At 40.9% G+C, this 72089-nt stretch overlaps 4 protein-coding genes across 6 annotated transcripts in view; 1 reads left to right on the top strand and 3 right to left on the bottom strand.

Moving 5' to 3' along the window:
- The window catches only part of gmppb (GDP-mannose pyrophosphorylase B), a 23854-nt gene extending 18480 nt beyond the window's left edge, over positions 1–5374 (bottom strand). Inside the window, 4 exon segments of the mRNA XM_030134701.1 lie at positions 3924–3950; positions 3952–4002; positions 4004–4154; positions 5264–5374. Coding sequence (XP_029990561.1) covers positions 3924–3950; positions 3952–4002; positions 4004–4054 — 129 coding nt within the window. The 5' untranslated portion in view covers positions 4055–4154; positions 5264–5374.
- Positions 5375–13176: 7802 nt separating this feature from the next.
- pde12 (phosphodiesterase 12) lies at positions 13177–28014 on the bottom strand. The gene is given in 26 exon segments (XM_030134498.1): positions 13177–13433; positions 13435–13491; positions 14736–14806; positions 14809–14940; positions 19870–19897; positions 19899–19928; positions 19930–19992; positions 20063–20143; positions 22201–22269; positions 22271–22346; positions 22430–22469; positions 22472–22502; positions 22505–22536; positions 23586–23682; positions 23684–23758; positions 23760–23812; positions 23815–23877; positions 23880–23904; positions 23906–23971; positions 24826–24838; positions 24880–24891; positions 27447–27526; positions 27528–27616; positions 27619–27675; positions 27678–27810; positions 27812–28014. Coding segments are annotated over 26 exon segments (1641 nt in total). The 5' UTR covers positions 27917–28014; the 3' UTR covers positions 13177–13370.
- A 919-nt stretch (positions 28015–28933) lies between these two features.
- Positions 28934–57390, bottom strand: LOC115419595 (V-type proton ATPase subunit S1-like protein). 3 transcript variants are annotated; one of them, XM_030134487.1, is made up of 8 exons: positions 57268–57390; positions 45245–45267; positions 44933–44977; positions 43042–43122; positions 40263–40417; positions 39937–39987; positions 33749–33986; positions 28934–30011 (listed from the first exon to the last, which is right to left on the bottom strand). In XM_030134487.1, exons 1-8 carry the CDS (start codon positions 57335–57337, stop codon positions 29754–29756), a joined length of 921 nt encoding a protein of 306 aa, XP_029990347.1. In that variant the 5' UTR covers positions 57338–57390; the 3' UTR covers positions 28934–29753. The 3 variants fall into 3 exon arrangements, with proteins under 3 accessions (XP_029990347.1, XP_029990348.1, XP_029990349.1); XM_030134488.1 differs by lacking the exon at positions 44933–44977 and having other exon boundaries at positions 43042–43119; XM_030134489.1 differs by lacking the exons at positions 44933–44977; positions 45245–45267 and having other exon boundaries at positions 43042–43119; positions 57268–57358.
- Positions 57391–60116: 2726 nt separating this feature from the next.
- Positions 60117–62933, top strand: rps23 (ribosomal protein S23). The gene is made up of 4 exons (XM_030134494.1): positions 60117–60208; positions 61115–61274; positions 62488–62608; positions 62746–62933. The coding sequence occupies exons 1-4, from the start codon at positions 60205–60207 to the stop codon at positions 62890–62892; spliced, it is 432 nt and encodes a 143-aa protein (XP_029990354.1). The 5' UTR covers positions 60117–60204; the 3' UTR covers positions 62893–62933.
- The last annotated feature ends 9156 nt before the right edge of the window (positions 62934–72089 follow it).

Genomic DNA, 72089 nt, shown 5'->3' with positions numbered 1-72089 from the left:
CCTCCCCCCCTTTTATTTACTTAGGAACTACCAGATCTGAAGGACAACAAGTTAAAGTGAAAAATATTCTATCTACTGTGCCCACAGATGTCCTTTAGTTTAATGACTTCTTTTTTTTGTATTTTCCAGTAAGTCAACGATGCTTAAATACCAAATAAAACATTTAAGATATTTAAAAAGATATTTTTCAATCATGGCTTTTTTCTCCTGGGCTGGGATGTTTTTCTCTTTTCTTGGTAAATCTCGCGACCATTGTTTCTCTTACCTGGAGTTAGAGCAAAAAGAAGAAAACAAACCCACAATTCTATGGGTACTAAAAAAATAAGAGAATATGTAGGATATGAACAAAATAAGATAAACTGTGTTGGTATATGGTATATGGTATATAAGGTTGTATATGGTCCAGTAAATCACACAATGAAATCCGAATTAATGAGGGCATTCACAGACACATGAGGAGGGACAGGTTCAAATATGGACCTATTGGAAAGACTGTCATTAGGCTTGTTTCTTCTTGCAGCAGATCCAGATAAACGCTTAGACTGTTGTTAATGCCCTTGTAAATGTATTTGTTAGTTTTTGATTAATCCTTCTGCCACATCCACTGATGTGAGGGTGTGAATGTTCACCATAAGAGTGTATTGGTCAGAGGGAAGGACTGCGGTCTGGTCTAGGATGGAACTGAACTGGAAGGAAGTGACTACAAAGAATGGATAAATGAGACTGACAACAGGTCCTAATCCCTCTGGTGAGCCCAGGAGTCATCCAACCCACACGAACCACCTAAACCTGAATTTAAACCTGAACCTAAACCTGAACCCTGAACCTAAACCTAAACCTAAACCTGAACCTAAACCTGAACGTGAACCTGAACCTGAACCTGAACCTAAACCTGAAGCTAAACTTGAACCTGAACCTGAACCTAAACCTGGACCTGAACTGGTCCTGTGGATGTGGATCTCAGACTCTATCACAGTAAACTTCCTTCTGTCTCCTCATCTACGACCTCAATCTTCACGACCAACTGGACAAATACCTCCACCAGCAGTGAAATTCATTACACTACCTCTGCAAAAACCAAACACATGGAATATTTAACAGTGTGTAATAACTACTGGACTGACCTGGCACTGTCCGCATCGAACAAGGTATGAATGTATGAATGCATTAATGTGTGAATGTATAAAAGTGTCAATGTGTGAATGCATGAATGTGTGAATGTATGAATGTGTGAATGTATGTGAATGTGTGTGAATGTGTGAATGTGTGAATGTGTGAATGTGTGTGAATGTGTGAATGTGTGTGAATGTGTGAATGTATGAATGTGTGTGAATGTGTGAATGTGTGAATGTGTGAATGTGTGTGAATGTGTGAATGTGTGAATGTGTGTGAATGTGTGAATGTATGAATGTGTGAATGTGTGAATGTGTGAATGTGTGAATGTGTGAATGTGTGTGAATGTGTGAATGTGTGAATGTGTGTGAATGTGTGAATGTATGAATGTGTGTGAATATGTGAATGTGTGAATGTATGAATGTGTGAATGTGTGAATATGTGAGAATGTGTTTAATGCGTGAATGCATATGAATGTGTGAAAGTATGATGTGTATGAATGTGTGAATGTATGAATGTGTATGAACATGTGACTGTATGAATGTGTGTGAATATGTGAATGCGTGTGAATGTGTGTGAAAGTATGAATATGTGAATGCATGATGTATGAATGTGTGTGAATGTATGAATGTGTGAATGAGTGAATGTAGAATGTGTGTGAATGTATGAATATGTGAATGCATGAATGTATGAATGTGTGTGAATGTATGAATGCATGAGTGTGTGAGAATGTGTGAACATATGAATGTGTGAATATGCCAATGCATGAATGTGTGTGAATGTGTGAATATATGAATATGTGAATGCATGACATGACTGAATGGGAAAGAGGTGGGGGGTGGGGTGTTACTGTTTTTTTTTTACCATTTAATTTTCTTTAAATATTTTGCATGTTTCCCTTGCTTTACTCCCAGTAGTTCCATCTCTATAAAGTGCATCAGTATTCTTTTGTGTACGCTCTGTGTAAACAATCACAACAAGAAAAGCACTCGGAGAGCGCAGACCTCCAACACGACAGATCTGCCTGCCCGCGCCCCCCCCCCCACCACCACCACCAAAATGTAATCATTTCTTCCTTGTGCCAGTATCACCATTTCCTGAAAATTTCATGACAATCCCTCCATAACTTTTTGAGTTATCTTGCTAACAAACAAACAAACATGCATGCACGCACGCAAACACACAAAGCAAAGTGATCACAATACCTCCTGGCGGAGGTAATAAAGGAATCTGGAATCTTGAACATGATACACAGTTGAATTGAACTGAAGGGTATTCCAGAAAAGCAAGGTTCAACAAACTAGTCTAATGACGAGTCTAATCCTAAACTCCGAGTTGACTTACTCTGAGCTGAGAACTCTGATTATCTGGTCCAGAACAATGGCTTTGAATTAGCTCAATCAACTCTGAGTATGTTCACCCAGAGTTAGGCGCGTTCACGAACCACATAACAAGGCATCATCAATGGAGCCCCGATACCTGAATTCACCACGGTAATCACTGTCAACATAATTCAAGTGTATGCAGAATACGAAGCAGTATTCAGTAGAAAATGCAACACTGCTGCTGCTAAGGAGACAGAAGCATCATGGGAGAAAACTGAAGCCAAAGTCTGTGAGGACGTTGGAATATACTAGTCCACTGACTTTATTATTTGACTTAATTAAAACTATAGCATGTAGGTTAAAACATTATTAGATTGAATAAAAAAGGTGAATAGAATAAATCTGAGTGGTTTTTCGATCCAATCCCACTGGAGAAAACACACATGGAGGAAACTAAAGATGAAATATAAAAACATTATTCAGAGAGGTGCAGAGAATGGCATTATTATTATTATCTGCTGTATATCGTGACGTATACTGTCATTTTCAACATATTAGTGATGATACCTGGACCATTGATGCTGTGGAAGGACTTCCTATTAACATAGTCCCCTTGGTTTTATTCAGGAGCAGTAACAGGGATGTGTGTTCCAGCTACACAAACTATTACATTTGGAAACCCTGCAAAATGAAGTTTATCACTGATCTGAGTTTACAGCAGAATGTCTCTAACATTATTTAAATATAATTTAGGATTTAATACATAGCGTGAGATTGAAATGATAATAATAAACATTATTTCGAACATAAGTAAGAATAACATATAAAGGTAAAGAAAAGACAAACAGAAATTACATATTTAAACAGAAACTCCAAACATTGAAGGTAATAACCAAAAAAAGAAAAAAAAAAGTCACATACTGTACAGCTATTCACTGAGGCTCTTTAACAACACTTCATGTCTAATATGGATTAGGAAGAAGCTGAGCATATATTGTCCAACCCCAAATAGTTCAAAATAAATAAATACATTTTCATCAGGAAATGATAGTACATCGTAAACCACTGTGTATTAACTGCGTTTCTAAATCTATGGGATGGCATTTGTTCGGGCAATCAGTGTCTAACATGAGTTTGACATGGGAGGAGTCAGATGAAACTCAGGGTTATATAAAAAAAAAACCTGCCAGCGAGCAGGTTATGTTGACGAGGTAACAGACTCAGAGTTGACTTACTTCTATGTCCAGAATGGAAAACCCAAAGATTCCCTCAGGGTTAATAAACTCAGTTTCCACATAACTAGCTTCTGGAACACCCCTCAGGACCTCATGAGCTCTACAAAGACACGAGGACAGAACTACCTGAGTTCACTGTCCATACGGTAGACCAGGATGACTATAAAACAGCATGAGTTAGGTTCTATTGGATCTGAAAACCCCAGCCGTATGGACGTTATGTGGGCAGAGTCACAGAGAGTGTCGGTACCTTAACCAGCGCCTCCACCTGGTGCAGAAAGGATGGGTTTGTTGCAGAACTCCACCAGTGGTTTGGGGACACTCAGAGTGAAGCGGTCTCAGCCGGGTCCCATAACCCCCCACCAGAATCAACGCTTTCATCGTTGTGTTGTTTTGCAGCTGTCGTCAAGGTGACAGAGCCTCAGCAATAACGCCAGGCAGCCAATCACCAGCCTGAAGAGACACAGTGATCAGGAAGCTCCTCAAAGAAATTACAGCCATTTATAACAACATTAGCTGGTTTGTTGAGTCTACATGATAAAATGTCGAACTCTGATGCTTCTAACATCTGAAATGTTATTGTTATAGTGAGTCATTAATTCAATAAGATGGATACGAAACTGAACCATTTATAGCATCAACGTATTTGACTCAGATACTGACAAACGTCCTGTGGTTTGATTAAGGCAGAGATTTACTGATACCAAACACCTTGGCTTTTAACACCAGGGCCTAAACATAGACTTTGGTGTCCGCTCGGGTTTTTCTTTCTTTGTTATTTATATACATTGATTTCCCCTGTGCATATATTGTAAATACTTTATTTTTGCACTTTATCTGAGTCAATGCACCGAAATTTCATCCTAAGTGTACTTAGATAATAGGTGGTGTTTGATTTTGAATGACAGTAAAATACCTATTCTATTCTATTAGACGAAAAGAGAATGCACAACATGGTAAAAACGATTAGGTCTATTAACCTAAATTGCCCACATAAATTTAACGACACTGAGGTACTTTGGTAAATTGTGTGTGTGCTGCTTGGAGTGTGTATAAGTACAGAGGAACTGGATATAAACTTTTATGTCATGAAGTGTGTGGTCCCAGAGCAGGTATTTAAGTATTAAAGTATTTAAGTATCAGTATTGGAACCAGAACTGAGAATGTGGAAACTATACTCAGCCATATGAATATGGGATATTATAACAGGTAAGGTTACACATATTGTATTCCTTATGTGTTTTATGTGGCAGTAATTTGAAATATGTTTGGGTTGATTCACCAAACAGCTGATCACATTTAATCAAATACAAATCATTTACAAAATCCCTACATCTGGTTATTTTTACAGGCAAAAAACGAGGACAAAAGGGTACAAAACCCTGGGTACAGACAACAGAAAATCATATTCTGTCACCGTAAAACGCATGAAATGTCAGGCTTAAGTCTGAATTAATGAACCATCAACACAAACGTGAATCCTGCTGTTGTAACTGTTCATTCAGAGCAAAACTGTCCCGGATTTACACTTAACATGGTCTTCTGTGGTCCTGGTTTATATTAAAGGTGTAAAAAACAAAGGGAACTCACAGGAATAGATCCACGATTTTGTTTCCCACAGGAGTCCAGCAGGTTTCTGAAGTACCGAAACTCTGAATGACACGTAAGACCGATCAAATCCGGATTCTCTATTTGACTTCCGGTTCAGCGTCAGCTGTCAGGCACCCGTACAGTAAGCTAAGCACTTCCGGTCTGGAGTTTCACAGTAATATCCTTATTCCTACTTTAATGTCTGGGTGTTTAACGTGTAGGATCGAATTTTCTGGACTACATTTGGTGAGGACGTAAACCTAAGCCTGCGTGGAACCTTTAAAGATAGAAAAAAAAAATTAAATATATGCTTGTGTTAAAACAGAGAGTCAGGAATAAGAACGTAGAACTGGAGGGAAGCGTTGTGCTTTGTTGTAAAGGTTCTGGTCTAGCCGGATAAATCTAGTCAACTTGACTGATCTGTGTGATGGTGCCGGGGGAGTTCAGAACCAGCCTAAACTGAACTGAGAGAGTCGTTTATGTGGCACACTTTGTAGAAATTGGGATCAGTATTAGTCTTTGTTGTTTAAATGAACTGTGCCCAGTCGTTCTGGATCAGAGTCTCTGAAGTAATCTCTGGCTGTACCCCCCCTCCGGGAAACGTTATGGTACACTCCACATACTCAGACTCCGCCCCCTCACCACTTCTGACCAATTACAGAAATACAGCGTGGCTATATTAACATAGAGCCGTTTAAAGAAGAGTTAGACACACTTTGATGTCGCCGCTCCGGTGATCACGTGGTTCGTGTAAGCCTGAATAGTCCAAACGGACCGAGTGCTGTCATGTTCTTCTATGGACAGACAGCAGTGAGTGTGTTATTGTATGGTAAATATCAAATAAACCACACACAAGTACACTGTATTGTTGTGTCAGTTATGCTTCTGAGTAGTGGGGTTGACCACTGAAAGGACTGCATTTATTACTTTGAAAACTTAAAGGAGTCCATATTTGCTAAACCCACTTTATCAGTCTTTGGTACCTTAATTTGTGTATTGGGGACCCTAATAGTTCATAAAGTTTGAAATTGAACCCTCCAAGTGCTGCAAGCTATCTTTATATTCTATCCTGCAAAAATCAAGTGCTTTCTACAACTCTTTTAATTCCTTCTTATTTGTTACGTTTTATAACTCGTTACGTCATAACATTGCATATATAAGGTCAAGACTTCAGACGAACATTTCTCAGAGTACGCCATGTTTGTGAGCAATTTTGTTTATTTGTAGTCCATACTGAAAATATGTCCAAACTTTGAGCTGATTACCTAAAATGTTCCGTTGTTAGTTGTATTAATGAACACAAGTGGTTGAATGGGACAGAGTGCACAGTCAACTGCTTGGAGGGGGTGGGGTGTGATGTGACTTCTTTTCATTTAAACGGCCAGTGCCCTAAACAACCTTTCTCCTGTCTTTACCTAAAAATACACACAGTGTAATTTATGTAAACCACAAGGATATTTTTTTAAGTGCATAATCCCATTAAAGAAGAAAAAAAAGCAAAATATCACTGTTTTAAATTCTGAGGGGAAAGGTTCACGTTAGCTTGGATAGACTATTTATGTGAGTGGTGCCAACTTTCATTTATTCTGCAGTTGTATTGTACTCGAAAGGAGATAGACAATTACTATATTAAGTTTTACTATTATAGGACTGAGGTACAGCAGAAAACAGTGGTTAGCTGTGTGTGTGAACACTGTGCCCCTGCCAAGCTCTATTCTCCTGATAACACACAATACTGGCATTACCGATTGGATAGCAAGCGGCTAACTTAGCATGCTAGCTTAGCACGGACACTAAACTCAAAACTAAACATTAGCAGAAACAAAATTCAACAGAATTCTTATAGGATGACCAGTGGGTGTAGTGGTCCCTGGAGAAGTGGGTATACTCCCAATTTTGCCCTTTTTTTAGTAGTAGTCGAGAAAAATGCATTTTAGCAATAGTGACATGTAAAACTACTCTGCTTAATTTACCCCAAAAATCCATCAGTAGTATTGGCTCACTATTATAAAATTATCATGATGATATCAGGGCAGTTTGTCACACAAGCAGACTGCATGAATGTCAAATGTATTCACATGAAGCAAATATAGGATAACGTTAGCCTTTCACAATGTTAGCCTACTCGCATAGTTGATCTATTGGCGACAAAATCTCTTCTCTAAATGTGCAGTCATATGACCAGTAGTTTAAAACAGTGACTCATTTGGAAACCACCTTAAAACTTACCTTAGAATTATGTATTCCATGAAAGTAGGTTTCTTTTGATATGTGCCACTCATTTGAAAGATGTTTCTTCTGTCTTTCTTGTTTGCATTTCCAATGATCGTGCGTCTTTCAATGAGATGTGCAGTGACCTGTCAATCAGCTGGGGTGGCACTGGCACCTGAGGTGTCCCAATCAGGTTCCAGAGGTGGCCAGCGCTAAGCAGAGCCCAGGCATTAAGTTAGCAATATTTTCCTCTGCATGACCCACCCTACTCTGCCTCTGATTGGCTCATCAGTCCTCATGTCTAAAGTTAACCAATCTAATCAGTAAGGGTACCAAGTTCTAGCCAATTAGAGGCTGAGTAGGGTGGGGTCATGGCTTCACCATCCTACGGGAAAATATGGGCAATTTGGCTCAGATACTATTGAACATCAGGGGGATTTAGAAGTGCATATACCCAATGCTGACTGAAAAATAGTAGGTATACTCCGTATACCCTGGACTACACCACTGGATACACCAAGTTAAAGAAGTTTCACCTCTTTAACTCATGAATAATAACTTGAATGAACTTTATTGGCAGAGCTCGGCTGTACAGCAACTCTCCTCCTAATAGCACATTACCTACCTCATAACAAAAATTGTATTAACGTTACCTTCACTTAAAAACTCCATAATTTGTGCTTATAGTGGTTAAATCTCAACAGCTGGCCAAGTCAAGCTAGCTAACTATAGGGGTACAGCTGTAAATCAAACATAACAGTTGTTTTAAGATATAAATTTATACAAAGCTCACACATACCAAGAAAAAAAGAATTTACAACATAAATGTCCATAATACAAGAAATACACTTGATAATTTGAAAGATGACGATATCTTGTTAACTTAGGGCTGGAGTTACAAGATCAGCTGCAATAGAATGAATGTGTTCCGACGGTGCTACGCTCAATGTTGGAACTATCAGCCCCTCCATAACCTGGAAGTAGGTCCATCTGTCATCTGCCAGTATTTACAACAGAGTCTATGGAAATGTAACGACCTCTGGTATAACGAAGGCCTCTGCATTAACATATAAAACTGATTACGATCACGATGACATTCAAAATAGTAACATTGTGGTTGAAAATGGTGGAGCCACTTCATTCATAAAATAATTTATATTTAAAGTTACTATTGTAAAATGTGACCGTGGTAAATGATGTACATACCATGTTAACACAGAAAACAACAGACAAAACATAACAACCTCGACTTGATTGTTCCCAAAATAAAGTATTTCACCTTAATTTATTGTAATGTATTCTGGAGACAGTAAAAACATTGACCACTTTGTAATGTTGCATTTCTGTTTTACAAGTTGAAGTCTTAAAATATACATCAGTTGAGGGTGCACACTGCCACATTAATGTGGCAATGAAGATGCCCATACTTCATTTTATTCTATTCTCAGGCTGTTGAAATGTATGCATGATAAATAAATTGGATTTAATGGCCTATTCTTTTTTTTTTTTTTTTTTTAAATACTATGCACTGAGCAAATTAAAATTACATTTTAAGTAGTGATGTCCCGATCTGGAGTTTTTTTTTTTTTTTTTTGCTTCTGATCCGATTTTTTTTTTTTTCTGATTAGTTTTGGCAGATATCTACGGAAGCATATTGCATTCACAAAAAAAAATAATTTCGGCTCTGTTTTTCTGAATTAATGAGATAATTATCTCATAATTACGAGAAAAAATAAGTTAAAAAAAAAAAATTGGTGCTGTTTTTCTGAGTTTACGAGATACTGTTCCCTGAAAAAAAAAAAAGCTCTGTTTTTCTGAGTTTATGAGATACTGTTTTCCGAAAAAAAAAAAAAAAAAAAAAGCTCTGTTTTTCTGAGTTTATGAGATACTGTTTTCCGGAAGAAAAAAAAAAAGCTCTGTTTTTCTGTGTTTACGAGATACTGTTTTCCGGAAAAAAAAAAAAAAGCTCTGTTTTTCTGAGTTTACGAGATACGGTTCCTGAAAAAAAATAAAATGGGGCTCTGTTTCTCTGTGTCAGTGGGACAGTGGTCCCTGGTCCAGGCAGGAGCTCCTTCTATCTGTGCTGCTGAAAGCCTCTCGGGGGAGCGTGAAGTTGTTTCCGTTCTCGTAACCGGTTCCGATTACGGATCCATGGAACTAGTTTCGTTGACAGAAATCCCGCTTCGTGCACGGATCAAGCCCTTCAAGCACACCGGCGCTCGGAGCCTGTAGCCCTGCTTCCTGACAGGGCACGACCGCGGTGATGGGAGTTGGCATTAATGAAGTCAAATAAAATGACATTCACCAGCATTAAAGAAATAGAAACAGCAGAAGAGTGCAAATGTGCATTCATTTATTTGTCGGACCTGATGGAAAGCATTAGTCAGAACTAGATCCATGGAGGAGCAGCTTGGTGTACCCGGTTCGTCCCCCCCCCCTCAGATAACTTTCCATCAGGTCCAGGTGGACAGCTATCCGCTCCCCGGTGTGTAAGCCGGACTGGAGCGGGTGGACGGAGCAGCTCAACTCGACAGAACACCGGCGCTCGGAGCCTGTGCCCGGCACCACGACGCGGTGATGGGAGTTGGCATTAATGACTACTACTACTACTAGGACTCCTGCCATGGGGCGGGTGTCCCGTCCCGGTGCATGGGCCGACCAGGTGAACCAGTGTTGTCCATCGCTGGTGGTCCTGTGCCAGCTGCTCTGCGTCCTCCATAGTAACTCCATGTTGTTGGAAGTCGCCCCGCAAAGACGTCGAACCATTGGGGGGTGGGCTTGCCTTGTGGTCGTTTCCAGTCTGCGGCCTTGGGTCAAACTGAAAGGATGGAAGGATGGCTCTTGTTGGATGGTCAGGAGGGAGGCGGAGGACATGACCAAACCAGTGGGGTGCGACGTTGCGTGGCCAGGCTGGACGCTTTGGGCTGGCGTGTGCGGGCTCCAAGCACCTTATTGGAAACCCGCTGGGGCCACCTGATGTTTTCGATGGTTCTGAGAGCCCTGCTAGCAAGCCATCTAGTCTGGCAGCCAGAGTCTTGTTTAAGGTCCATGTTTACCGAGCCATAGAGCAGGATGGAGAGGACGCAGAGTTGTAGATCCGGAGCTTCGTCCTGCGGTAGATGGTCTGGTGCCGCCAGAGTGGTTTCAGAGAGGACTGCAGAGCTGATGCTGCCAGGGCTCTTCTGCGGGTAATCTCTGGTTTTAGGTCCCCGTTGTCTGTCACCATGGACCCCAAATTCACAAAGCTCTTCACAGGTTCTTACAATGTCATTACCAAGCTGCAAGGGAGGTGGATCCGGCCCATCACCGACATGCATGAGCTTGGTTTTTATCCAGTTCACTTGGAAGCCAAGCTTCTGTGCCTCTTCACTGTATCTGCCCAGAGCATCTGTCAGCTGGACTGTAGGATGTGCTGAGCAGATGGTGTCATCAGCGTACTCCAGGTCCTGGTATTAATGAAGTCAAATAAAATGACATTCACCACAAGTAGGAAAATATACACAGCAGAAGAGTGTAAATGTGTATTCATTTATTTGTCGGACCTGATGGAAACCATTAGTCAGAACTAGATCCGTGGAGGAGCGCTTGGTGTCCCCAGTTCACGCCCCCACCCCCATAGCTTCCACCTGGACCTGATGGAAAGCTGTCCAGGGGTGGAGGGGGGTGAACCGGGACACCAAGACGCATTTTTTCTTTAATGCTGGTGAATTTCATTTTATGTGACTTCATTAATGCCAACTCCCATCACCGCGGGCGTGCCCGGTCAGGAAGCAGGGGGCTACAGGCTCCGAGCGCCGGTGTGCTTGAAGGGCTTGATCCGTGCACAAGCCGGGATTTCTGTCACGAAACTAGTTCCATGATCCGTAATCGGAACCGGTTACGAGAACGGAAACAACTTCACACTCCCCCGAGAGGCTTCAGCAGCACAGATAGAAGGAGCTCTTGCCTGGACCAGGGACCACTGTCCCACTGACACAGAGAAACAGAGCCACATTTTATTTTTTTCAGTAAACAGTATCTCGTAAACTCAGAAAAACAGAGCTTTTTTTTTTTTTTTTTTTTTTCGAAAACAGTATCTCGTAAACTCAGAAAAACAGAGCTTTTTTTTTCCGGAAAACAGTATCTCGTAAACTCAGAAAAACAGTTTTGTTTTGTTTTTTCTGGAAACAGTATCTCGTAAACTCAGAAAAACAGAGCTTTTTTTTTTTTTTTTCCGGAAAACAGTATCTCATAAACTCAGAAAAACAGAGCTTTTTTTTCCCGGAAAACAGTAGCTCATAAACTCAGAACTTTTTTTTTTTTTTTTCAGGAAACAGTATCTCGTAAACTCAGAAAACAGCGCCGATTTTTTAAAAACTTATTTTTCCTCGTAATTAGGATAATTATCTCAATAATTCAGAAAAACAGAGCCGAAATTAATTTTTTTTGTGAATGCAATACGCTTCCGAGATATCCACTTTTTACTATGAAATTTGATTTAAATTTGGAGTCATTATTGTAACAGACGTTCTATGTTTGTGAGATGTACTTCCCTTTTGGTCCGTCGAGAGTTATGGTAGTTACCGTAAAGCAGTGGTTGCCGGAAAGCGGTGTTGTAAAAATGAAGTGTTGTGACACAAAAAACATGGTGTAATAAAAACCCGTACCTGTGACTGGACACGCTAAACTCCTGTGTGCTGTTTAATACTTAGCTTTCGCCAAGTGTAAGTTAGGCATAAAGCCCGCTCGGTTACATTATTTATAGGTTATTATGCTATTATTTACTTGAGATCACAATTGGGTTGAATGTGGAACTTGAACTAAAACAAGTAGGACATCTTTGACTTTTAATAACTTTAGTATAATTTTTGTGCCTTCCAAATTCATACTGTGGGCCAAATTAGAACCTTTGGTGGGCCGATTTCAGCTCGCGGGGCGTATGTTTGCAACCCCTGCTACAGCGCGTCTATGGACAGGTCCGTCCAGGGATTATATGGGGTGTGTAGTGATGCACTATCAGCGGGTTACCTACGGTTGGGTTTGGGACGGGTCAAAAGAATCTCATTTATTTGCGGGGTGGGGTCCAAATAATTCCGGGACCCGGGACTTGCGCACCACTGCTGTACATACCTCACAAATGGGTACAAGCAGACAATGGAATGAAAGTGAAACTAATTCCTTTAACCTCCCGCTGTTGTGGCATACTAATTTTCTGTTTCCTAACTTCGGAAACTTTAATTTGAGGGATCAGGACATTTGTTTAACAGGGGCATCCCCCACACCCGATCTCTTGACTAAATCCATCCAATCTTTAGATAAGACTGGGACATCCCTAATTTTAAGACACAAATTGAGGTAAGATTTAATTAATTAGGACTTTGACTTTGTGAAATGAAATATTAATAAAATCCCACGAGATATAACATCAGCCATTTAAAATTCAGTCTTTACATGTAGATTCCTCCTGTAATGACTATTTTGAAAATCCCTCTTTACATTTTACACATCTTAATTTGATGTCATGACAGACGTGAGAACTCAAAAGGACATGTTTTTACTTCACTTTCTATAACAAGAGATTATACATGTTTACTCGTCTCCTGTGCATTCTTTTAGCCTTCTGCTCATCTAGCAGGTTGTATAATAATCAAGTCATAATCCTGGGAAATGGTCTTAAAATCACTGGGGTATTCAGGCTTAAGGAATATATAATTTTGACACAAAATAGAGTTCAATGTCTTTACTTCTTTCAAAATTCATCCAACAGATGATCAGTGACATGATTTCACTGAAGGATGTAGATATTCAAATAAAACACCACTTAAAAAATGAATCACACTTTTTGTCTGTTTCGATCATCAACTCCACTCTGTCAAGGTTCTAGTATATATGAAGTCATTGTCGATGGGCTCAGAGGTCAGGGATTCCAACGCAGGTCACAGACCAGGGCGATGTGGTCGGAGGGGTGGGCCACGCTGGGGGAGGGCATGATAGGTGGTGACCTCCTGATGGGAGGGCAGAGGGATCACCTGCTCCACCTGCATACAAAACATCACTAATGTTACTGGGTTTATTTGGTGTTTGTTGTTATTCCTCTCCCTTATGTACCAGGCAGACAAAGAAATCCTCAAATTCATACAAAATAGGTCAGTTTAACCATTTTAAAGTCTTTCAGCCCTTCATTACTTAATCACTAAATGAGCAGAAATTCAATCATACAAACCATAAACCAATCTTTAATAGAACATCAAACAAATATAACATCTGGGGCGCAGACCAGAAATTTCATCAAAATCTGTCCATAACTTTTTGAGTTATGTTGCACACTAACGGACAGACAAACAAACAGACAGACAGACAGACAGACAGACAAACAAACCCTGGCAAAAACATAACCTCCTTGGCGTGGGGGGCCCAACGGGGGGGGGCACACTGATCAGCCTTGGCAGAGGTCTGCGCTCTCCGAGTGCTTCTAGTTGGTAAGAGTTGTCTCTGCATCACTGCGTCATCTATACGCGACACGCCATTTTAAAAAAAACAGCTTGGGAAGTTTACAGTAAATATACCAGTAGGCTAATCCATGATGACAGCCTGCAAAATGACACTGTGGTCAGTTGAGGGAGGTTCATACATTTCTGTCCTTGGTGGGCCAGTGAAAAGATCAGCGTGAGCTTGACAGGGCAACATGCAACGAGCGAGTTTATCAGCAACTCTCTGAGCAGACGTCATGGAAGTTATGTGCAGCGTCACTATGACGTCCAGGTACTCTAAAGTCGGGTAGTATCCTGTAATGGAAACGGTCCTCCAAGAATATTACCTGGTACCCGAGGCAAGTCAAGTTGAGCTGGTACCATGTAGTGGAAACGCAGCATTAGACCCTTAGACCCCCAGTCCCTTCAGTGAAAACCCTAAATGAACTGAGCTGCAGGTTATTTTTAAGTTCCATTTTGATCTGTTCATATGTTGGAAATAAATAAGTAATTATTAAATACACAATGATTCATATTCTTTACATGTTGGACACTTTGCCAAAACCAATGTTTGAAGCTTTTTTTTTTCCCTTTGACAATAAAGTTTGGGTTTTGGACTGAAACTAATTACTCTCTTCTGAGTATGGAATTTTGCAGTTATTTTCTAACATTTAATGACAAAATTAATTGCAGCAGATGTTTTCTGTGATGTTTGGACCTGAAATGGTTGAATTTTATCTCCAGACACTTTAGATTAAGTACAAATTAAAATAAAAACATGAGTACAGTATTAGAAGCAGCTGTTTTTGCACCTGCATGGTGTCAGGTTGGATGAAGATGTAGTCGAGGCAGCCGTGGAAGCCTCCCACATAGTTGGTGTAAAGGGCTGTTGGCAGGCGCTGGTCAGGGGAGGGAAAGCTGACACCAGCTCCATCCTGCAGGACTCCTCAGAACCAGAACGTGATCCAGTCTGGTGACACTCTGGGACCACGGATGTACTCAGCAGCTGGAAAACACCTGGAATAATTGCAGGACAAGGCCTTCATTCAGACAAATAAACACATAATACTGACCCAAACCTACAGACCCTAACCCACTAACCCTAACACTAACCCTAACCTGGAACAGACGCAGGACCAGGCCTTTATTCAGACTAATAAACAATAACCCAAACGCTAACTCACTAACCCTAACACTAACCTACTAACCCCAACCCATTTCTAGTAACCCAAACCCTGACAGTAACCCAGACCCACTAACCCTGACACTAACCCAAACTTACTACCCTAACACTAACCCAAATCTACTAACCCAACCCTAACTTACTAACACTAACACAAACCTAATAACCCAACTCTAACACTAGTCCAAACCCACCAACCCTAACCCAAAACTACTTATCCTAACCTCCTAACACTGACCTACTGACCCTAACCCAAACTCTACTAACCATAACCTACTAACCCTAACCCAGAGCTAGTATCCCTAACACTAAATCATACCAACTAACCCTAACTATAATAAACACATAACCCTAACCTACTAACCCTAACACTAACCCGAACCTACTACCACTATCCCTAAGCTACTATCTCTAACCTATCAACTCTAACCTACTAAGCCTAACCCAAATCTACTAACCCAAACCCTGACCTACTAACGTTAACACTAACCCAAACATAGTTAAAGCTGCAAGCAGCATTGGACAGGACCTTGCACCACACGTTCCACCTCCCGGCAATCCACCTTCCGTGACTGCTGACACCTCAGCTCCACTCCACACCGCTCCGTCCCGATACCAGTTCCCACCCTTTTGTGTCCGTCCTCCTTACATCCCTACAGAAACACCAGCAAACCCTCTGCTGAAAACCATCATCACCTTTAAATGAGACTTTTATTTTGGAAAAATGTATGTGTGTGTATGTATGAGAGAGACAGAATCAGTCTGAATGAATTGAAATTATACAAATAGTTGAGCATAAAAGTCATGATTTACCACATTTAAGGCTTTTATTTTGAAAACCCCTATTGTGTGTGTGTGTGTGTGTGTGTGTGTCTGTGTCTGTGAGAGAATAATTTTTAATGAACTAAAACTGTAGAAACAGTAGAGCGTTTGGCATAAAAATACAGAATTTATTTAATACTCATTTTGTAGTATTTTAATAAGGCTTTTATTTATTAAAAAAAAATGTACTCCGTGTACTCTGTAATGTGTGCAAAATGTCAAATATCCACAATACAATGCATCAAAACCTGTTTTAAAATGTGCAGGGAAAAAGAAAAAAAAAAACATTTATAGACTGGCTAGGACTTGAACCAGGGACCTCCTGACAATAGGTAGCAGCTCTCTTCACTACACCTCCTCAGACACTTGCAACTATGCACCAGTAAGATTTTCATAGGGATTTTTTTCAAAGTGAAACGTAAAAAAAAAAAAAGTACTCTTCAAAAAATTGTGAATATTCCATAATGTAGGTCCTATCTTAAAATTCTTTCACTTTTGGATTCTGCAGACTTGTGGAATTTAATGAGGTGTAACTTTTGTGAAACCATCGGAAATGATAAGCAGTAATTGCAGGACGTAGGAGTAACACATAAAGGCAGATTGCCAACTTCCTGTTGGAGTTAGCTCATTATTGTCAGTGTATGATTTGTCGGGCTCAATCAGACCAACATTTTGGCATTTGTTTCATGTGTCTGTGACATTCCTATTGGCCGCTAGGGCAGTTTTTGTGTGTTTTTTAGTACATAGGTGACACTACAGAGTCCATTTTGGCACTGAAGGGGTTAATTTTGATATTGTATCAAAGTGTTCACCAGCCATGACATACATGGCAAATTTGGTGAGTTTTGGAGCATGTTAAGGGGGTCTAATGCAGTCTAAAGTGGAAAAGTATCAAAATAATAAATTATAAATCAATAACCACACATCCTATCTCAAAAATGTTTTGCATGTGACAGTTCTGGTCAGTCCCGGGAATGGTAGATATGTCACATGTGGGGGAAAAAGCCCAAAGTGAAAAATGAGCTCCAGACATCGCAACTTTCCGGGCGTCGAAAGAAAAAAAAAACTAAGGAGATCTGAAAAAGTTGCGAGATCACTTGGTTGAGGAGGGTTCCTCTATCTTTTGGTGCTATTTAGAAGTCAATATGATAAACGGTGTCATCTGAGTTAGTTCTGGAAATTTTATTTTGAAAGGCATATTGCGAACTTCCTGTTGGAGATAGGTCATCATTGTCAGTGGATGATTTGTAGTGCATCATCCACCAAACATTTTGGCATTGGTTTCATGTCTTTATGACATTCCTCCTGGTCACTAGGGCTGTTGCCGGTTTTGTTCACATAGGTGGCGCTAGAGAGCACATTTTGGCACTTATGGGGTTAATTTTTACATTTTATCAAATTTTTCGCCAGGCCTGATGTGTGCCAAGTTTGGTGAGTTTTTGAGCATGTTTAGGGGGTCAAAATTCAGTTCAAAGTGGTGTCTGAATAATAATAATATCAAAACAAACGAAAAACAAGGCCTTGCTTTCAAGGCAAGGCCTCTCACTGTGTGAGAGGGCCTTACCTTTCGGCTCGGTCCCTAATAACCCAATCCTGACACTAACCCAAACCCACTAACCCTAACCTACTAAGCCTAACCCAAAGCTACTAACCCTTACCTTCTAACCATAAAGTGAGTGAACTTGGAGAGTTTTACCTAAAATTAGCCCAGTTTGTCTTTGCAATGACATCTGATGTAGATTAAGGATTAAGGAACATTTACCCGGAAATGTTGTTCTTTTGTATTCGGATTGAGAAGGACAGTACACACTTAGAAATATAACTCTCATGAAGCTGTGTTCCAACAACTGACAAACAGGACAAGAAACAGTGATATAGCCTAGTTTTTCCCCACTATTTTAGACATGATACCAGCGCAACTCCTTCGCACTTGTGGATGCATATTTCTCTTCGCACTGAATGATGTTAGTAGCAAATATGATGGAAACTGTCACACTGTACAGCCCTGATATAAAATGACAATATATATGACAATATAATATGACTCTGACTATAAACATGACTATAATTTGACTATATAACATTACTATTTAACATGACTACAATATGACCATATAAAATGACTGTAATATGACTACAGTGTTTCCTGTGGAATTGATCTCTTGATGTGGTGTGCTTGGGTCGGCCGGGTTCCATACTACTTATTCAGTAAGGGGGGGGGGGGGGGGGGGGGGGGGGTGGGGCGGTATACAGGGCAGGGTGGTCCATGCTGTGCGTGCCTCACAATGAGTAATGCAAAGTAAAAATGAAACTTAACACACATTACTAATTCCTCTACATCTTCCACTGTTGTGAAGCTCATTTACTTTCTCCCTACCTCCTGAAACTCCACAAAGTTTTAATTGAGGGGGCAGGACATTTTTTAATGGGGGCATACCCCCCCCCCCCCCCCGCCGAGAACCGGCCTTGAGGCCTATTATATATTATACATATGTAGAATAAGTCTAATGCGACAGTGATGATTTTTTTGTATCAAATGTAGGTGTGATGGCAAATGCGGTGGCAAAAACCTTACCAGCAGAAACGCTGGACTATATATTAGATTGTCATAGAACTATATGACTATAATGTGACTATATAATATGGCTATAATTCGACTATATAATATAACATATATGACAATAATATGATTATAATATGACTATGACTATAATATAAGTATGACTATACGAATATAACTAAATAATATGACTATAATATGACTATTAGGAGTGCAACAGTACAGGTAGCCCACGGTTCGGTCCGTACCTCGGTTTTTGGGCCAGGGTTTTGGTTCGGTTTCGGTACGTTTTGTGCAAAAAAAGAGAACAGCTTTTTTCCTCCCAAAATTATATTTTTATTTGCTTGTCAACAAAAACTGAATTTCAAAGCAGAACAAATTATATCACTCTACTCATAAAATAACACTTTCTGTACTGAACAATATAACAAGTTTCTTATTCCTTGACTACTTGTGTACAGTACTAAAAAACAGGCATGTGCAACACATAAGACTCAAAGGGGGCTTTTTTAAACATAAATTCCTGTTCTGCATAAGGATGTAAAAGAAAACAGCGGTATAAAAATGCCACGGTTGTCCTATCATACGCATTGCCTTGCACAGTGTGTACACGGTATTGTATGTGTGCCAGAGTCCTGCACTGGGTACCCACGGAACTTAAAAGTGAGTTACTGTGTAGACAATGTCTTTAGGTCATGGGTTGGGCCAGGTTGTGGGTTTTATGTACGTGGGTATGGGGCGGTGCGGGTTTGGAAAGTATGGCAGCCAAGTCACATTGGAAAAATGGTGACCCGTGCAGGACTCTGAAGTGTGTTGAGTCTAAAGAAGCTTCTCTGTCCACTGTCTCTCACTGAGGGGGCGGAGGTTCCCCGCGCTGCGTGCTCACACGCATGTCCAGAGAGAGAGAGAGAGAGAGAGAGAGAGACTTGTGGGGTCAGGCTTGCAAAACCAAAAACCCGCGGTCCATGAGGGCAGATTGTACCATGCAGGGCGGACCAAACAGACACTGTTTACCTGGAGTGCCGTTGCATCCCTAATGACTACATAATATGACAGTAATATGACTATATAATTTGACTATAATATTGCTGTAATATGACCATATAATATGACCATGACTATATAATGACTATAAAATGGACCATATGTCTATAATATGATTATAATATACTATATAGTATGACTGACTGGATTAATGATGATGGATGGGAAGTGATTCTATCCAATAATAGTTCTGGAACAGGCCTGAATTGTTTTGATGTGATTAGTTTCAGTTTGATGATTTATTACTGATCCCTCCTTGGATTATTTTGTAACTAACACCATCAAGCTGTTCTCAGTGGGATGTCCGATATATGCCTGTCCATAGGTGCAGATGTACCTGAGGAGGGAGTGGAGTTGAAGTCACCCGCAGAAGACCAGAGCAGCTCCAGGTGAAACCCTCGCTGATCACATGACTCAGGTGTTTTAGAGCCACGCCCATCTGGACCAGGCGAATGTTTCCCGCCTTTAGAGGAAAGGATCTAATCAGTGAAGAGCTGTGCACTCAGTTCAGGTGTGTAGCACCTGTTTTTACCTGTAGGATGCCAGTACAGATGTTGTTTGGCTACACACACCCTCCTGTCCGGTTTGGTCACATCCTCCAGAACACTGACCTGCACATCAACAACATTAGCTCATTGATCTCACACTGAACACAGATATGGTCACAGTCCGGAATATGTCAAAGTTCAACTGGATTGGTTTTGTTCTTGAAAATGTTCCATCTCTCATTCTGGAGACATCATCCCTGACCTGGAAAACCAAGAACTTACACACAAACATGGTGAGAAATGACTTATAAATATATACAGTGGTAGGAAAAAGCTGTCAGACACCCTTAAAATCTCAAATATTCTCATGAAATATTTGTGGAAAAATCTTTGTTTCTAAAGGTGTGTCTGCATCAGACAGACACAAACAATACATTATTATTTTTTATTTATTATTAATAGTTTGCATTGTGTCATGTCCTGGATGTGTTTTCATGATCGGCTCAAACATCCAGTTCTGACTTGGATGGAACTGAGCATGTGGCAGAAGGAGCATGTGGGTTTAATGAACCAGTACTGGTCCCAGGTCAATGACTTAAACGTGATCCTTAATGAAATAAATCATAAACCTTTTCCTACTACCATCATATAACATTACAACAACTGGTTTGGATAAGTGAGATATTCAACCGTTCAGACTGTATTCGCAGGAAACAAATGCAGGAGAGGTGTATGAAGGATTACTGCTGCAAATAATCATGGTTTGAGTGGGTTTGGGGGGGTTTTGGGTAAGGGTGTAATGGTGCACTCATTTGTACCACCCATTTCAGTTCGGGACCTTCAATACAATACGGAGGTGTACCAAACAATACATGGAGCCTATGTGAAGAACGCAAACACTCGCCTTAAGTTTCCACATGAACCTTGAAGCGGAACACACACAGTATGAGCAGGGTGGCCGCTAGTGGAACCCATGTGCAATTTAATATCCTAGACAGATGTCTAAGTGGTACAATCACCATACACATGATGAACGTGAACCAACTGGCAGCTCAGAGCAGCGTCTCAATTACAAAGCCAGAGTTGGAAGACCCTCCATCTTCTTTAAGGTCTCTGATTTGGGAGCATTTCGGACTCCCTGTCAGTTATGTCAAGGGACAGAGACAGTCGACAAAACAAGAGCAGTGGTGCCGGCATTGTTCATGAAGATCAGTTATATTTCTGGTAGAGCCCAACCAACATGGGATTTTGGGTCCAATGGCGATACCAATACTGGGGGCTAAAAAAAGCCGATATCTGATATATTGGAGCAGGGGGGATAGCGGTCTGTTGCTTGTCGGTGTGTGTGTATGTGTGTGTGGAGGGGGCGATTGTTGGAGCAGAAGTGAAAGTGAAAACTGACAAGCTTTACTATTTCTCTAACTCTCCGGGCAGCACAGACACAAAGGAGCAGTGAGCGACATTGCGAGATCAGTGGGCCGATTAATCGTCGGGCTCCTAATTTCAGGTAACACATCAAATTTATGAAATTGGTCTTCTTCACTGTACCAAAAACATATCGAAATGTATCAAACCAAAGATTCCTGCACCAAAAATGTACCAAACCAAAATTTTCTGTACCATTACACCCTAGTGTTAGGGGACAGGAAACAGCAGCATTCAGTGGGTTTACAGTGTCATATGTGTTGAAGGTCAGATTGAGTGGGTTGGTCCTGTCCCTGTGGTCTGGCCTTCATCCCCACCGGCTGATGACAGGCAGGAAACGCATCTCAAACTGAACTCAGAGCACAACCTGTGGCTGGTTGTAGTGCTGTAGCTCATTCATGCTGTTATCCAGACCTTCACGTTGGCCACAATGAGAGAAGGGAGACGACATTAACGTCCTTCCATCCATAAACCTGACCCACATCCTTTCGACTCTGGTCTATATCTTCAGTGGGTTTTTCTGTAGATACCTCCACTGGTCAGATCATCACCAGCTTCAGTGTGATCAGCTGATCCCAGAGTAGACCATCCAAGTGGAGGTGAGATGAACACATTAGAGTAACTCTGAGTCTGTCTGCACAGTAATACATTTGGAGGGTTCTTTTCACCCGGATTGACATTAGCCCAAATCCCTGCACACATTTGGCACCTTTACTGATCATCTACTCCTGCTTCACCTGTCCACTGGTCTGTACCTGCAGGGAGTTGGAGCGCTGTGTGACCTTCTCCTTCAGGACAGGGTTGACAGAAACCTTCTCCAACAGCATCTAGGTGGACGGGGTCAGAGTTCAACGCTTCACTTAACATGATGTCATGACTGCTCAGCAACCGGAACTTTGACCTAAAGACAAAATGCTCAGTCACTTTCAGAACAGACCAAGGCTATAGTAACAGGTTCGTTTGGTTGTTCAGCCCGGTCCAGACCTGCGATAGAATGTGGCCAGTCCTTCATGCTGCTTCTCTTGAGCTTGAAAACGCCGTCCAGACCAAAAGCATCGCGAGCGCTGGGGTCAGACTGTCCGTAAACACACCTACACGATGAGTTACAGACCATAGTCAGACATTTCTATCATAACTGCACTTGGGATCCAATACTTTTACTCAACTCAACTATTCAGATTTGCCTTATTCAGTAAATTGGCTCATTTTTACCCCCTCATTCTGACACTCCATCCTAAAATTGTTTGTGTGTTTTTTTCTTCTACACAACTGTGTACAACTCTCGTGGCACTAAATTACTGACATCAAAACCAGCCCCTGCCAACTGACACAGACTCAAGAGAACATGTGCAAACCTTTTAGAGCATTGAAGAGTTCTGGTCCTGTTGTCCACAGCAGTAGACCCTGTTCTGACCCGGATCAGTTTACACTAACGTCAGAACACCCATGCATTCATCCTTAACTCAAATAATCCAAACTGGGGCAAAATTATGAACCTTGTTGGTAAAATCATTGGGGAAGAAGTTCCTCTAAGTCCTAAAATGTGCTTATTGAATATTTATCCAAAAGGATCTTATCATTTTTCAAAAACATTCGATCCTTGCTGAATAATTGTTTTTTTGGGAGTTTAACGGTGGATCATGTATACATGACTCCCCAGTACTGGTTCACAATGGCTGAAGGGAGGACTTTGTATCTTGCTTTGGAAAAGATAAGTTATGCAACAAAGAACAGACTTGACAAGTTTTGGGAAACATGAACCATTTTCTACAGTTTCCTTGAGAATAATAATAATAATAATAATAATAATAATAATAATAATAATAATAACAATATACCTGTTGATGGTGGGACGGATGACACTACTTGAGTTATTATCTTATTTATTGATTCTGTGTGTTTTTTTTCCCTGTCATATTACTTGTTTCTTTTTGTGCATATTTTGTATTCTATATACATATATACTCTATATGTGCCTTGTTGTTTGTTTGTAACTTGTTCTCTTGGTTAACAGAACAAAATCTCAATAAATACATGTTTAAAATAAAAAATAATCCAAACTCGCCCTTTACAGACCCGCTGAAGGTGGTTTTTGCCTACATTGTATTTTACTTGAATACACCTTCAGCTTCAGGGCTACCTTTGTCCACTTCCTGCAGACAGATGATGTCTCCATTGTACCCAACCAGCTCCTTCTTGATGAGGTTTTGCCTGTAGTCCAGCTGCAGGGCGTAGGGGTGCGCAGTATGGGTACAGCACGGTTCCTGGACAGCTTCCGTCTGGGCATAAACGTTCAGCCAGGATGTTGTAGGACAACCACTCTGACTGACGGCCACTCCAGCTCCTTGGCCGTAACCACATGTCTGTGTCGAACGTGCACATGCCGGGTCCAGCTTCCACGGCTCCCACAGACTCCACCTCCTCACAGACCAGTTGCGAGTGCCATCTTTAGGCGTGCAGCCGCAGTTTGAGCCTGCAGCCGATGTCCTGGTTGGACGGTACGTGGACTCTGCCCGTGGCCCACCTCTGTCCAAGCTGGGATGTGGGTCAGTACCGCCAGCCTCAGTGCTGCAGAGGATCAGCCAATCAGAAAGAATAACTGTCTGCAATTACTCTGATTACTACTGGACATCCACGTACAATGAAGGTTCAGATTATGATAAGGGTCAGACACATCCGTGTTTGTCTTTTCTGAAATCTATTGTGTTCTGATCCTTACGGCCAAAATAATAAAAAAGTGCCCATTTGTCCAATGTTATGTAATGAAAAAAAATTTTGGTAACTGAAAAACAAAATGAAACAACAGTTTTCATCCATCCGTTATCCTTCACTTTATCTGGGGCCAGGGTCGCGGGCTAACAGTCTAAGCAGGATTGCCCAGACTTCCTTCTCCCCAGACACCTCCTCCAGCTCTTCCAGAGGACCCCGAGGCCTTCCCAGGCTAGCCAAGAGACATAGTCTCTCCAGCATGTCCTAGGTCTTCCCCGAGGTCTCCTCCCGGCGGGACCTGCCCGGAACACCTCCCAGGGAGGCGTCCAGGAGGCATCTGAAACAGATGCCCGAGCCACCTCAGCTGGCCCCTCTCGATGTGGAGGAGCAGCGGCTCTACTCCGAGCTCCTCCCTGGTGACTGAGCTCCTCACCCTTCCCTAAGGTGCCCCCAGCCACTCTACGGAGGACCGCTCATTTCGACTGCTTGATCCAGGATCTTGTCCTTTTGGTCATGACCCAAAGCTCATGACCATAGGTGCGGGTAGGAACGTAGATTGACCGGTAAATCAAGAGCTTCGCCTCTTGGCTCAGCTCCTTCTTCACTAAGACAGACCGGTACAACGACCGCATCACTGCAGACACTGCACCGATCCGTCCTGTCAATCTCACGCTCCATCCTTCCCTCACTCGTGAACAAGACTCCGAGATACTTGAACTCCTCACTTGGGGCAAGGGCTCCCCCACCAACCCGGAAAGGGCAGACCACCGTTTTCCGGTTGAGAACCATGGTTTGTGTCATTGTCATTCACTTTAGTTCATGGTGCATTGTTCAGTGTATTTAGACCTACATGTATTTGTTTGTTATTTGAAAACTGTTGTTATTGTTGTTGTTGTTTGAAAAACTGTTGTTGTTGATGGTTCTCAACAACAGTTTTCAAATAACAAAAAATACATGTAGGCTTAAAATACACTGAACAATGCACCATGAACTAAAGTGAATGACAATGACACAAACACTGAGAATGGCTTTGATTTTTTCCAGTGTCCATGGATGGACAACTAGAAACTGGCTATAACCATGTTTTTTCCTCCCAAAAACAAAACTTAAAACTATCTCATTAACTTGTTAAACTGCCTGAGATGTAGGTAAAGTCAAAAAAGAAATTTCATAAGTGTAAGAACTTTGTACAGAATCAGGATAAAGAACTCTGTTGATCGCTAACATTGTTATTCATTTAAAAAAAAAAAAAAAAACAATGGTAGCACTACTCTGGTCAAATTTTCGCCTGAAAAAGAACTAAAGCTCTAAGAGAAAATTTGTTGCAGTGTAATTACAAATCTGCCGAAAATTAAACACAAATGTACGTAAGTACATCAAATTTCTGCTCAACTACAGTATGATAGTAATACTGACTAACACTGGGTATTAGAAGTGAAATGATTAATGACTCAAATTGATCAAGTAAATATTCAGTTACAATTTTCTGAATCAAAGCCTTCATTTCCTAATTTCTCTGATGTTACACATTGGTTTCACTGTTGTGTTTCACGCAGACGCTTATTGTGATGCACATGACGTGAGGATCAACACACAGTTGTATGTTAAGTTCAGTTGGTACATGTTAGTAAATTGGATCCAAATGTGTTGAAGACTGCACTGACAGATTGTTTACAGACGTCATAGGACTGGTTGTTGTTTGCTTATCTCTCTCACTCTCACTCGCTCTCTCTCATTCTATCTATCTATCTATCTATCTATCTATCTATCTATTAGGCTGCACAATTTTGGCAAAAAAAAAAATCCCTATTTTTTCCTCTAAACAATTCGATTTTTGATTTCGATTTTTGGGTAGTAAAACTACAAAACACGAAGGAAGTCAGCCCCCCCATGTCGTTTTCGTGAGCAGCCCACAATGCAAGGCATTGCTCTGACCTCAAATCTGTGATGGTATCACGTGATGAACCCACAGAAGTTTATTTTTTCTCAATAAATCTTTATTGAATGAAGTAGGAGTATACAATGTATACAACAAGGAAATAACATAAGTTTGCCAGGGGGAGGAATACACTACAATGTCCAAATCAGAGCAAATACTTGTGTTTTTCACAAGCCTTTCTGTTTCCAGACTTATCTACACAGCTTTAAATAAAGTTCAACATCTTTCAAAAAATAAATAATATTTTGTTTTGTGTTACAGAACTTACATTTGTGAATGAAAAATTCAGCAAGTAAGAGGACTAAATTAATATTTAAAAAAAAATTAAAATAAAGTTTTTCATAAGGAAAAAAAAAAAGTTTTTTGGTTTTTTTTTGTTGTTTCTTTTTGGGGGTATCTGGCCCACAGAAGTGATACCAATGTAAGTCAGTGACAGGCATCAGTCGTGCGTGCGTGGACCACGTAATATGAGTGATCCCCATGCGGTTGTATTTAAACTGGGGGATCCGTGCGTGGAACAGACCTGACCCAGGACACGCTGGAGGGATTCTATCTGTGGAGCTGGTGGATGTGTGTGGGCAGAGGGCTGTCTGTGCTCCTCTGCTGAGACTGCTGACCCGAGACCCGGACCCGGTTCGGAAGAAGACAGTACGGCACGGATCCGGACAACGGAAGATGAGTGATCCGCATGCAGTTATATTTCAGTTGCGGGATCCGTGCGTGAAACCACGGGTTCCATCGGTATAAGTACTGCGGGCTCATTAACAGATTTTAAAGTTCGGTCATTACACAGACTTCTGTGACAGACCGCTGTCACTGATAGGAGGAGGAGCCTACCGGTAGCCCGCAAGCGCGCGGCCCGGAGGCACGAGAGAGATGAAATCGATTTTACGATTTCCCTTTTTCAAAAATCGTCCTCATTAAAAAATCCGATTTCAATTTAAAATCGATTAATCGTGCAGCCCTACTATCTATCTATCTATCTATCTATCTATCTATCTATCTATCTATCTATCTATCTATCCATACATACATACATACATACATACATACATACATACATATATACTTTTATACTGCTGTTATTGTTGTTATTTCTATATAGACATTTTTTATATATCCTTTTACTTTTATACTTTTTGTGGTTATCGTTTCATTTGGTTCTGGAATAAAGGACCAGTTGTTTGTCATTTTCACACGTCTGCATCATACTTGTATTTTTTTCTCCGCTTATTCAAATAATGCTTTAATAAAGTCCAGGAAAATAATCGATCAATTAATCGATTACAAAAATGACGGACAGCTGCAACTCCTCTCCGCATCATAGCCGGTCAATAATGGGAGTGTGTTTACCTGGGGTTCGGAGCGGTTTCTTTGGACCAGGTGAACTCACAGTCCTGCAAGTTTCCGAACTCCAGCTCCAGTTTGGGGCAGGACGGGGAACCCGGCCAGCAAGGACACCGGCAGCTCGGCGATGGTGAAGGTGGGCGCATTCCTCTGCACCGAGTACCGGACGTCTCCACCAGCAGCACTGCTCCGTCCCTCCACGCCTCCGCGTTCATCGCCGTGTCGGGCACCTCCTCCCGCCGTAGAGCAGCTTGACCGCCGCCGGCTCCGGGGCTTCGCTCGGCTCATCACCACGGCTCTTCTTAGACTTCTTGGCCTTCCCTCGGCCCTTGGTGATGCTGTTGGAAATCCGGGCCAGGACCTTCCCCATGAGCTTCGTCCTGGTCCCGCAGCATGTGCTTCTGGGTTCCGTCCAACCGGAAGGAGATGGTGAGCTTCTGCTCACCGGGGACGCACCGCACCACGGCCGGCTGCATCCCGCAGAGGACCCGGCGGGCAGCGGCCAGAGGCCCCGGGGATAGAGACAGCGAGCGGCGAGGAAACCACGTGACAGCAGCGGTCAAGCGGGGTAAACATCAAGTACCGTGAGCGGCGCAAGGGTAGCGGCGCGAGACGAGCCCACACACACACACAACACACACACACCGGTGAACCACGGGATCGTCGGTCCCAACTCGGACACCGGTTAGCCGCTAAGCTAACACTGACTCCAGATGAAAACACTGCAACTGACAGTATTTATTTACGATTAAATACTAAATGAAATACATAACAGGAAACTTAACCCCGTATTTCACCGACTGTCAGTGTTTAATTCACAAAATAACCGTTGCCGAGTTAGTTCTACCAGTTACACAGTTCTTCTGGTTCAGGAGAAACATCTTCTTTCTGGGTTAATTTTTATGCGCTGTTAAAACTATTGGAAATGCATCACTGCCCCCAGCGGACACATTTGGAATTACATCAAGGCGCTTGATGGATGGATGGATGGACATGGACAATGATGGACTTTAATGAATAACATTATTAATCTGTTGAAAATGTCTATACACAAATCAAAGTAAATGAAGGATGTTTTCACATTAAGTTTATGCTATATTTGTAGCATAAGAGAAGAATATGAGCAACAGTAAAAGCCAGAGCCCTGATTTCTATCTATGTTAACGTTTGTTATCCATCCTCTGGTACTGAATGGATGAGGTTTTTGTGGTTGAGGTCAAGGTTGTTGTGACCTTTTACAAAACTGTATGTTGTGATGTACAGAGAGTAACTCAACACATGTAACTCACATATAGTTCTTGGTTTCTTAAAAATAGTTATACAGGTAATTCAATTAAATTATAAAGACAAAGAATAGCATGGTGATTATTAAATTATTTTTAAAAATCAAATTTTGAGATATGAGTATCAACCATAGCATGTATAAAAAGATAGATGCTTTTAAGGCTATAATGATGAGTTGACTAAGTTGACAAAGAGTCTACAGTAAAATCAGTTGACAAATAATTTATTTGGTGGTAGGTTGTTAGTGATGTCATGAAATTTTGTTTAAGGACAAATGTTTATTTTATTGCTGATTGCCGCTCTTGGGTATTTAGTTGTTTAACAAACTTTGTTAGTCACTGTAACTGTTCTGCACAAAATGCACTTTTGTTTAAGGGGAGAAAAGCATGTTATTGCTGCTGCAATAATTGTTGAATATTGAATATCTGTTTAACTTTGTTTAGCGTTCTAACTGCTGTCACCAAATGTTCTTGTTAAAGGAAAGACAATGTATTTTATTGCTGCAATAAATAGAAATGAGATCCTTTTTTTGCCATTCATACTACTAGTTACAGTAGTCTGTGACTAGTCGAGTATTAAACTAGTGTTTAGTTGCAGCCTTGGCACCGTGTCCTCCCACTGTGGACAAATGAACCCAAAACCCCACAGCTGTGGTTATCTGTGGTTCCAGTATGGAAGGACACACTGAGACACCGACACACTAGCACTCATGGTCAATAGTTCCAAGACACACATTGGACAATTTCAAGACAGTAACTGGTTATTACACAGTTACTTGTTTTATCTCATATTATTACAAAATGACCAGAAAAGGTGCAGCAATTGGAACACAAATTATTTCCTGAAATCTCAAAAGACTAAGTCACCTTGAGAACATTTTATGGACATGTATTTTTAGTTAACTGAACTGGACTGAATAACGTGGATGGGGCGGAGCTTGTGACACCAGGCCGAGGCTGAATACTGTCTATGTCTTTACAATCAGTCTATGGAACCAAACTGTCTCCAGTTTGGTGTCAGTATGTCTGTCTACAGAGCATTTGTCAAAGTAATGTCTTCCCCACTGCAGTGTTCAGGCTGTTGGAGGTGTCGAGGAGAGTAGACATTGTCTTTGTGTTCTTGGTTGTGGTCGATGTCTTTGAGGTGGACGACCATGTGCAGAGCGTAGGCCAGGACCAGCAGCAGGATTAGTGACGTGACCAGACCCATGAGGATCGCTGGCGTCACCACAGTGGAACAGTCGGTAGGAGGGGAAAAGTGACCGGAGCTGACGTTGAAGGCCTGGATCTAAACACAAAGACACTGTTTAGAGGGAGGGGTCAGGAAACGGGTCAAGGTCATTTAAGGAACATCTTCAATTTACTGTAAAATGTCAAAGGAAAAGAGAGGGGCAGAGGACAGATATGTGTTATTAAAGATGCAACAAGACAAAAATTATGTAAGAGGTGAAACAAGTAAAGACACACAAAGATGTATAAGTCACAAAAGCTAAAACTGACATAAACTGATGTCCAGAGACAGAGACATGTAGATCTGTAGTAATTATTAAAATGTTCTCTAGTTTGGGCCTGGAGGAGACACCAGATTAGTCTTTTGGGTCTAGAGCCTAAACATTGGGAATTACCGCCATGCATTAATTTACCAAGAATAAGGCAATTCAAATGAATGTTGAATGCGTATAATATTAAAATGAAATAAAACATCATCACTAATATGGATCGCTTTACTGCCCTGTGAACACTGGGTCAGTATGACTATAAGGGTCCTTTGGTGTCTCCCACAATCAAATTGTCACCATGGCCACATTGAAAATTAATGAAATTCTGGGTTTTATAATGAATGAACAAAGATTTACACATATATCACTATGTTTTTAAACATAATGAAATGTGATTTTATGATTTTATGCAGTTTTCTTGAGTAAATGTACCTGATTTATCCATGTCTCTACACTGCCCTTCTAACTTTACTAAGTTTGACAAGTGTTTTAAATGAAAAAAAGTAATACTTTTTAGATGTTGTCATTATACTCAACAAGTTTTTTGATAAAACAAGTCATTTTGATAATTTATATTTTATTGCCATAATAATATTAAACATTGCACACTTGTCCTTTAAATTGCTGTCTACCCTGTTACTTTGAAGGAATTGCCCCTTTAATAATCTGGTTGATGACATCACTGATGATGTCGTCATCATTTTGAGGGTCTTCGTTGATGGAAACAGTCAACAAGAGCATTTAGTATTTACATTACATTTCAAGTTTTCATCATTTGTGTTTGTACTTAAATGTGGTCTCAGCATGTCAACCCTGTGACTACAAATAGGGTTTACTTTCCAATGTGCAATCACATTTTTTCACTACTGTTTTTTACAGTTGTTTTTTTTTTTTAGTAGTTCTGTTATTGTATTACTTTTTTATTGCTTTTTATTGCTTTTTTTCCTATGGTGTTTCTTGTGTGGATATTTGGTGTTGTGCTGCTTTTGGAACCTCAATTTCCTGAGGGCTCTGCCCAAGGCTCAACAAAGTTCTATCTAACCTAAATTAATATAAAACTTTTCATAAATTCTAAATATATTTGTTGAACATTCCAGTCGTCTTCAAAAATGGTCCAACATGTGGTCATTAAATGCTGAATTTAGCCAAAACTGTCCACCCTGTCACTTATTTTTTACATGTATTTGTCGATAATAAGGTGAACATATTTGTTTCATATTATTCTGTGGTCTGTGCTTGTACTTGCTTGCAAAAATATTTATTAAAATGTTTGACCAACATGCATTTCTAACAGCCTACAGTCGACTGAACACATTGAACTAAAGTTAAGTGGAAAATCTTGAGGTTTTTTTTTTTTTTTAAGTCTGAAAGGCACCTTATAGTAACACTGACCTAAGTGTCCATGTGTTAGCTACATTATATTACATTACTTTATACATTGACCATATTCCTCCAGTGTTGGCTTCTCTGCACTGGCTCCCTGTAAAAGCCAGGATAGACTTTAAAATACTCCTCCTCACTTACAAGGCCCTTCATGGCCAGGCACCTGCTTATCTGAAAGAGCTTTTAGTTCCATACACTCCATATAGAGCACTACATCTCAACATGTAGGCTTACTGGTGGTTCCTAGAATCTCTAATAGTAGGATGGGAACTAGAGCCTTCACCTTTCAAGCTCCTCTACTATGAACCACCTCCCTGCCTCAGTCCGGGAGGCAGACACCCTCTTTATGTTTGAGAGTAGGCTAAAAACTTTCCTTTTTGATGAATCATATAGTTATGGCGGATCAGGCTGATCTTATTTACACTGCTATAGGCTTAGACTGCTGGGAGACTCATCATGATACACTAAGCTCTGCTCCTCCTACTCTCTGACCTCCCCTCTGCTCCTCCTTTTTTATCTGACCTTTTCTCTCCTATACTTCTTCTCTATTTACATCCCAGCAAATACATGTTACTGACTTGACTTCTTCCCCGTAGTCTCTGTGCGTTATCGTCTCAGGTTTTCCCTGGATTCATCTCTGGACCTGCTGCTGTGGTCCTTCTTCTCTCCTGCCTTCATCGTCATCACTCACTTACCCATATTGTTGTGGTAGTGTTTATTATATAGTTACTTGATGGTAGAGGTTTGTTAAGAATTCTTCAAGTTGTAAATGTTTATGTATTCATGCTTTTATTTTGAAGTGGCCGTTTTATTCTGAAGACCGTTGTGCGCTTCCTTTTCCTTTCTTCACGTTCGCCACTGGACATATTTACAGTGGTAAAGCAGTTACTGACGATAAACTGCTTTGTACCCAGAACGCATCGCTGTATCCATACAGTTCTTCAGTAAATGTTGTAAACTCTACTGATGTCTTGTGTGCTTCCTGACCGAAGCCCTGTAGTGGTCAATTAGCAAAAAGTCAGCATCAGAGGTCATAATCCCCAACAAGGTTTCTATTATTTGTGCTAACGGTTGCAGTAGTAGTATATTCACTGTTAATACTTGTATTTGTAGTAGTAGTATTTAACAGTTATGGACATTTTTTGTAGCTAATGGTAATTATACTAACACCAGCTGTTACACCAACTGTGGTTTCTGTTGGGTTCTGTAAATTGGCTTGACAGTCTGGTTTTGACCAGCTCTATATGTAAAGTGTCATGAGATAACTTTTGTTATGATTTGGTGCTATATAAATCAAATTTGATTGATTAATTGACATTATATAATACTGATCTACTTTTACTGAAGGAAGGTTTGGAGCAACACAATTTAACTTGTGGTTCAATATTTTCACAAATAAAGATAGTTTTATTTTTCATTTGTACACATTCAGGAACATAGGAATTATTATGCAGAAGTCTGTCAGAGTACAAAGATTAAAATATACAATCAGAACAAAAGTTAAAGATAAAAGCAGTGTAAAAGCATTTAAAAGAAAACAGCACAGTGACTTGCAATATATATATACAGTCTACTCTCGTTAAACCGCCCGCCGTTATACCGCCATTTTCGCTCACCGCCGACCAAAACCATTGCACAAAAATCCCCAATGCATTATTCCATTAGCTACCGCCATTTCCGCCTATCGCCATCCGCCAGCCCAGTTCCATGCACAAACAACACTTATACCATTGATTTCCCCGACCGTTATACCGCCAGCGCCGCGGCACCTCCGAGGTGCGCCGCGGAAACTGGCGTGGAAACCGGGTCGAAATGGCTCTTTGAGTGTTAAAGGTTGCCGATCCCTGCCTTACAACATAACAGAATCAAGATTTATTTAGAAACGCAATTAGAACAGGTTAACGGAGGCAGCATAGACATCATATAGTAAAGACATGCACATTATGGACGCAACCCGTTGTAACGCCATTTTCGCTATACCGCCAATTTGGCCGTGAACGGAAGTTGGCGGTATAACGAGAGTAGACTGTATAAAAAAATAAATACCACAACATATACTACAATAATGTTGATTAGTAGAAAAGAATCCAAGTGCATTGGGAAGATGTCTGAACAGACAGAGGCCACGCCCCCTGGTTTGTACCTGGAAGTGTGTGAAGGTGACAGCCAAGAGGTGAGCATGGTCAGTGCAGGGCCGGAGCAGAGCGCTGAGGCGGTGCAGGCTGCTGACATGGAGGCAGTGGTAGGAGGATGAGGACGGAGCATAGATGTCACTGATGTTGAACATGACCTCCTCAGAGACATTATAGGACAGAGACAGAGAGTCCACGGAGAACCACCTCTGACCCGAGGACTGGGAGAAGGAGTTGGACAGATGGATCCTAGAACCAGAGTACACACACGCACACACACAACACAGTATTTACACACACACAGTCCATGGAGAACCACCACTGACCCCTGGACTGGGAGAAGGAGGTGGACAGATGAAGCCTAGAACTGGAGCGCACATGCCAAACACACAGGATTTACACACACACATGCACAAACACAGTATTTACACACAAACACAGGATTTACACACAAACCAGGATTTACACACAAACCAGGATTTACACACAAACAAAAAAACACAGTGGGTATTGGTACGAAGGCCCTGGAGATGCAATCCTCATCTACAAAACTGGTTACTGGGACATGGAATGTTACCTCTCTGGTGGGGAAGGAGCCTGAGGGTACGTTTACACGGCACACTCCGCAAGATTTCTCCTTTGCGTTATAAAATCATTCCGCGTTAAGACGAAGCCGCTATGATAACGATTTGCGTTAACATGAGTCCGCGAGGACGGCCGAATACGCTGCAGTGGCCATGCCAGACCAGTAGCTGGCAATGTAGAGCTGTAGTGAAACAGTGGCGGTAAAACACGCACCTGCACACAAACGATTTCCAGTTTAGACAGCCTTTAAAGGAGGAGAAGAAGAAGGAGAGGCGGACAACACTATTTACAAACAACAATGGCGAGTGGTCGTACAAAGACGCAGGACTTCTTTGTCTGGACAGACGAGTTGAGCACAGTTAGCAGCACGTATGTTGTTCTGACACCGGCCATTGTTGTTGTGGTTGTTCGTTCTTTTTCTGCAGCTTTATTGTGTCATAGAGGCTGGCAAACCAACTTGGAGGCGCATTACTGCCACCAACTGGCCTGGAGTGGGTTAACTGGCGGTTCTTGGCTGCGCGCGCATGCGGGTGACGTCATATTTTACCCCGGAAACGCTCCGACTCGCGTTAACACAGAGCTGAAATGCGGAGCGTATCGATAACGTCCACCCTGGACCCTGGTATCAAAAGTTTCCGGATTCAGGCACTCTAGGCACCGTTTCCATGTTAACAGAAGGCTAATCCGCGATGAAATCTTCCCGGAGTCGACTGAATCCGACGCCGTGTAAACAGCCCCTGAGTTGGTGCAGGAGGTTAAGAGATACCAGCCAGATATAGTTGGGCTCCAGGTTGCCCAGGGTGAGAGGCGCAGAGCAGGTGTGGGGTTACAAGTAGCCCCCCAGCTCAGCGCCTGCATGTTGGAGTTTACCCCGGTGAATAAGAGGGTTGCTTCCCTATGCCTTCGGGCTGGGGAACAGGCTCTGATTGTTGTCTGTGCTTATGCACTGAACAGCAGTTCAGAGTACCTGGTCTTCTTGAAGTCACTTGATGGTGCACTGAAAGGACCACAGGAGGACTCCATTGTTCTACTGGGGAACTTCAACACTCGTGAGCAATGACAGTGAGACTTGGAGGGGTGTGACTGGGAGGAATGGCCTGCCCAATATGAACCAGAGTGGTGTTCTGTTATTGGACTTCTGTGCATGACACAGTTTGTCTATATCGATCACCTTGTTCAAGCATAAGGGTGTCCATAAGTGCACGTGGCACCAGGACACCTTAGGCCATAGGACGAAGATTGACTTTGTAGTTGTTTCCTTTGTGCTAGGAACGCTCGGCACAACCCTCTGTCCAGGAGATCTTCAATTCCCACCCTCCAACAGAGCTTTGACCACATCCCAAGGGGAGGCTGGGGATATAATCCTGGATGGACTATGTTCAGCAACTTCATTGTCAATGCAGCTGTGCGAAGTTGTGGCCACAAGGATGAACACTGTTTACAGTGGTGATGGAGTTTTGTTGACCTCAACTGGGGACATTGTTGGGCGGTGGAAGGAATACTTCAAGGATCTCCTAAACCCTGCCTTCACACCTTCTGGGGTAGAGGCAGAGCCCTGGACCTCAGGGGCAGGTTTGCCCATCACCTGGGCTGAGGTCTCCAAAGTAGTTGAACAGCTCCTTGGTGGTCAAGCTCCGGGGGTGGCTGAGATCTCCCCCAAGTTCCTCAAATCTCTGGATGTTGTGGGGCTGTCTTGGCTGACACGCCTCTTCAACATCACATGGGGGACAGGAACAGTACCTCTGGATTGGCAGACTGGGGTGGTGGTTCCTCTTTCAAGAAGAGGCACTGGAGGGTGTGTTCCAACTATAGAGAGGATCACACTCCTCAGCCTCCCCAGGAAGGTCTATGCCAGGGTACTGGAAAGGAGAGTCAGATCGATAGTCAAACCCCAGATTCAAGAGGAGCAGTGTGGTTTTCGACCTGGTCGTGGAACACTGGACCAGCTCTTTACCCTTCACAGGCTCTGAGAGGGTTCGTGAGAGTTTGCTCCAGTCCACATGTGTTTTAGGGATTTGGAGAAGGCATTCAACTGTGTCCCTCAGAATATTTTGTGGGGGGCACCGCAGGAGTATGGGGTCCATGGCCTGCTGCTACGTGCCTTTAAGTCCTTGTACCACCAGAGCCAGAGCTCAGTAATAAGTTGGATTTGTTCCCAGTGTGGGTTGGACTCTACCAGGGCAGCACTTTGGCACATATTCTGTTCATAATTTTTATGGACAAAATTTCTAGGTGCAGCCAGGGGTCTGGTTTGGGGGCTTCAGGATCACAGCTCTGCTTTTTGCAGATAATGTGTTCTTGTTGGCTTCATCAAGCTGTGACCTCCAGCTTGCACTAGGACGGTTCGCAGCCGAGTGTGAAGCAGTTGGGATGAAGATCAGCACCTTCAAGTCTGAGACCATGGGTTGGAGAAGAGTTGCTGCCCCAAGTGGAGTTTAGGTATCCCAGGCTCTTGTTCACAAGGGACGATGGATGGAACCATAGATCAAAAGGTGGACTGGGGCAGCGTTGGCAGTATTGCAGACACTATACCAGTCTGATGTGGTAAAGAAGGAGCTGAATCAAAAGGCAAAGCTCTGGATTTACCGGTGGATCTTCGTTCCTACCCTCATCTATGTTCACCAGCTGTGGATCACAGATCCAAGCAGTGGAATGGGTTTCCTCCAGAGGGTGTCTGGGTTTTCCCTTAGAGATAGGGTGAGGAGTTCATCCACCCCTGAGGAGCTCAGAACAGAATCACTGCTCTTCCACATCAAGAGGAGTCAGCTGAAGTGGTTCATCTGGTCAGGATGATAATGGATGCTTCCCTAGTGAGGTGTTCTGGGCATGTCCAACCAGAAGGACACCCCATGGGAGACCCAGGACATGCTGGAGGGATTATATCTGTGGACCTGGGAAGGCCTTGAAATCCCCCCGGAGGCACTAGAGGAGGTGGAGGGGAGAGAGAAGTCTGGGCTTCTCTACTCAGGCTGATTCCCCCGTGACCTGGAACTGGATGGATGGATGGATGAAAACAACACAGTATTTACACACAAACACAGGATTTACACATAAACACAGTACTTACACACAAACACAGTGACAGATGAACCCGTCCACATGTCTGCTCAGAGCAGAATGTCATCTTTATTCTGAAGTTTGACTCAAACACTATGTTCAGACTGCAGACAAATGTGGCCCAAATCGGATTTTTTTGCCCATATGTGACCTGTATCCGATCTGTTGAAGACAGTTTGAACAGCACAAATAAGATTTTTTCAAATCCGACCCAGGCCACTGTCGTATGTGGTCCTAAATCCAAAACGTATCTGATATTTTGCAACGGGACTTTAGTCTGAATAACCTGGTCACATTTATCCGACCTTTACATCATTGAAATGCGACAAATGTCACAATTCTGCGTCCCAGGAGGAGGAGTACTGGGAAAAATGTATTTATGTCCGTAAACACAGTGTGTGCCTATGCGTTCACATATTGTCAGGACCTCTTTTGCTCATGCATTCAGGGTTGCATTCTGTCTATACTCAAAACTGATAGAAGTTGCATTTAATGTGTAATATGAATGGGAGCACAAAAAAATCAGATTTCACCAAAAAATCTGGATTGTGCATTAAGACCTGATGTCTGAACATAGCCAAAGTCTGTCCTTATTTGGTCCGAAACATTTCTATTCCCCTGGTTACCCTGCCCTCTGAAGGGGAGGCAAGGGGTATTGTTTTTGGTTCGGTTTGTTTCTTTGTTTGTTAACACTTTAGCAGCAAAACTATTGGTTGAATTCATACCAGATTGGGTTTATAGATTGCCAGTGACCAAGAACAGGTCTCATTACATTTTGAGGTCAAAGTTAAAAAAATTTTTATGAATTTTTAAAATCTTTTTTTTCCCCCTTTTACTTATAATGGGCAAAATTTCACATGTCTATAAAAACATCCATTTTGTTTCAATTTACTTCAAACTTGGCACATATATAGAGACAAATGATATGCTGACATCAGTACACGCATAGACATGATGACATCAGTTGGATCCATGCCAAAATAAGTTACAATACGTGCGAGGGGCGGGGTTTGTTGTGCCTGGCACCACTTGTTCTGTGTGTTCCTTTGTCCTCTTTATAACCAAAAATTCTACTTAAGCATCTGTATTTAACCATCTCTCACTCACATTATGTCATTTTTATCTGTCATCTTTTTACTTCACACCTGTAATAATTTGGTTTTTACACCAACATTAACTTCACTGAGTTCTGTGTTTGTACTTCTGATAAAGAGGTAAGATCAGATTTTGTGACCAATTCTTGCAGAAAACTATTCACTTTCAAAGGGTTCACATGTTTATTTTTTACCGTTGGAGACATTAAGACACAGGTGTCGAACATATGACCCCTGGACCAGAATCAGATCCCAAAGGGTCAGTTCCAGCCCATGGGATGAATGTGTGAAATGTGTAAATTATACTGATGATATTAGCAATAAAGGTTGTTAAAATCATTTTTAGTTCAGGTTCCACATTCAGACCAATATGATCTGAAGTGGATCAGGCCAGTAAAATAATAACAGAATAACTATAAATAATGACAAATACAAGTGTTTTCTCTTTGTTTTAGTGTAAAAAGTAAAATTCCATAAAAATGTTTACATTTACAAACTATCCTGTAACAAAAATTATAAATAATCTAAACAAACATGAACCTGAAATGTCTTAGAGCGACATTGTGCTTTTTAAAATAGCATTATGCATTTTAAAACATTTCCCTGTGGTCTATATAAACTGTTTTTGTTTGCTATGCTTGGGTCTGAATTCTTCATTAATTCAACTCCACAGGCCCATCTCAACTGTATTTCTGAGTAATGACCCAAGAATGGTCGTTTTGAGTGCTGGCCCTTTAAATGCAAAAGAGTCACTTCACACCTCACCCCCTCCTGGTTGTTGACCGTGCTGCTCTGTCCCGTTCAGCCACTTGTGTTCATTATGACAACCAACAACGGAACACCTTAGGTAATCAGCTTGAAGTTTTGACATATTTTCAGTATGGATTACAACCGCTGCTGCTGACAAACAATTATGGCGTACTCAGAGAAAGTAACTAGTAAGATGTAACTAGTTATAGATGTAACAAATTAAGAAGGAATTGAAACGGGTTGTAGAAATCCACTCAATTTTTTCCAAAATGAATATAAGATAGCTTTGCAGCACCTGGAGGGTTCAAATTCAAACTATTGAACTATTAGGGACCCCAAATACACAAATAAATGTACTAAAGACTAATAAAAATGGGTTTAGCAAAATATGACCCCTTTAAATATAAATCAGTGTAACTGTACCAATATTCTGTCTGTTATTAAATGTTTTGTGTATTTGTAGATCCACTGTGATCTGTAAATTATAATGTACATGTGGAAATGATAAACTGAGACAGAATATTGGCCAAATTACACTTATTTTTCGTGTTTCATGTTGTTCATTTTATGAAACTTTGTAGATGTAAACACTAACATAATAAAATTGTACTGTTTTCACTATTATTATGTTCCTGGTTCTGATCCAGTTCAGATCATATTGGGTTGAATGTGGAACCTGAACACGAGTTTAACGTCCCTGCTTTAATACAAACCTGATGAACAGGCCTCTCACATCCTCCACATCTCCAAACCTCATAACCAACCTGACAAACACAAACAGACACAACTTTATATGGTACCGGAGCTTCTGTTGGGACCGATCCACACAAACACAGCTTTATACCGTACCGGGGGTTCTGTTGGGACTGATCCACACAAACACAGCTTTATACGGTACCAGGGGTTCTGTTGGGACCGATCCACACAGATACAGCATTATACGGTATCTGGAGTTCCGTTGGGACTAATCCACACAGACACAGCTTTATATGGTAGCGGAGGTTCTGTTGGGACTGACCCACACAGATGCTATACATACGTGGCTTTGTCTTTGTCGCAGACAGACTGGCTAATGTCCACAGATTTCAGAGGAGAAAACGCTCGCTCTGTCAGGTCCAATGGCTTCCGCTGGTCGAAGCGAATAGACAGTTTCCGGGCCTGAAACAGAAGACACGGCTCCCCATTGGACAGAACCTGGTGACAAGACACAAAAGAATCAGCATGTTCACCTTTGGTCCACAGAGACAATCATCCACTTCCACAGCTGTACAAAGCATGGACAGAAAGACTTTAAAGGGAATATCCTGTCATGGTCAAGGGTCAAGGTCAAGTGTATTCCTATAGCACATTTACAACAACACAAAGTGCTGTACAAAGATATAGAAAAAATACAAGACATGATAAAACTAGTGCAAATATATAGATATATAAGATACAGTCTGCTAAAACTGATAAAACAGATACACAATAATAGGATAAATAGGGTCTAAAAACACAAACAGAAGATAAAACAAGTATAAGTCACACACTTGTATTAAAACCAGTGTAAATAGGTTTGTCTTTAAAACAGATTTAAAGTGTTCAATGGACTGTGAACATGTGATGTGTTGGGTCAGAATGTTCTAGAGCCCTAGACCTGAACAGAAAAGGTTCTGTAGCCTTTTGTCCTCAGGTGGGTTTATGGTACATCTAAAATCAGGCAATTTCCTGTGAGTTTATATGGACTTTAATTATTGTAAAAAAGTCATAGTCAGTGTTTCCACAGGTCCTTAGAAAGAATAAAATCCAACTAAATCAGGCCTTTGTACCTCCGTGTACAAAAACCCAACATTATAATTATAATAGATTGTCATAATGGACACAGGATCAGAAGTATCAGCCATTTAAATGAAGATTATGAATAATGAAGTAGAAATGGAAAATTAACCCGGTGAACAGAACCTAGTCAGAACCTGGTCTGGGCAGAACTCCATCACAGAGGTTAAAAACATCATAACTTCCCATATCACACCATGTGCATGTGCAACCCACATTGTAAATATGCAAAAGACATTTAACTTTAATTCTATATTTGTATAAATATTTATATAAATACCACATTTCTTATTTTTCTGTTTATACAGTATTTAATTTTTCACTCGTTTGTTGTTTGTTGCTGCTGTTAACTGTGAAATGTACCCACGGTGGATCAGTAAAGTCTTATGTTATGTTATGTTATGTTATGTTATGTTATGTTATGTTATGTTATGTTATGTTATGTTATGTTATCTTATCTTATCTTATCCCATCTCATCTCACCTCACCTCACCTCGTCTCATCAGTGAACTGTATCTGTCAACCCGCTGCCCTCCTTTAACTGTGTATTTGCCATCACCTGTTTTTCTACTTCACCAGTGCTATGGAATCTGTCATGGATGGGGAACATCTTCATCGAATCAGAGCCTTTCTAAAGGCAGCGTGGACTTGGAGGTTTGATGGACTATTTGGTTTATGTGGTCGAACTAAACACCTGATGTTTTGCATCGTTTGAAACTACTGACTTTGAGTACCGCTTCTTCCAGTTTATTTGTCAACAATGGCTGAGGCAACATCGAAGTGTCACTGCTGTGTGCCCCAATGTACATCAAATAAACAAAGGTAACCATATTTAAGCTTTCATGGTTTTCCTTCAGATTTAGTTGTGAAGAAGAAATGGGTTGTCGCAATTCACCGAGATGAGGGGCCGAACTTGAGAATCCAATCAGGAAGTATGTTTGTGTGTAGCCAGCATTTCTGGGAAGAGGATTACCAGGTAAACATCAGCAGTATTGTGAAGGGAATCAAGAGGTTAAAAGTAGGGAAACACCAGAGTCCTGCACCGGGTCAGGTAAACCACAAAACATAAGGGGACGGGTAAAAAAAATAAGAATTTTCAGGGGTTCTGGCAGCGGTAAAATTAAACAAATGAGGGTGGGTAGCGGGCAAAGAAGTGTAAAAAATAAAAGAAGATTCATGGATGAAAATAATTTGCAGGACATTTAATGCTGATGATCCTCTAATTTCACCATGGTTGATCCACAGCTGGTTGGTTTTATTGTGAAGTGGGCTTCACCTCTGTTTATTTCTGGCCAAAGATGTCATTGAGCACCACATATTAAAGATTTATTGATGGTGTGCATTTTAGTCAAAAATAAAGCCCTTAAAAGTGAGTTACTGTGTAGACAATGTGTTTAATCACAGGTCGGGTCAGGTTGTGGGTCTAATGTGCATGGGGACGGGTGGGTGCGGTTTGGACATGAAAAAAAACATGTGGGTAGCAGGTCAGGTTGTGGTACTCAGCTTTGCGGGTACAGACAGGTGCAGGTTTGGAAAGTGGACCCATGCAGGACTTTGGTTGCCTTTGATTATTTGCTGTACATTGGGGCACACAGCAATGACACTTTGATGTTGCCTCAGTAATTGGTGACAAGTAAAGTGAAGCTGTACCCAAACTCAATAGTTTCAAATTGTTTGTGGGTATTTAGTGTAAAAGGGAATATTTCCCATATTTATCATCGCCACCTGCTGGTCACTTTGGTTTATCATTAAACTTGTCTTCTGTGTTTTCATACTGTGATATTCTGTATTATCTCAGGTTCAAAACACACCACCTTTATATTAAATACCCTTGAAAAGTTTAACTTTTATCAGTTTGAGTCTGGTCTTGTCACTAATGGTGATTGTAGATCCAGAACCCAAACCAGTTCAGAACCACTGGTCTAATGGAATGTGTATAGGTGTCTGGGTTTCAGTGTTCAGCTAAACCGGTTAGAATATAGAAGAACCAGAAACTGCACCACCTTGAGGGGAGGGAAGGGAAGTGCAGCTCCAGGTGTTTGAAGTAACTTCCTCTGAAGAATGTGAGGACGAGCAGGAAACTGAAACAAGACAAAAATGAGACATCAAATACGGAACCCCAATATACAAATGATGATAATTATGGTGATCTTACACATAACTAGTGCTCAACCTCTACTTTACTACCACCATGACTTACTATCTTGATTACTTTACACCACAACTATTTGTGTAGATAATTCATTCTTTTAATTCATTTAAGTGTTGGTCAGGTTAAGTCTCATGTCATTGGCTAATTTTTAACTCTCATCACATCCTGCTTTATACATTTAGTAGCTAAACTAGTTTTTCCACAGAAGAAAGCGCTCTCACCACTTTGGATAATGATGATAATAATATACAGTATATAATTGTATAATTATTAATATTTATTTTTGCTGCAGCTTTTTTTTTTATCAGTGTTGGATTATGCAGATGTTTTATACATGAATGTTTCTGCTCAGTGTCTTCAGATGGTGGACTCTTTTCCCATGATGCTCCTCTCAGGTTCATACTAATTGTAAAGTGTTGACACCACTGTGAGGTATACTCTGGGGCAGTGCTTCCTGCGGAACATAGTGTGCGGTGAGAAATCATCAGGTGTGCCATGGAAGATATCCAGTTTCACCTGATGGTACTCTAAGCGAGCAGTGTGATATGATATGTACGACTGCATGCGCCAATGATCCACTCTACAACAACAGTTTGCAAAGTGAAAATAAAGTGAACCGGCCAGGATGCGGTGCGTTTTGTTGATAAAGCCCCCTTCACTAGTGATGCGCGGATCAGTGAGTTACCAGTGGGACTCGCATGTGGGGTTGGGGCGCGGGGGGGGGGGGTATGCCTCTATTACATGGATCTCAATCGTAAGCGGGGGTCCATCCGAGGGGTTGCTGATGCACCCCTCTCAGCTTTTCCAAATGCCCAGCGTCTTTCTTCCAATTCCTGCAAGAATATCGCTTTTGTTCAACTGAATAGACTCAGGTTCACACTGAGGGAAGTAAATTGAGACTAGATTTGCATTTATTTCAATAAACATACTTTTTGTGAAATTTTTTGTTTGGGGTGTGGCTTGTGGTTTTATGTAAAATATGTGACGTGGCTCAAAAAGGGTGGGAAACACTGTTCTGGGGTAGGATCTCCTGGGCCGACTGGTCCTGAGCCGACTGGTCTTACTCCTAGTTCAACTGGTACTGGTCTCTAAATGGTCTGTTCCTGGTTCAACTGGTCCTGGTCTCAGTCTGACTTGTCCTGTTCTGGTCCAACAGGTCCTTGTCCGACTGGTCCAGGTCGTTCACCAGAAGGATCAGCCATTGGTTCATGTTTATATATAAGTCAGTATTTCTTGCTGACTCTACATTTGTACATTAATTGTGAAGAGAAATTCTGATATTTATTTTCTCCATACAAATGATCATATATGGTTTTCTGTTCCATTTGTTCATACAGAACTGGGTCAAAGGGCTTTTGTTTATTCTGACCTTATGATGAATCAGCTGCACAAAGACTGAAACTGGCTGAGATCATTTCTTTGAGTGTTTTAAGTCCAAACTGAGAATTCTTGAGTCTGACTTCATGACATGCACTTATTTTTTTTCATCTGCTTGTAAATGTTATTTTTACTGACTGTTTATTGATAAAAGTGTGTGTTCTGTGTGTTTTAACTGTGTAATCTTGTAACTGTGTTGTATTTGCTGCTGCCTATCATGGTCAGGACTCCCTCATAAAAGAGGTTCTTATTCTCATTGGGATTTTCCTGGTTAAATAAAGGTTAATAAATAAATAAATAAAATGATCTGTTCAATCATTTACAGTGGAATCGGGCGCGGATGTAGTTTTTCCAGTTTTACCTGGCAGAAGCTGTTGGTCATCTTCATCCGCTGTCGTTCTGCTGCTCAGCTAAAGTCAGACATGAACATTTCAGAGTCACTTTCATTAATGTCACTAACATTTCCTCTATAATTACTTGAACAGATGTCTCTATGTCTGATCTGGTTTTACCTTGTCTGTGTTGATTTCAATACAAAATAAAGATCCAAATGTTTTGCTTGTTTAAATTCATTTCATTTTCTCTTTTCTTCACTTTAAAAAAAACCATGAACCTCACAAACATGTTGATCAGAGTGTGTGTTGTGCCTCCACACGTGGACGTATAAATACACTCACCTGTGATGTGAGATCCAGCACCACTGTGAACAGGAAATGACAAAACCATCAGTAAACACATAATGATATTAGGTTTATTCTCATTACTCAGTTTTAGTCTCAATCCCAGTCTTATAAATGGATTTAAATGTCTCTTTAACTTTGCTTTGACATCTTGTTTTTAGTGATGACAGTTTGTCTTTTATGTTCAGTTTAAGGTATTTGAACACATGATGTCCACTGTGTCTGTATCTGTAGTTCATTTATTTTTATTTGGTTATTACACTGACACATTATGACATATACATAGGATAAATACACTACTTATTATGTATGTTATATAATAATAATAATAATAATAATAATAATAATAATAATAATAATAATAATAATAATAATAATAAGAAGAAGAAGAAGAAGAAGAAGAAGAAGAAGAAGAAGAAGAAGAAGAAGAAGAAGAATTAAAGCTGCAAGGAGCATTGGGCGGGACCTCGCACCAGGCGTTCCGCCTCCCCCGCGATCCGCCTCCCGTGACCGTCGACACCTCAGCTCCACTCAAACCTCTCCGTCCCCATACCAGTTCCCACCGTTTAGTGTCCGTCCTCCTTACATCTCTACAGAACACCAGCGACCCTCTGCTGAAACCACCACCACCTTTAATGAGACTTTTCTTTTGGAACCCTACTGTGTGTATGTGCATTTGTTTTGTATGTGAGAGAAAGAATCAGTTTGAAAAATGAATAGAAATTGTATGAATAATTGAGCCTAAAAGTGATTATTTATTGCATTTAAGGCTACTATTTTGGAGAAACCCTATTGTGTGAGCATGTGTGTCTGTGAGAAAGAGTACTTTTGAATGAAGAAACATTGTACAAACAGTTGAGCGTTTGGTCATAAAAATGAAAAGAAGTTATATAATAGACATTATGTATTATTTTTAATAGGGGTTTTATTTTGAAAAAATGTACTCCATGTACTTTTTAAAGTGTGCAAAATGTCCAATATCCACAATATAATGCAATAAAACCTGTTTTAAAATGAACGAAAAAAAAAAATAAATAAATAATAATAATTGGATTGCCTGGGACTTTAACCAGGGTTCTCCTGGTCAATAGAGAGCAGCACTAACCACTGCACTATAGACAGGAATACACAAGAAGGCACCAGCAAGAGTTTTATAGGGATTTGGTCATTGTGAAAAGTGAAACTAAACGTACTGTTCAAAAAAATCACCATTATTCCATAACCGTAGGTCGTATCTGAAAAATTCTTTCACTTTTGGATTCTGCAGACTTAACTGATGTAAAGTCTGAAATGAATAAGCAGTAATTGCAGAAATGTAGAGTAACTTTCAAAGGCAGATTGCCAACTTCCTGTTGGAGTTAGCTCATGAGTGTCAGTGTATGATTAGTCGGGCTCAATCAGACCAACATTTTGGCATTTGTTTCATGTTTCTGTGACATTCCTACTGGCTGCTAGAGCAGATTTTGTGTGTTTTTTAGTACAAAGGTGGCGCTACAGAGTCCATTTTGGCACCCAAGGGGTTAATTTTGATATTAAATCAAAGTGTTCACCAGCCATGAAATACATGGCAAATTTGGTGAGTTTTGGAGCATGTTAAGGGGGTCAAATGGCAGTCTAAAGTGGAAAAAGTATGAAAATAAACAAATTGCTATAAATCAATAACCGTACATCCTATCTCCAAAATTTTTGCATGTGAGCATTGTGCTGAGTCCTGTGAATGCGTAGATATGTCACATGTGGGGAAAAATTCCAAAGTGAAAAATGAGTTCCAAACATCACAACTTTGCAGGCTTCTAAAAAAAAACTAAGGCAGTTATGGGAAAAAGTGTGACGAAACTTTTTCGAGGAGGGTTCACTCTATCTTTTGGTGCTATTTAGAAGTCAATACGACAAACGGTGTAATCGGAGTTAGTTTTAGAAATTTTATTTTGAAAAGCATATTGCGAACTTCCTGTTGGAGATAGCTCATAGGTGTCAGCACGTGATTTGTTGGGCTTGATTAAACAAACGTTTTGGCATTGGTTTCGTGTGTCTATGACATTCCTACTGGAAGTTTGCGATTTGAGCATTTTATTTTGAAAGGCAAATTCTGAACTTCCTGTTGGAGTTAGGTCACAAGTACCCGCACGTGATTTGTCGGGCTCGATGAGACAAAAATTTTGGCGTTGGTTTCATGTTTCTATGACATTCCTACTGGGCGCTAGGGCAGATTTTGTGTATCCAGGGGGCGCTAGAGAGCCCATTTTGGCACCTATGGGGTTAATTTTTACATTTTAGAAAATTTTTCACCAGGCCTGACATGTGTGCCAAATTTGGTGAGTTTTTGAGCACGTTTAGGGGGTCAAAATCCAGTTCAAAGTTACGTCAGAAAAAAAAAAAAAACGAACGAATAACAATAGGGCCTTGCTTGCAGGCAAGGCCTCTCACTATGTGAGAGGGCCTTACCTTTCGGCTCGGTCCCTAATAATAATAATAATACATTTTATTTATAGGCGCCTTTCTTGGTACTCAAGGACACCGTACAGTAAAACAGTAAAACAGGAGAGTATAAAACAAGCAATAAAGCAGAGTAAAAATAAAAGGCAGGTTAAAAAACTGGACAATGCAATTGCGTTCACAAAGAGAAAGAGGTCCTAAACAGATGCATTTCGAGTCTGGATTTGAAGAGAGGGAGTGAAGTGGTGTTTTCTGAGATCCGGTGGCAAGGAGTTCCAGAGCTGGGGAGCAGAGCGGCAAATAGCAAGGGTGTCAAACTCATTTTAGTTCAGGGGCCACATTCAGTCCAATATAATCTCATGTGGGTTAGATCAATAAAACAATAACAGTGAAAAAAGTAAAATTACATGATGAAAATGTTTGCATCTACAAACTATCCTTTAAAAAATGGGGTGCATACTGGCCCACGGTGGGTGGCTGTCTGGGGCAGCCTGGTTTCCCCGGTGTGCTGAGTGGGGCCCCTGCCCAGGGGGGCGGGTGGCTCCTGGGCTCATGGGGCTAGGGGGCCCGTGCCTTTTTTGTCCCCGAGTGGCCGGCGCCTGGCACCTGGCGGGGGTTTGGTGGGTGACATCCCTGGTCCCCTGGGGCCTGTGCTCGGCTGCTGTGGGGCCTCCAGCAGGGGGCCTCCCTCGACCATCTTCAGGACAAGTGCACCATCACCTCTAAGGGGGGGTGGACTGGATCCTCTTCTCTGTGTTGTCTGCTGGTTGGCCAGGCCTTAGGATCCTCTTTGTTGGCCCCTGGTCCTTGGAGGGGTTGCATTTGCAGTTGCATGGATGTGTTCATCACTGAGTGCACCTCAGTGTCTTTGCCTTGTTCTCTTTACTACGTAGTGGTGCGGTCACTCTGTGGCGGGGGGATTGGTGTGGGTAGCTGATTGTGGTGTGGATCTGTTGCTGGTGTTGTTTTTGTGCTGTCATTGTTTGTGGTATTCTACTCATGTTTTCCTCTCCTGTATTTCTCATTTGGCAGCTCTAATTTATCTTCTTTTACTGAAATTTCCTTTTTTTTTTTTCTTCTTTTCCCTCTGCCCAGTTTTCTTGGTTCTTGTTTTGGTCATTGTTGCCATTGTGGTTATCACCATGATTATTATTGTTAGTAGTTGTAGTACTGTTGGTGTTCCCCTCTGGGGGTCTTCCCCACTTTCTTCTCCCCTTTTCTCCCCCCTCCACTCTCTCCTTCTCTCCTCCCCCTTTTAGAACACATCTCACTGGAAAACCTAAACTGAACCACCACCATGTAACACCCAGCAGTAGAGCCCCTCTCTGTTTGGTCCCTTCTCCTCTCTCTCTCTCTCTCTCTCTCTCTCTCTCACACACACACACACACACACGCGCACACCAGTGTATAATGATGAATATGTAATCAGTATCTGTTTTTGTCTTGTCTTACTTGTTGTCATATCTTTCACATGTTTGGTTATGTTTTCAATAGCAACCACTTAGCTGCCTTGTCCCACGGTCTTGTTTTATGTCTGTTTAGTCCCACTGTCTTGTCTTGTCCTGTCCCTTACACTGTGGGCTATATGACCCTCCCTCTATGTATATGTATACAAGCAAGGAATGGATGAACACGTGAATATGAAAGTTGGAAACTGTCACTTAAAAACAAGCTGTAATTACAAATAAAGTGTCCTCCAAAGAGGGGTGGTGGTGGCGGGTTAAAAAGAAAAGAAATTGTTCACCTTGAGGGAAGAGATTCATTGGGGGTCAGCATTTCTGTTAATCTGGATCCAGCCCACACCCCCTCCACCATTAGCGGCTGTGAATGGACTCGTCCGCAGGCTGCCTGTAAGCCCATTGTAATTGTAAAAAAAGGACCAATGGCCCTGTAGCTTACCGGGCAAATGAAAAGCTTTGGGAAATGTATCCAGATGCCATTTATCATCACCCAGTTATGTGTATGTATTATATTACAGAAATAGCCCATGTTTTGGTCATATTCCGATCAGATCAGTTAAAAATTCAAATTCCAACTTGATATCATTGATTTACTTACTGATTTATTGTATCAATCCACTTCCTATCTGTTATAATGGGAAAATTTTTCAAAGTCACACCAAATCCAGAATCAGATCCAGATCGAAATAATTTCACTAACTTTTGTTGACATCATAAACAAGCTGTATACCAAGTTTGAAGTTAATCGGAACTGTAGTTTCGGAGAAGAAGATGATTGAAATTTTTTCTCCATAATAGCCCATGTTAAATTTTCCGTAAGTTCCCGGATCCAGAAGAAGATCCTGACCCACATGTGGCCATTATGTTTTGGTCATCTCCCCATCAGGGCTGGACAGTAGAAATTTCAACTTGATATCATTTATATTTACAGAGTTATTGCATCAATCCACTTCCTATCTCTTATAATGGGGAAATTTTTCAAAGTCGCTCCAAATCCAGAATCAGATCCGGATCCACTAACTTTTGTTGGCATCATCATAAAGAAGCTGTATACCAAATTTGAAGTCAATCGGAATTGTAGTTTCGGAGAAGACAATTGAAATTTTTGTAACGGACGACAGACGACGACGACAGACAACAACGACAGATGACAATGACAGATGACGACGACAGACGACGACAGACGACGACAGACGACGACAGACGACGACGGAGGCCGCATGACGACAATAGCTTACGGCCTGTTGGCCGGTAAGCTAAAAACTAATAACTCAAAAGAGAAAACACCCCCCTACACACACTCATTTACATCAGAGACTCTGCTGTGGAGATTGTGGAATCATCCAAATTCCTGGGGGTTCATGTCTCGGACAATCTAACCTGGTCCCTGCGCATAAACTCTCTGGTTAAAAAGGCCAACCAGTGCCTGCACTTCCTCCACCGGTTAAAGAGAGCCCATCTGAGCCCAGCTGTCCTCACCTCATTCTACAGAGGAACCACAGAGTCTGTTCTCTCCAGCAGCATCTCCCTATGGTATGAGAGCAGCAGCCTCATGGACAGGAAGGCACTGGGGAGGGTGGTGAGGGCAGCACAAAAAATCATTGGGTCCACACTGCCAACCATGGCTGAGCTGGCAGAACAGTGCTGTCTGTCCTAGGTGAGGGGTATTGATAGAGACACCTCCCACCCCTTCAACAAAGCATTTTCCCTCCTGCCCTCGGGGAAACGCCTCCGGAGCCTGAGGTGCAAAACTGCCAGATTTTTAAATAGTTTTTATCCAATAGCCATAAGACTGCTTAACAAAAGTTGAGGGGGTGAAGTGAAAAACAGAATGTGCAATAATAGGTGCAATAGGGACCCCTCCATCGTGCAATATCTCTTTTTTGTCTTTACTATGTATTAGGCCTGTAATGGTACACGTACTGAACCGAACCGTTTCGGTACACACCTGTTCGGTTCGGTACACAGCTGTACCGAAACGGCACAGTATGTTGAGAAAAAGAAAAAGGAATGAAAGACGTCGTTCGATGCGGAACTTTAAATCCGCGCAAGTTTCACACGGACATATTGAAGGAGCACACACTGACACGAAATACGAAATAGCAGCTGATATAAGGTAAAAAAAACACAAACAACAAATATGATGTGAACCTGGAAGGAAGAGACTGAAGACCCCCCCACCATCATTACAGTCCAGTTTGGATCAGTTCAGGTCCCGGTGAAAGACAAAGAGGAAGGAGATGGTGATAAGACGAACGTTGTTTGGCCCCTAGGAACTACGGTAGTTCTAAAACACTGACACTAGCTCTGTCTGTGTCTCTCTCACGCACGCTGTATAACAGAGGAATAGAACTTGGAGTTGAACGTTGAAAGTATATAAAAATAAAGTTTCACTTTCGTTTCACGCCAGCATTAGTTACGTTAGTTATGGACCAGACCGCACCCCAACAAACAAAAAAAACAACAAACAAACGATCACCCAGACAAATCGCACCTTGCGCGTGCGCGCACACGCACACCAACATATAAAGTGTCCTAAACAGTTTGTTCTCTGTCCTAAAATAAATAATTAATTTGGTTAAGTTTGTTGTCAATGTTTCTCTTCAGTTTGTTTAAACAGAATACCAGTTTACCCTCCTGTTAATGTTGCACTTCATGCAGAATTTTTTTGTTGATATTTTTATGAAGAATGTGAACTGACAGAACTGATTAGATTTTTTTTTGTTTGTTCAAAACTACCTTTCAGGGAAAAGTGCAATACTAATGTTTAAAATACATTTTGTAATATTAATAATTTATTTTCTATTTGATTTATAGCAGCAGAATTATATTATTCCTGTTTTTCTATATTCTATTGTCTCCAAAATTGGGGGGAAAATGTTCAAAAATTCATAAATGCATTAAAGACATTTTGAGGGGTTTTCTGTCTTCCCGTACCGAACTGAAAAAAAAAAACGAACCGTGGCTTTCAAAACCGAAAACGTACCGAACTGAAAATTTTGTGTACCGTTACAGGCCTACTATGTATGTATGTATGTATGTATGTATGTATGTATGTATTTATTTATTTATTAGTGCAGTTCTTTATATTTTATCATATATATGGGTTGATTTTAGTTGGTGTTTTTAGGATCTTTTTTCTGTGTTTTTATTTCATGCTGTGCATTTTGCTATTTCGTTCTGTAACACCATCTGGGATGTTTTTATTGAATGACCAGGCCTGAACTGGCTAATCGGGAGGACCGGGACAATTCCCGGTGGGCCGGTACAATATTTAGGCCGCGAGGGCCGGATTTCACTTTAAATATATATTTAATATTTTATTTATTTATTTTGGGGGGGGGGGGGGGGGGGTGTTCAGTCATAGCACTGAGTTGATCACATAATCTGCAACCGCTGTTCCTGGGCCACCACCCCCTCTACTAGTAAACTGTTTTTTTCTTCCTCTTTTTTGCAGATGCACCGTGACCTGACGTAATATGTCCTTGCATACGGTTAGTAGCTCTGTACTGTAGCTGTGTATCACATACGATCTCTGCTCTGTAGGCTATGTTGATGGTCAGTTGTGTTTGCTGTTTGAAACATGGATAATAGAAAGAGCAAGGGTGGCGCAGAGGAAGACAAGAATTAAAAGAGGAAAGCTCTTGAAGCTAACGCAGCCAAATGTGCCAAAATCTGCAACTTTTTCACAATAACGACCTCCCGGTTGGAAACAACTAATGAGGACGATGAAACGGGTAAACCACCTTTCAAGCTAGTTAATTACTGAGTCAATGAATTGTGTGGCATTGTGGCGTGTAACATAACATTATGCAATTTAAATAATAGTATGATGCGACGCCACATAACTGGAAAACTTTGTCTTGTAGCTCCTCAGAGTCAGAAAGAAGATCCAGCACCAGACACCAGCCATGAGCCCACAAGTCCAGAGTGGGCAGGTAGGACTGCTCATAGAGTGAATATTATTAGAATAAATAGGCTACAATGAAAAGTATGGTGCAGGCCTGTTCAATATGAAAGGTGCTCTGAGATGCTAGATGAATCAGCACTACATGAATGAAACTGACATGAAGGCTTTGCAAAATAGAACATTTGTGCTGAGAATTATGACATTTTTTAAATGTGATTTAGTGTCAGAAGCAGAGCCCGGAGCCAGTAGTGATGAGGGAATTACTCCTGTCAGGATGGAAGGAAAAGGTAAGATGTTGTAACAGATTGGGTGAACAAGCAAGCATTACTTCCAGTAAAACCACTTTCTACACCCAAACGATAGTCCTGACCTATTTTATTTTTTATCATTAAAAGTGAGACAGTAAATACACAAAGCCCACAACTGAAAGGCAATAGCATAAAGTAATATTAAATAAGCCTGCATATTTTGCCAATGTAAATATCTTAATTGGTTAAGCAAGTCAAAATGTCTGTAGATATTATTTTTTATTGTGATCCAGGTGCAGGCGAGTCTAGGGAAACTGGAGGAAGTGTGAAAGGGAGAGCAGAGTCTACTGATGACAGAGGGGCAGCTCAGCAGCACAACCCTGAACCACTAGTCAGAAATGAGACAGAAGAAGATAACATGTAAGGTTGTAATTACATGATCTTAATAATAATTGGTCGTGATCTAAAGTGAGCCGGACTGAGGTATGAAACTCCAGGGCTGAAAATGAGTCTCAGTCCGGCCCTGAGAATGACAATTAATAAATCTGAATCTGAATCAATATGCTGTTTTTGCCTGTCCCAGACCGACCTTGTTAGTGTGTGATCACAGCCCGACCTGGTCCTCCCATCGTGTCCCGGTGTTTCCATTGATCTGGATCCATAATATTCTGGCCACTGGAAGAAATACAAGCCACTGCTATCAAGACAAGGAAGCTCCTTACCATACATGGAGGGTTTCACCCTAAATCCAGCATCCTGAGGCTGTACACAAAGCGAAAGGGGGGGGACTAAGGACTAGTAAGTGTCAGAGCTACTGTCCACGAGGAAACGGCAAACCTCCAGGAATATATCAAGAAGATGGCCCCCAATGACCAACTGCTGAGTGAACGCCTCAGGCAACAAAAGCCTAGTAAGGAGGACCATAGACCATGATAAGGTCTATCATGGAAGGACAAGCCCCTGTATGACATGTACCACCAATAAATTGAGAAAGTAGCTGATATCGAGAAAACATCCCAGTGGCTGGAAGAGGCTGAACTGAAAGACAGCACAGAGGCACTATTCATGGCTGCACAAGAACAGGCCCTGAACACCAGGGCAATAGAGTCTACCACACCAGACTACACCCCAGGTGAAGGCTGTGTAGAGAAGCCCCTAAGACAGTCCAGCACATCACAGCAGGGTGCAACATGCTGGCAGGCAAAGCATACATGGAACGGCATAACCAGGTAACGGGCATAGTATACAGCACCACTGTACTGAGTATGGACTCGAGGTCCCAGGGTCAAGATGGGAGACACCCCTAAAGTTGATCAAGAACAAACAGGCCAAGATCCTGTTGGACTTCCAGATCCTGACAAGATGGTGATGGCCAATCAGCCAGACATAGTGGTGATGGATAAACATCAGAAGACAGTGGTTGTGATAAATGTAGCAATCCCAAGTGGTAACAACATCAGAAAGAAAGAACACGAGAAGCTTGAGAAACACCAAGGGCTGAAAGAGGAGATAGAGAAAATGTGGGGTGTGAAGGCAACAGTGTTACCAGTAGTGATTGGGGCACTAGGGGCAGTGACCCCCAAGCTGAGAGGATGGCTCCAGCAGATACCAGGAACAACATCAGAAATCTCTGTCCAAAAGACCGCAGCTAGGAACAGCTAAGATCCTGCACAGAACCCTCAGGCTCCCAGGCCTCTGGTAGAGGACCCAAGTCTGAAGGCGGCACTGCCCAGGTGGCCAAGAAAAAAACAAAACAAAACAAACAAAATATATCCATCCATCCATCCATCCATTGTCTTCCGCTTTATCCAGGGCCAGGTCACGGGGGCAACAGTCTAAGCAGGGATGCCCAGACTTCCCTCTCCCCAGACACCTCCTCCAGCTCTTCCGGGGGGACCCCAAGGCGTTCCCAGGCTAGCCGAGAGACATAGTCTCTCTAGCGTGTTCTAGGTCTTCCCCGAGGTCTCCTCCCAGCGGGACATGCCCGGAACGCCTCCCCAGGGAGGCGTCCAGGAGGCATCTGAAACAGATGCCCGAGCCACCTCAGCTGGCCCCTCTCGATGTGGAGGAGCAGCGGCTCTACTCCGAGCTCCTCCCTGGTGACCTAGCTCCTCACCCTATCCCTAAGGGTGCGCCCAGCCACCCAGCCACCCAGCCACCCTACAGAGGAAACTCATTTTGACCACTTGTATGATCTTGATCTTGTGCTTTTGGTCATGACCCAAAGTTCATGACCATAAGTGAGGGTAGGAACGTAGATTGACCGGTAAATCGAGAGCTTCGCCTTTCGGCTCAGCTCCTTCTTCACCACAACCAACCAATACAGCGGTCAAACAATATATATATATATATATATATATATATATATATATATATATATATATATATATATATATGTATGTATATATATATACATATATATATATATATATATGTGTGTGTGTGTGTGTGTGTATATATATATATATATATATACACACACACACATATACATATATATGTGTGTGTATATATATATATGTATATATATATATATATATATATATATATATATATATGTATATGTATATATATATATATATCTTTAGGGCTTTCATTCATAATTGAGCTCCATTTCAAAACAAATTTCTCTCACATGGTTAAAGGTAATATGCTGCTCACGTTAATGCCCCTCGGCCAAATATAGTGTAAGATTGTGTTGAAAGATAGTGCCCTATAATTTAGATTACAGTGTCTTTGTGTGAAACTTATTACATATAGTACATATTTATATTTGACAGTACTCAGATATTATAACTGCACAAGGCTGTTTCAAGCAAACATATCACCCCAACAAGCGTATGAAAAATATTTTTGTGAGCACATCCAGCATGCAAAACATTTTAATACCCATTGCCAATGTACTGTAGATCTGGAAACAGGTCCATGTGATTCAAGTTTTGCCCTTGCTAGAAGTGTCTTAAGGTGCTGCAAAATCCAAGCAACTAGCAATTTAGCACTGCTAAAGTTAATTATCCTTTCATTATACAATATAAAATGTAAACTAATTTATTTTCTTCTATTATACTAAAACCAATATAACTTAAATTACTGAAGAAAAAAGTTTATTTCTTATTTTCAGGGTGTTGTGACATCAACACTAATATTTTGTGTTCACTGCTTGTGATGTGTAAAAGCTCACAGAATGTCACATGGTACTTTTTTTAAAAAAAAAATTATATAGGCATGTCTCCATTTGATGCCATTTGACTTTGAAAAAGTAGGTCAAGGTGAGCTATTTTCAATAGGCTTCTGCTCCATGCCAAGACGCATCCACAGTATAAATTTGGTGCAGATATCTCAGTGCATTCTTCAGATGATGCGATTACGTCGTTGAATGGACAGACAGACAGACAGACAGACAAAATTATTACAATGCCCCTTCGGCCATTTCTGGCCAAGGGGGAAAAACCCTTTATTATTCCAGTCTTTCTTCCATGTTCATTTGTTCATGTTGGATATGTGTATCTGTCATTCCACTTTACAACACAATACTCTACATAAAAAAAAAAAATAAAAAAAAAAATCAAACCAACGCTCTAATGAACACATAAATTCACAAATAATTTCAACAACCTTCTAAAATTAAGATGATTCATTTATCTGTATTTTTTACACTTTATGTATTTATATGCACCTTCTATGTTCATCTTTATCTGATGAAAGCTGTATATTACCATCAGTCAGGACTGTCTGACATAAAGGTAAAGCACAGATAATATTGTGAATATACTGTAGTATCCACATTAAATGACAAAATCACAACAAAGCCAACGCTGACACAGATACTGAGACACATCAGTAATCTCAACACATTAGGAGTCACAGATTAACCCACAGAGGTCAGGCAACAGCAGTGAACCCAGCTCTCTCTCTGTGTGTGTGTGTGTGTGTGTGTGTGTGTGTGTGTGTGTGTGTTTCTCTCACCTGTGTACAGATGGAGCCTTGAGGCAGGTGGACATCTGCAAACAGGACAGGAGGAAGAGGAGGCAGCCATTGGAAACCATCGCTGTGATGTGTGACACCAACACACACTCTGTCCCCCTGCCCTCTCACTCTAATCTACTTTAATCAGCCCACTGTCTCTAAAACCCCTGACTGACTGAGGAACCAGCCAATCAGGACACAGTCAGGGTGGTCCTGCCCACTGACGAAAGATGTTTCAGACTAAAATAATTGAAAGATCTCCTCTAGTCACATTAGGAATCATGATTAAAAAATACTCTGCTTTGCATAATGCACTGTCACCAGCATTCATTTTGTTACCTCCGCCAGGAGGTATTGTGATCACTTTACTTTGTGGGCATGTGTGTGTGTTTATTTGTTTGTTAGCAAGATAACTCCAAAAGTTATGGATGGATTTTCATGAAATTTTCAGGAAATGTTGATACTGGCACAAGGAAGAAATGATTACATTTTGGTGGTGATGGGGGGGGGGGGGGGGGGGGGGGGCTTTTTCTTGTTCTTTCTGTTCATGGTCTTCTACTAGTAAAGGAAAAGTAGAGCTGGAAACATGGCCAAAAGGTTATTGGGTTAAATTTACCTATCAGTCAGTTTTGATAATTATCACATGACAACACCTGCTGGTCTTGTTATGGTTATCAGTATGTCTGGAATGATGTCTTGTTGGTCTTGTCTAGTCAGATCAGCTTGGTTGAATGTGATGGGTACACAATTTAGGAATGACATGTTGTACTTAATGTCACCTATTTTGAAGGAGAAAGCGGTCCCATCCCTGTGAAGGCTTGGTTCAACACCTGTCTTTTAGCATCACTGGGTACAACCTGCAGCATTGTTCGAAACAGACCACTGCCTCTCAGTGACGTGCAGTGGGGTTCATGACTGGGGAGGTACTGACTCTTTCAGAGCCAGATCTACAAATATATGGTGGCCTGAGAAACTGGAATAGAGAGAGTGAGCAAACGGAATGGCCTGGGTATATGGGCTCTGCATCAAGTCAGCATAGGTAGACTGGCAGGAACTCAACAGGAAACCTTCAAAAAGAGCCATTTCAAACTAAAAATAAAAAAAGTTTATGGTCTTACCTTTATTTGTACATGAAATCCATCCATTCTCAGCTCAGAAATGTAATCCTCCATTTTTGATGAGGTGAATTAAAGTGTATAAAAAAGAACGAAGAAGATTATAAGCACATGAATCTGTGGACTCACAGGCGCCATCTATCATGAGGCAGGGGTACTGTTTGCCTCCCCTAGTGACTTTTTCACTGCGGTTTTATGATTAATCTGCGAGCCTAAACACATTACAGAAATACATTCCATACGTTCTGCAGATTATGGAAGGATAGAGCATATAATCAGTGTTTGAAAGCATTTTAACTGCGATATACAGAGGGACAGCGCCACAATATTTTCATCGGGTACCAGCAGAGTTCATGAGGGGAGTAGACAGTTCTCCGGGAGGCACAGCACAGCATTGCCTCACAACGCATCTCCTCCCTGTATTTGAACGGAGCATGCGGAAATTCTGCTATTCTAATTGACAAAAAAAAAAAAAAAAATAGATAATAATAATAATAATAATAACAATACTGGATTCGAACGGAAAATGAGTTTATAGGACATACCAGCTGACAACTATCAACATTTATTATATTTTATAGACAAGTTTTTTTTCTTTTCAAGATTGACAAGGGAGGCTCTGCCTCCCCTGCCTCCTTTGACTGCACGTCACCGCTGCCTCTGAAGGAATGACCAGCCATTGGCCTTTAGCATATCACTAGGTCTCATCTTGGAGAGGACATGGTACAAGAGCGAAGAACATTCTAGTGAAGAATCATTCAACTTTGTAAACTCAACTCAAGGCTCTTCTGAAAAACTGAAAAAAATAATGCACTAAATACCGACATTGGTGCAGATTCTACTGTGCTGTAAGGGTGTTTGTGCTGTTTTCAGTAAACTCATCTATACGGAAACATATTGCATTCACACAAAAAATGAAATTTGGCTCTGTTTTTCCGAATTAACAAGATAATTATCTCGTTAATTTGGAAAAACAGAGGCAAATTTAAATCTTTTCAGAAAAGAAGTATCTTGTTAATTCAGGAAAACAGAGCCGATTTAATTTTTTGTGCGAATGCAATACGCTTCTGTACATCTATATCAAATAGTGTATTTTTTTTAATACTAGTGTCTCTATTGCAGCTGCTTAGAGAGTGAAATAATTTCAAAACTACAGCCTGCTACAGTCATTTGGATCTGTAACTGTAGGAATTTTTGCTCTGAAAAAGGATAGATGGCCAGAGGTTAAACCCCATCAACAGGCCTAATAGAGGCTGTTAACCTTGAATAGGATTTACATATTGTTACAGATTATGAAAGAGACAGTGGTGTGGTGCCACCTTATGAATGGTAAATAAACCAACATTAAACATAAAGAATTATTTTATAGTAATAATGATCAGGTCAACTACATTGTATTCCATGCCTGCTTAAACAGACCACAAAGCTGTATGGATACAACAATGAGATAGTGAATAATGTACACTTTTACTCCATCTATACTAAAGTAACGTTTATTTCTACATGGAACTAATTTAATTCCCTTGATCAGCTTAATTAAACTTATTACATTTGATATAAATATTTCTGTTTATTTAGTTCATTTTGATAGTGATGTTACGTTAGCCAAAATCCATTAAAAATGTAAGGATAAGTTTAATTACTTTGAAGAGAGAAAATAAATATAAATAAATAAACAGATTTTTACGTTTCAAAACCTTACCCCGAGTGAGAATTTAAATCAGGCATTATATGCAGTCCACTTTTACCGGGGTCCTCCATCTAGACATTGCCGCGGTGCATCCTGGATCCTTCCTTTCCATCCAGGCTCGCTTCAGCAATCATGGGTAGGACCAAACTTCATCCTAAACCCGCTCTAAAAACACGTATTTTGCCGTTTTTAGGTTGGATCTGATCAATAACAACTTATTAACTGACATCGGGTCATTTATTTTTACGTGAAACTATACCTGGATGTTTAAAATTGTAGATTTTATGGGTCCCGTTCTCCGCAACGTGGAGCGGCCATGATAGCGTGTTAGCAGCTTTAGCTTAGCATCGGGCTAACACGTATGAATACTCAATTGTTTTTGGTATTTATTTTTCTTTTGCTTTTATGTTATTCAACCGTAAACTTGTCGTGTATTACATATGTGGGGCCAGGCTCATTGAGTTCGCTGATGCGGTTAACTCAGCAACGTGAAAATACTGGCATTCTGAGAAAAATGAATGTCCGTTTATGAAGCGAAAAACTCAGCTTTAACTCTGACACATTTTGGTTCTAAACTACCTGGAAGAACAGTCTATTCAGAAAAAAATAATTACCTTAGTTATAATATCATTAGTCGTATGCATGATATATGTATACATATGTATTAAACAAAGGCAAATGGAAAAAACTGCATTTTACGGAATAAATATGAAGCAGTCAACACTTATTGTAGATTTTGCGTGTAACAAGATGTGTCCTTACGTAAACTTACCCAATATATTTCTAGACTTGAATTTTATCGAATTTTTCTATGTGCGTATTTCGTCATTGGCAAATTTATTTTCCCCTGCATTTTACGTTTTGCATTTATAAATGGAGAATGAATAGTTTAAATGGGTTGACATTTTCTTAGATTTTAGAGTACATGTAATTGTAATGTTATCTGTACGGAATTCTCTGTAATTTGGAGGAATTTTAGCCTCAGTGTAATGTGAAATATTGGTGATAATACAGTTTGTTTCCTGTCTACCTTATCTTCCAGGAAAGTGTCGAGGTCTGCGTACTGCCAGGAAGCTCCGCAACCACCGTCGTGAGCAGAAATGGCATGATAAACAGTACAAGAAGGCCCATCTGGGCACAGCGCTGAAGGCCAATCCCTTCGGAGGTGCCTCCCACGCTAAAGGCATTGTCCTTGAGAAAGTGTGAGTACCATGGTCAAGGTTTCAGTCAAGAGATGGAGAGCTGATTGGAAATTAAGGGTTTGCTTTCAGGTGCAATTATACTCTGAGGTTTCTGGGGAAAAAATCTACTTTTGTAGAAATTTTGCACATTTAATCAGGCAATTAAATGTACATACTTGATGTGGGTTTTTTTGTTTTGTTTTGTTTTTTTGTGGAAAAGAACAGGTTTTCAACTTCTGATTGCTAAAGTCTGTCAGCTGAATAGATTTGTCTCTATTGAGTATCAGTTTTAGTTTCTGGCACAATGAAGTTTGTTATTGAGGTGTATTTGTTTTATTTAATTTTTTAAAAATTTCACATCATAGGAGATCGACCACAAGTAAACATCAAGTGAATGTTTCCTCTTTGGTAAAAGCCAGTGGCTGGAGCTAAAGGGGGGGCATCAGAAGTAGAAAATCCACTCCCTCCTCATTGCACTCTTCTTGCTCTAAGTGTTTCAATCAATCAAATTTATATATATATATATATATGTATATATGTATATGTATGTATGCATGTATGTATCGCAAAATCATAACAAAAGTTATCTCATGATACTTTACATTTAGAGATTGTCTAAGCCAGACTCTGTTTGAGTCTTGTTTCCCTGTATCTATAAGGTGTTCATTCATTTAATTTGTTTCAAAACCTATGAGCAGCCAAATCACTGTTATGGGGGATTTTTTTTCTTTCCAGGCCAAAAAAGCCCAGAGTAAAGGGAAAGAATTCTCATTTCCTGTCAGACTGCTTAAAATGGAATATGCTGAATGGTACTAATCTGAATTAAATCAGCAGATTGAAACAAACATTAATGTCCATTTGAACTTATTGAACATCAGGTGCAGGTTTCATGGCAGCAGTTGATGCATCATCAAACCGAAGTTTTACAGAAGGAACACTGATGTCTGAACTGAAAACAGCTCTCCAGACTGGGGGGCCATTTGGCTGAAAATATAATCCAGTTTGACAAGACTCTGAAGTGTTTTAATGACTGTGAGGTTCTTCACAGCAGAGCTGACTAAATGCATCAGATGTACGTGGATGGTGTTTATGGGATGAATTCACTATTAGTACAGAGGATTCGATGACAATCGAAAAGAAAACAACCAGACTGGTTTATTTTGACGTTGGGACATTGAACAGACATGCAGGTTCATCTTTTGAAAACCTCATTTGTTGTGATTGTTTTGTGCAGTGGTGTTGAGGCCAAGCAGCCCAACTCTGCCATCAGAAAATGTGTGAGAGTCCAGCTCATCAAGAATGGCAAGAAGATCACAGCCTTCGTGCCAAACGATGGCTGCCTCAACTTCATTGAGGTAAATATAAAACCGTGGCTGCGTTTGAGCTTGAATATCTGCAGGTTTAAGAGACCAACAAAAGTCTGTAGAATTCAGTTCCATGCTTGGATCTTCAACCTCAGCTCCAATCTGACCCGTCTGCTTGACATCCACAGGAGAACGACGAGGTTCTGGTGGCCGGGTTTGGTCGTAAAGGTCACGCCGTCGGTGACATCCCCGGAGTCCGCTTCAAGGTGGTGAAGGTGGCCAACGTGTCCCTGCTGGCGCTCTACAAAGGCAAGAAGGAGAGGCCCAGGTCATAGAGGGTCAGACAGAACAGTCAAATAAACATGTTTTCAGTGACTATAGTGGTCTGTGTTTGTTCCTGAGGGATGATGGGAAATGTCTGGAGTCAAAGTGAAGGTGCATCATTGACATTTAAACAGGCAGAAGTTTCACAATGTAAATAAATGAATGAATTTTCTCTGAACATGATGAAAAAAAAATTATCAAAAACTGTACTTAATATCATTTGATTTTTTTTTTTTTACCAATTAAAGAATAAAGGAAATGTCCTGAAATGCTAAAAAGGAAAAAAATGAAGTTCCATTTTCAAACTAAATAGTTTCAGTCATTTGGAGTTTGAAGTGTTTACTGAGTTTTAAATAAGATGCATGAATTTAAGACTATAATGAAAATACAAGGCTCTTTAAAATGGAGGTCTTAAATATAACCTTTATTCCATTATTGTTGGCTCTGTTGTGATGTTTTGAAATAATAGAACATGGATGATCCAAACTGGAATGACGAAAACATAATACTGAGACTAAATCAGTCCTGACCTGGGTTTAAACCATTCAGATCCTTATGTTGGATAATGACAATGTGCAGATGGGACCATTTATTTAACCTGAACTGATGCTGTGAACAGCTGATTCAACAGCCATGTCAGTAAACATCCTGTGGGCATGGAAAAAGATGACGCTATTTCACAGAAATTATAAGATGCAGTAGTAAAACCCGTAATTTTAAACACTTCCTGAAAAAAATCATGCAGCTGTCAGAAATATGTCAAAAATAATGATGTATTGAATTTGCATTTTTTTCCCTGTACCACTTATTTTTACAGTAAAATCAGCTTTTTTTCAAATCCCAGAGTTCCCAAAAACTAATAGGCTTAATGTGTGTGTTGTTCACTTGGACTTAAACCGTTATTTTACTAAAACTATGAAGTAATAGAAAACCCTTTGCTTTGTTCTTTACAGCATCTTTAATTTTGAGTGTGAGTATTATGGTCTGGTGAAACAGAGCTCATGGTATTGCCTAGTTCAGGGGTCACCAACCCTGGTCCTGAAGAGCAACTATCCTGCATGTTTTAGATGTATCCCTCTTCCAACACAACTGATTCAAATGATAAGCTTATCAAGCTCTACAGAAGCCTGATAACTGTCAGGTGTGCTGGATGAGGGAAACATCTAAAACATGCAGGGTAGTAGCTCTTGAGGACCAGGGTTGGTGACCCCTGGCCTAGTCTATTCACCTAACCACCTAATGGAAACATACTTCACTTTTTTTCACATTTGTTGTAATCTGCAGCTTAAAGGTTCAGTGTGTCAATTTAATGACATTTGTTTCAGTTCTAAGGAAACCTCAGGGAGTTTTCCTTCATCTCTGGTTTCAGACACCACTGCTCTGGGCTTAAAAGTCAGAGGCTCTAACACATCATCCACTGAGCGCGTGCAGACCTGTTTTTCTTTACAAACTCATGTGCACGGGTAAATATAGCTGTGGGCTAAATCAGACACCCACCTCTGCCCAGAGCCACACTCCAACAGCTGAAACATGAAGCTGGACTGTGGATCCAGAACCTTCACACCAACACTGAGCTGACTCACAAAGAAGCAAAGGACTTAAAACCAAAGCCAAAGAGCAGGACTGGAGCAGAAGAGTCCAAACCCACTGGAACACAGCCATAGCAGGAGGTCAAAGGTCAGTGGATGACAGGAGGGCGAAGTTTCAAAGGGTTTCACATTACAACAATATTCATTCATCATTTCTCTTTCTGTTAAATGTGCTAGTTTGGCTGATGTATGAATCCTAAAACTCATTTCAAACAGTTACAGACACCAGAATAATTAGAACATTAACAATAACAATCGGCATCTAACACAAATAAGAGTTTAATATGTTTGTTTTTTCTACAAAAACTAAAAGGACCCTATTCAGTATTTTTCAAATGTATATTTTCTTCATATCTTTGTCATCTAAAATGTAGACATTCCAACCAAATCTAGTTAATTTAGTCCCAATGTGCAGGTTCTATTCTAAGTGTGAACAGTTGAGACTCCATTTATTCATTACATGCATCAGCTTTTGTCAATAGCATCAATTTATTACAACAACAACAAAAAAAAAACAACCCACATTATTACAGTTAATTTCTACTTAGTGCAGAAATAAACCTGTTTATAACTTTGATCTCAATAGTTACTGTTTTTGGTTATGATCAATGGTAAAGGGATAAGAAATGGGATAGAATAGAATAGCCTTTATTGTCATTGTGGTCAGTGCTACTCCAGTCAGTGCAACTATATGAATAAGAAGCCAATACGTCAGAAAATAAAATTACAAAAGATTAAAAAGTTAAATAAAAAAGAATATGGAATTTAACAAAAGTAAAATAAGAACAGAACTACAGTAGAATAAGATAAAAATAGACAAAGTATGAACTGACAATATTTACAATATTAACACTATCAACACTGTATGTCTATGAAAGTATATAAATACTGCATTTGTGTCGGAATAAATTTTGAGTAAAATATTGCATTGGTTTTGTGAGAACAGAGGATTATGTCACGACTTACTGCACATAATTCACATTTTGCAGGGTTATTGCACATTATTGGAAGTGTTTGCATTAGGATACATTGAAGGAAGTCAAGGTGAAAACAGAGGAAAAGTGAATTAGAGAAATTAGAGAGTTTGGCTGAGTTTATTATATAAAACTACATTTACAGAGGTTACCACCGGTCCAAGAGAAATTAAAAAAAAAAAACACAGAGGGAACATGAGGAGACAATAAAACAGGAAATGAACTGCAATACATGACACTTGTGACAACTGTCACGGGACTGAATGCAGAGTGTGAATTACCCCTCCATAATGGGGGGGTACTCCCTTCACTTCTATGACCACCATGGTCCCACTACCACATCAATACAAAGAGCTGCCAATAGCCACCACGATTAGTGTTAAAGTGTAAGATAAGTGAGGCTAACACACACTCAAGGGTCAAGACAAGTGACAAAATGAGAACCATGTAGATTACATTATCTATTATCCAAAAAGTTAGCCTACATTCTACTTTATGAAATAGGTTATTTTGAGATAAATGGTAAATGGAGCTGAACTTATACAGCGCATTTCTACACCTTCATGGTACCCAAAGCGCTTTACAATTCCTCACATTCACCCATATCACACACACACTCATACACCAGCGGGCGATTTGCCATGCAAGGCGCTGCCTGGCCCTACTGGGAGCAATTTTAGGGTTCAGTGTCTATGCCCAAGGACACTTCGACAGTCGGAGCCAGGACTCGAACCACCAACCCTTTGGTCATGGATGACCCGCTCTACCACTGAGCCGCCCTGCTGCTGAGATAAAATTTTAAGATTCTCATAGTTAAAACATATTTATAACTACTTGAACCAGTTCAGACTTTTTATGACATTCTGAATGTTTTAGGTCCAGATAAAATCTTGGTAATATGGGGTTACTGCCTCAGCTGTGATAAATGAACAGAGTTTATTTAGAAAGATAAGCACAGAAATACTTTATTTTTCTACACTTAAAAAAATCTTAAATGAACTGAACATTAACTAGGTCTCAATTGAAATGGCGAACTATGAATGTGAATTGATTTTATTCTGTATGAACTGAACTTTGAACTAGTTGATGTGAAGTATAAAGTTGCCGCAACACTGTCACTGATTGTAACTTTTACAGCACAATTTATTCACTATAACATGAGAATGGAAACAAAGGAAGTTCATCTCCTTGGGAAAATTGGAATCGATTTTGCCTCACAAAAATGTAATAAGCTTAGGTTTAATAATACAGACTTAGCTTATCTTGCTAAGAAGTTAGCTAACGTTAATGTTGACTGTACCAGCCCCTGTGAAACACTGTTTAAAGGGGTGATATTTTGCTTTTTTTAAATAGCATTATGGCATTTTAAAACATTTCCCTGTGGTCTACATAAACTGTAAATGCTATGCTTGGGTCTGAATTCTTCATTAATTCAAACTCCACAGGTCCATCTTCAAACCCTATTTCTGAGTAATAACACCAGGAAGGTAATTTTGAGTGGTAGCCCTTTAAAATGCAAATGAGCCACGTCACGCGCGGCCGCCCCCCCCCCTCCAAGTTGTTAGCCTGTGCTGCTCTGGTCCCGTTCAGGCCACTTGTGTTCGTTAATACACCCAACAACTGAACATTTAGGTCATATGTGTCAACTCAAGGCCCACTGGCCACATTCCGGCCAGGTGTTTGATTATATCCGGCCCGCGAGGTCATTTTATATAGATGTATATTATTGTTATTAACGGCCCGGCAATATGAGCGCTGATACAACACAAACTACAGATCTCATAATGCAGTGCTTCAGCTGCCTTGCTGACACTGCTTGCTGATAAACTGAGCGGGACTGAGTTCGCACGGCGCTTTGGTGACTTTGAAGCGCACAGAAAGAATTTCGAGCTGCTTCACAACCCAATTGCCGTTGACGTGGAAACTGCGCCTGCACAGATTCAGATGGAGCCGATTGTGCTGCAGTGTAGTGGGACTGTAAAGGGCAAAGTACGACACTGTAGGGCCACAAAGTTTGATATTCGCTCTATTCCTGAAGCAATGGCCCAGCTCCGTCTACATGTATGGAAGCAAATCCGTGTCATCAGATTTTGAATTATAAAAGAAGATTTGTAGCTGAAGAAAAGTTTTGAACACACGTTAAAGAAAAAAAAAGAGGTTGTAAAAATAATTTGTGCAAGTGTAGACCATATTTGTATCATTGGGAATGTTTGTTCACATGTATAACCTAATCTGATAGAGGCACAACTGTTTATTATCCTGTCTGTTTTTATTCATAGTTATGTTTAAAAAATTTCATTTTTGTGTGTTCAATAAATCTTTATCTTGTTCGGCTCGCGGCCTGAAGTATACTTTGAGTTTTGGCCCCCTGTGCAATTGAGTTTGACACCCCTGATTTAGGTAATCACTTGAAGTTTGGATTTATTTTCATATGGACTACAACCGTTGCTGCTGACAAACAATTATGGCGTACTCAGAGAAATGTTCGTCGGAAGTCTTGACCTCATACACTATATTGCCGAAAGTATTTGCTCACCTGCCTTGACTCGCATATGAATTTAAGTGACATCCCATTCCTAGTCTATGGGGTTCAATATGACGTGGGTCCACCCTTTGCAGCTATAACAGCTTCAACTCTTCTGGGAAGGCTGCCCACAAGGTTTAGGAGTGTGTTCATGGAATTTTTGACCATTCTTCCAGAAGCGCATTTGTGAGGTCACACACTGATGTTGGACAGAAGGCCTGGCTCTCAGGCTCTGCTCTAATTCATCCCAAAGGTGTTCTATGGTGTTTGAGGTCAGGACCTCTGTGCAGGCCAGTCAAGTTCATCCACCACTGACTCTGTCATCCATGTCTTTATGGACCTTGCTTTGTGCACTGGTGCACAGTCATGTTGGAAGAGAAGGGGCCAGCGCCAAACTGTTCCCACAAGTTGGGAGCATGGAATTGCCCAAAATATCTTGTATGCTGAAGCATTCACAGTTCCTTTCACTGGAACTAAGGGGCCAAGCCCAGCTCCATGAAAAACAACCCCACACCATAATCCCACCTCCACCAAACTTTACACTTGGCACAACGCGGTCCAACAAGTATCGTTCTCCTGGCGACCGCCAAACCCAGACCCGTCCATCAGATTGCCAGATGGAGAAGCGCGATTCGTCACTACAGAGAATGCGCCTCCACTGCTCTAGAGTCCAGCGGCGGCGTGCTTTACACCACTGCATCCGGCACTTTGCATTGCACTTGGTGATGTATGGCTTGGATGCAGCTGCTCGGCCATGGAAACCCATTCCATGAAGCTCTCTGCGCACTGTTCTTGAGCTAATCTGAAGGCCACATGAAGTTTGGAGGTCTGTAGCGATTGACTCTGCAGAAAGTTGGCGACCTCTTCGCACTATGCGCCTTAGCATCCGCTGACCCCGCTCCATCAGTTTACGTGGCCTACCACTTCGTGGCTGAATTGCTGTCGTTCCCAAACACTTCCACTTTCTTATAATACAGCTGACAGTTGACTGTGGAATATTTAGGAGCCAGGAAATTTCACCACTGGATTTGTTGCACAGGTGGCATCCTATCACAGTTCCATGCTGGAATTCACTGAGCTCCTGAGAGCGACCCATTCTTTCACAAATGTTTGTAAAAGCAGTCTGCATGCCTAGGTGCTTGATTTTATACACCTGTGGCCATGGAAGTGATTGGAACACCTGATTCTGATTATTTGGATGGGTGAGCAAATACTTTTGGCAATATAGTGTATATGCAAATGTCATGAGTTAACTAGTTATAAAATGTAACAAATTAAGAAGGAATTGAAATGGGTTGTAGAAATCCATTAAATTTTTGCCGGAATGAACATAAAGATAGCTTTGCAGCACCTGGAGGGTTCAAATTCAAATTTTTTGAAGTTTAGGTTCCCCAGACACACAAATAAATGTACCAAAGACTAATAAAAGTAGGTTAAACATAATATGACCCCTTTAAGTAATGGAACTTCTAAAGACGTCAGCTTGTATCCATAAACAAAAAAAACACTTAAATAAGGTGGTAAAATTATAAATTTTCAACACACTAGACGTCTGCTAGTTACTTGCATTTACCAATCCACATCTGTATCATGACAGGTGAACCGAATTTACCAGACAGTCCCTGTCACTGAGCCCGTTTACATGCACACCAATACTCAGATCATTATCCGATTTCTGGAGTTATCAGATTATTCAAGTGATCATGTAAAGAGGATCATCTGAAATCAGATTAGCACACCTAGATTTCTCCCCAGTACTCTGATGTCTTCACGCTGGTACACCAGTAAATCTGATTTCTTTAGTTTTTTTTTGTTTTTTTTTACATCTACGCATGTATTTAAAAAAATGAAATCTATGTAAATGGAAGTTACACAGCAACAACGTGAGCCTAAAGGAAAGGGTAAACAAACAATGAAATGAAATGAAGGATAGCAGCAACATGTAGCATATTTTGTAGTCTTATTACCTCCTACATTAGGACAGCTAATACTGACACCGTAGGCGTTGCCATGGTCAACGAGACAAGACCAGATGTTTTGAAAATGACAGGAAGTGTACATCTTACATCATAACGAACGTATGGACTCTGAAAGAAATCAAATAATGGACTGAAGCATGTAAACCAAGGGTTTTTTGATTATCGCATTTCTCAAGTACATGTAAACATGCCATATCTGAATATGGCAATTATTGGATTACTTCTAGTTACTGGATTTTTATGGTCATGTAAACAGGCTCACTGACATCCACACTCCAAAATAAATCAACAGGTTGAAGTTGGTTCAGTTGGTTTTAGCGCTGCCATGGTTAAAGTGGTACGGTCCACAATAGGGGTATCTGAAATCTTTTTACATAAAACTGTTCCAACTCCTAGAGTGGGCGTTGACTTGTACTCTACTTATTTATTTATTTTCACAAAATCAGAGGAATTATCCAACACCCCCAAAACTGATGTTTTTGTCTCTTCAGGGGGGTCTGGGTCTTTTCATCAGGGGGTACAGACCCCCCCAGTACCCCCCGTAACTCGAACTGTAACTGAATGTATAGGCTAATGTGTCCTTGAGCAAGGACTCGACCTAGGACTTCACCATATTTATTTCCAATATTTTTTGGACACAAAACATTGCTGAACCAGCTGAACTGACACCAGGTCAGAACACTGACCCCACAAGCTTATACTGTAGACACTAGGCATGATGGGAAATTACTGCCCCTTCAGGTTTATACTGCAGGCACTAGGCATGATGGGAAATCAGTGCCCCCACAGGATTATGCTGTAGGCACTAAGCGTGATGGGTAATCTTTAACCCGTTTTACACAGCACTTCTGTTCCAAGAATATTTCGCCTTTATTCCGGAACATCTGTGTAAACAAAATGGTGGGATAATTTGGTCCCACCTTTACCATGGCTTCTGTAACACCTCTGGAGGTAGTAACAGAGCCATGATAAAGGTGGAATCATGATCCTGGAACGCTATGTAAAAGGAACACTTCTTGTTCCGCAATCAAGGTATGACATTTTGATGACGGCATGGATTCTGCGGCAGCCCCCCCAGGTACACGTCTACGTGCCACTGGTGCCAAGGGTGCCGTGGCTACTTGCCATTTTCACCTGTGGCACAAAGCCACAGCACCCATGGCATGAGTCCATGCCAGTGCCTCCATATGCGCCCACTGTCTCTCCCGTGCCAGGGGAATTTAAAAACGAGCATAGGCCATGTACAGTAAACAAACATATCGACGCAACCAGAAAGATGTCAGACTGGGGAGATGCCAAGATCCACGAGCTGTGATCACTTCGGGCGGAGGACTCTATTCATGCTTTGTGGAACGGTGAAAGACTGTAGTGAGGTTATCAACACTGCTATATTCGGGGTATTTCCGATGCAGAAGTGATACATCACACTATATGCTGCGTTGCATCACCGGCCCTTTGATTCCAGAATGCAGGTCTGCTGTGTAAAAGTCCAGCCTGTCTCACCTCTGTTACTCCTTTGGCTTGGCTGTGTAAATTGGTCAGTGGTGGACAAAAGGTGGGATCACCATCTCACCTTTTTTCCAGGATCTCTGTGTTAAAGTGGCAACGGTCCCTACAGGCTTATACTGTAGGCACTAGGCATGATGGGTAATCACTGACCCCACAGGTGTATGCTCACATGTCTTTGGAAAGAGCAAGGTCTATTCTATCTGCATGTTTTGAAATTTTTCCGATTGAGCAAACTATTTAATTTTTATGAATATTTAAAATACATCATACATTCAGAACGATCACCTCAGACATGTCAGGAGTTAAAGGGTTAAGTAGATGAAATTACAGGGTGGTGTTTAACATAGTCCATTTATTAAATGATAGCATTATTTTTGTGAATTTTAACATTACTCTTTTTAAAGTGGTTTAAATGTTTGTCTTTGAAGAGACTGTCCATGAGGAGGACATGGAGTTTGAGCAGTTCGTGATGGAGGATGAGGTGATGAAGATGCAGTGACTCAATACATGATTGAACAGAGTCTGTTAGAGAACAGCAAACAGAAGGAGGCTCCGCCCACCACCACCAGGTCAGCCAATGTCTGTTCATGTACATGATTTAATATTTATCTGTCAAGCATCAGCAAAAATACT

This window comes from Sphaeramia orbicularis, chromosome 5, assembly GCF_902148855.1.
Source record: "Sphaeramia orbicularis chromosome 5, fSphaOr1.1, whole genome shotgun sequence".
NCBI classification, from domain to species: domain Eukaryota; kingdom Metazoa; phylum Chordata; class Actinopteri; order Kurtiformes; family Apogonidae; genus Sphaeramia; species Sphaeramia orbicularis.
This window is presented reverse-complemented; position numbering and strand designations above follow the sequence as displayed.

Excerpts from the sequence above, each read along its gene's own strand:
- LOC115419595 (XM_030134487.1), bottom strand. The coding sequence starts at position 57,337 with ATGGCTGCCTCCTCTTCCTCCTGTCCTGTTTGCAGATGTCCACCTGCC. Across the intron at positions 45,268-57,267 it reads AAGGCTCCATCTGTACACAG|TGGTGCTGGATCTCACATCA; the intron begins GTGAGAGAAACA and ends TCCTGTTCACAG. Across the intron at positions 30,012-33,748 it reads TCACCTTCACACACTTCCAG|ATCCAGGCCTTCAACGTCAG; the intron begins GTACAAACCAGG and ends CTTTGTGTTTAG.
- rps23 (XM_030134494.1), top strand. Across the intron at positions 61,275-62,487 it reads GGCATTGTCCTTGAGAAAGT|TGGTGTTGAGGCCAAGCAGC; the intron begins GTGAGTACCATG and ends TGTTTTGTGCAG. Across the intron at positions 62,609-62,745 it reads GCTGCCTCAACTTCATTGAG|GAGAACGACGAGGTTCTGGT; the intron begins GTAAATATAAAA and ends TGACATCCACAG.